We start from the raw sequence: 71,557 nt of genomic DNA, 5'->3' as shown, positions 1-71,557 counted from the left end.
AGGAATTGCTTGGGTTTGGTGTGTGCTACATGACTTTTCTATGTGCTTTTTTCGATTGGTTTTGTCCAGTCTAAAGAATATGCCATTGAGGAAGGATGTATTAACTTGAAATCTTTTCCAAGCAAGTATGGGTTACAGAGTTTTCCCACTCTCCTTGAGGAGAAGTATCTTTATCTGGTTCCTGCTTTTATTACAGGAGTTACCACAAAACTTAATTAGGGGAAGCATGTTTTTAGTGGTGGAGCTGCTGAGAAATTAGTACTTCTGTTCTGAAGGCCAGTGTTGACATTTAAATGCTGTGTGGGAATAAAAAGCCCACATTTCTTGCAAAACAAAACTCAATAATGCCTACTAAAAACTCTCAAGAAACCTTTAATTTTGGTAGTATGGACATCTTATACTCTACTGTTTTGCAGGAAAACAGATTTTAATAGAGAGATCACAGTTTAAAGAAAAAAAGTCAGACTATCAAAACAATTTGCTCATTCCATTTGTTAATCTGAACAATTGTTTGGTCTCTTCCTTTCTTGAATACATGCTTACATCAAAACATTTCTGCAAAACATTTAATTCTGTTTAAACTGACTTTTTTTTCCTTTTAACAGAAAACTTTTCCCTCAGATGTTTCGATCAGATTTATTTAGCCTATGAGTGATCATTGTTTCACCTGAGGGGTGCAGGGTGGCTTGGGGTGAATTTTAAGGGACTCAGCACTCCCCAGGGTGAGTCCCATGGTATTTACCCAGCGATGAGACAAGCAGGTGTAATTATATTGGCCTTTATCATTTTCTCAGAGCTCTGTTGCTGATAAATCTGCCCCTGGGGAGAAATGCTCATGCACACTCAGTGACAAACCGGCGTGTTTGTGTTTGTGTGCACACAGACATCAGGGCTGCCCACTGGTACCATTCCCACCCAGCCCCAAAAGGAGGAAAAGTCTGGGCTCTCGCTGTCAGGATTGAGGGGTTTTGTGTCCTGCTGTGGTGTTGTGGATTTCTGGTGTGATTCAGTCGTGACTCAGGACTCCCCTTTCCCTCTAATCCTTCTCCTTTCCCTATACTTGGTTCTGTGAAATGAGGTCCCTCAAAGCTGACCTTTGCTTCACAGAGCTTGGTATCCAAGCTGGCCTTGTTCTCCACAACTTGGAATTAAATCACCTTCTCAAAGTGCCATTATGCTCTGTTCTCATGATAGCTGCTTCTTTCCTTTCTTTCTTTTCTCTCCTTTTCTTCCTCTCCTTTTCTTCCTCTCCTTTTCTTCCTCTCCTTTTCTTCCCCTCCTTTTCTTCCTCTCCTTTTCTTCCTCTCCTTTTCTTCCTTTCCTTTTCTTCCTTTCCTTTTCTTCCTTTCCTTTTCTTCCTTTCCTTTTCTTCCTTTCCTTTTCTTCCTTTCCTTTTCTTCCTTTCCTTTTCTTCCTCTCCTCTTCTCTCCTTTTCTTCCTCTCCTTTTCTTCCTCTCCTTTTCTTCCTCTCCTTTTCTTTTTCTCTCCTTTCTCCCCCTTTCTCTCTCTCTCTTCCCTTCACTCTTTCTTTCTCTCTCTCTCTCCTTCATTCTTTCCTTTTTCTTCTCCTAAACCCAAGCTGTCCATGTATGTAAGAGCCAAGTCATCCAGCTCTGTCAGTGGGCTCACAGCTCTTTGCCTGGCAGCTGATGGAAAGGAGGTTTTTATTATTTCCAGTCAGTGGATGCAGGTGAACAGACAGGAGAAGCCTGTTGTTTAAGGCAAAAAATGAGCTAAGAGAACACAAGTATGTTTCAATAACAGTAAGAAAGTGATATAAGGGATGAAAACAACTTAAGGAATGAAAAATGTCCCAGGTTCAGTTTCTTTTCTATATGTCAATATTTAACTGTAAACTTCTGTGGAGCGGGATATCTCGGGATCAATACTTGAATTTCAAGAAGTGCCTTTGACCCACTTACCTGACAAGCTTATTACTCGGAGTCTAAATAAAAGCTCTGGTGATGAGCAAATGATGCTGTTCCCAGGTGAACTGTACAGGAAATGTGCTGGTTATTAGGTCACTCAGCTTCCAGCCTGGGAGACAGACACGAGTGAAAGCTGAGCCTGAACTTGCTCCTGTAAGAGTCAAGCACTGGAAATGTTCATTGTCGCTCACAGCCTGTTAACTTGGCTTCCCATTCCTCAGTAGTCTTTGTGTTTCTCTGTCAGGTTTTCTCTCCTAAGGGATATATTTTCCAGTCTTGTCACCTCTCTCATTCCTCTTTTCATCAGCACTGCATCTCCTATTGAGCTTCCTTACACCTTTAAAACACTTCCCACGTCTCTCATGGCCAGAAAATTCACCATTCTCCTCCACATCATCACTGGGGAAGCAGAGCAGATGTACTGAGGAAGATGTGAGGAGCTGGGGTGACATTTTTACAGTGGGTTTGGGATGGTTATTTTAAGGGCAAAACTTGTAATTTGCTCAGAATTTACATTCACATCAATTAGTGTTTCACAAAAATTAAGTTATTGTTCCTGTTCCATTTTTAATTGGCATTTTAAATATATCCTACTGTGTGCTGGCAAAGAGAAACATTTTCTCTTTAATGTTAGTTCCCACTTTTTGACTCTTTTCCTTTCACTCTGTTGATTCCAACAACTGATCAGCCAATTTGACTACTTAAGGTTTTTTAAGGTAAATATATGATTTGTTATATGTATCAAAGTATGCTATTCAAATGAATAGAAATACAGAATGTTAGGGATTTCTTTTAAGTCCTCAAATCTATTTATATTATATTAATTTTCACAACAAAAGTTTAATGAATTATTTTGAAGGCAGTTCACATAATGAAGACTTTTTCAGGGTTCTTCTCTTGATTCTTTTTTTTCCCCCCTTAACCAGAAATTCATGTTCTTTTGCCCGCTTACATTTTTATACTCCTACCATTATCTCCCATGCATACCTTTTCCTTTAAGTATTTAATTATTGCTGGAGACTGTGCCCTGTTTAAAAACAACTACATTAATTCCTGTATTTTTCACATAATGTGGTGTGTGTCTGCTGCAGTCTACAAAGGCTTAATAACATGGCTAAAAGCTGTATGTGGGTAGCAGTGAAGATTAAGCTGGTCTGAGCATGGAAAGTGCAGAAACTAAAGTGGAGGGGAAAGGCTTTTGTTCTGATAAAGTGGGGTGAGAAACCTTTTCCTTACCTGGGGCCACACAGGATTCCTGGATCCCAGTGTCTCTTGCAGTAGCACACACCAGTCTGCATTTCCTTATCACCAGACTATCACCACTCAGTTCATCACAGGGCTGGAGCACCTCTCCTCTGAAGAAAGGCTGAGAGAGTTGGAGTTGTTCAGCCTGGAGAAGGGAAGGCTCCAGGGCTACTTAAGGCTCCTTCCAGTGCCTAAAGGGGCTACAAGAGCTCTGGAGAGGGACTTTTCAGCAGGGGATGGAGTGTCAGGACAAGGGGCAATGGCTTTAAGCTGAAAGAGTGTAGGTTCAGGAAGAAATTCTTTATTCTGAGGGCGGTGAGGCCGTGGAACAGGTTGCCCAGAGAGGTTGTGGATTCTGCATCCCTGGAAGTGTCCAAGGCCAGGTTGGATGGGGCTCTGAGCAACCTGGTCTAGTGGAAGGTGTCCCTGCCCATGGCAGGGGGCTTGGAATGAGGTGAGCTTTAAGGTCCCTTCCAACCCAAACCATTCTGTGAGTGGGGAAGTGGGAGTCCAGGATCATCCTTTGGGACGAAAGAGGGTAAATGAAGGCTGGACAAATACCAACAGAAGGGATGAGGAACAGAGGTGGGGCTTTGCAGGGCACTGCGCTGTGCCGGGGAAGTTGCCGTGTGGTCTCACAGGAGGTTTCACAGCTCTGTGCTCGAGAGTCAGCTTTCAAAATCAACCTAGCAAGGAAACAGTTCAGCCCTAGTCCTGTGCAATGGGAGCTGTGTATGCACAGATATACTCCCTGGTGGAAAACAGCACCTGTGGTTGTGGTCGAAGGAGAAGCTCATCACTTTGGGGAGGGTAATGGCAGAAGAGGAGGGAGGTCCACACTGGTGCGGGCACAGGCAACACGTTACAAAATGATGGTTGTGCCAGCAGCCAGCCCAGCTATGTGGATGTAAAAGGCAGAACTTGTTGCCTTTAGCCTCATTTTAGAGAGCCAGATTGGCTAAAACAGATTTAGTAACCCAGGATTTAATTTCTAATTACTCTTGGAGGACAAAACTCAGAACTAATCTCATTCTTTTCTCCCTTCTCTTGACAACGCCCCTGAAAGGAAAAGTAACCAGCTGAGGTTTAAAGTGTTTCTGACACCAGTCCTGATGCAATGGCAGTACAGGGTGCAATAACAAGTTGCAAACCCTGCCTGGGAGCGTGGAAGATCGCTGGTGCCGTGCTGGGGGACACGAGCTGCTGCCTGTGCCCGAGCCGTGGCTTCCCAGGCACAGTCTCACCCTTTTAGCCTGTGGTGTGGGCATTGCCTTCGGTGTTACTGGCTCAGCAGCCAGAAGTGCTGAGCCAGGTGCTGTCTATTTAGCTAGGGTTCCCATCCTGTCTCCCGAGGAAATCGGAGTTGCACAAGGGCGCAAATTGGAATTCTTGCCCAGGCATGGGGAAAATTGAAGTTGTAATGGGATAACTGTATTCCAGGGAAAATGCTGTGGGAGAAGTAAGGATGACAGGCTGGGGAGCAGATCATTCACCTGCTAAGTTTTTTTAACTCTCAATCTGCTCATCATTCATGGTCTTTGACCTCATGTAAATTCTCTCTGTTCATGTTTCCATCCTCTTCCATCCAGTGGGTCCCTGTGCCATCACTAACAGCTGCTGGAAACGTTGGACCTGGTCTTCAAGTCCAGATGCCTCCCTCTGCATTCAGTTTGTCCTGGAGACATTTGTACAAATGTGTCCTTCACACACACACACCTGGATTGGGCGGCTGTGGAAAAACTGTCCCACCGAGTTCCTTACAAATCCTGCACACAAACTCTTCAATTATAAAATGTGCTGTAACACACCCCTAGAGTATGGAAAGGGATGGATGTGACTTTTTTTTTTTTCAATCCCTACCATGCCTGTCTGAGGGGTGGGACCTTGTGGTAAGCAGACTTCTCACTCTCCCAAAGGTCACCAGAAGAAGGTCAACAGGACAAGCAGTTGGGTGGCCAAGTTCCTCCAACATAAGGAGGAACAAAAGAGCCTAGAGACAACTCATCTCAGAAATGGGAGGCAGCTAATAATGGACTGGCTATTTCAGTATCTGTCCTGATTAATAGAAACTGATTGAACAATCCAGAGGTGGGAGTTAATTGATCATAAAATAAGCCAGGTCACCACGATAAGAATCGTGGATTTCAGGAAAGGTATGGAGGTGCTTGGTCGCTATCTGGGACAAAAGTCTAAAGGGTAAAGGATGACTGTTACTAAGCTACTGTATCCAAAACATGCTGGTAGACTTTCCTGAGGTAGCAGCCAGCTGGAAGGCTTTGTCTGAAATGCCCTGCAGTCCCTGGAGAGGAGCTCAGTACAGACAGGCGTGATCCCACTTCAGGATGTGGCACAAACTCAAGTGTGGGGAATAATTCCTTGGCAGAAATGGACCAGAAAGATCCAGCTCTGAACAGAGTACAGGGGATGTCCAGTGGCAAACTTAGCCTTCAGCAAGAATGGCCAAACTCTAAACAGACCTGTGCTCCTTTATGGGCTCTCTGGGATTGTTTGGGTTTTGGGATTCCAGCACGTTGTATCCCGGGTGTTTCGCGTCCGCAGGAATGTGAAAAGCATTAAAATCAAGATTGGGCTGATTGATACAGTGCTGTTTGTTTGCTAACCTGGTTACCAAAGGTATCCTGCTTTGTATGGCACTCTGGGTTAGAAATGAGAGTATCCTGATGTCTGGGGCTGCTCCGAGATGTGCACAGTGCAGCCAAAGGTTCACAGTGCCCCTCAGCATTGCTGACGTGCTGGCCTTTGAGCAGCCTGGGGATACTCACTGGAGTACTCACTTTGGCTATAATAATATTAATAATAATGAAAAATAAGATGTTTGAAAGAAATCCCACCTAATTACCAAAGCCCTCCAACTCAGCTGCACTTTTACTGTCTTGCAGCCCTCTGACGCCCTAAGCATGTTCTGTTAGCTAATGCTAGTGGTTCCTTTTACTGTTACAAAGCTGGATCATGAAGAGAAATATGTGCCACATCCAGCTTTTCCTGTTCAGGGAGTAATTTTTTCCATGACGTCTAATCTTTTTTTTTTTTCTCCTTTTGCTGAACTGTCAGCAAAGCCGGACCACTTTGGCTTGGCATGTCGCCCACATCCACCTACATATTTTTCTTAACAGCAAACAAACTAATTAAATGCCTTTATCTTATGAGGCATTCCTTTCTCTCAGGTAGTTACTGATTAAAAAAAAATAAATACAACTTCTCACTATTTTGAGAAAACAAGAGATGACTCAGTGTATTCACAGCCTGGTTTATTATTAAATAAGAAGCCAGGATCAAAAAAAAAAAAAAAAAAAAAGTGAGCAGGGTGGAGAAAAATGTTAGCGCTGCCACATTGTGTTTGTGGCCAGTGAAAAGAGCATGTTCTCATTCCAGTGAGCATTTCCAATATCCATTAAAATTCATGAGCATTACATTTGCACATGAAGGTGGACAGGGGCACATAAAGGAGCCAGAGGTACCTCTCATGTGAAAGATTATTGTAATAAAATGTAAATTTTATAAGCCATAGTTCATAATGCTTTGTGTTCAATAGCCTTTCCAATAATGCCAACCTGAAGCATCAAGGCAATTATTCAGAGTCAACAGAGGCTCTACAACTCTAATAGACAACAATGACCTTAAAAAGAAGACAAAGCTTCAGTTAATAACTTTAAAAAAATTTTACATTTATAAGGGGAATTAATTGGAAATGGAAAAATTCAGAGAGCTCATCTAAGCCAATATCTGCTGTTGGAGGAGTGGGGTAGGGGGATAGCACTATGTGTAGTATGTAGCAGTTATAGCTCCCAAGCAATTCCCCTAATGATTTGTATGTGTTGCCTGTAGAAGATATACCTTGCCTAGTGGGTGTCAGGGCATGTCTGGGCAGCAGAACAGCGAGGGGTAAAAAGGGATGAGGAACAAGGGACAAAAAACCTGGATGGGTGGTACCATGGGAGCAGGAGGGATTGTGCCTACATGGCTTCAGGTGCTAGTACTGAGGAGCAAAGGTGATGCTGGTGAGGGCAGGTGGCTCTGGTGTTAAATTGAGCTGAATCCCACAGACCTTCTGGGCCTGAGTGAAAAAGAGCCCCTGTCTGAGCACTGACTGCAGCACCTGATCAACCCAAGGCACCAGCCAGGCAGCGAGGGCTGAATATTTTGGTAATCTCCTGCCAGGGCAGCAGTGGCTGTAATGCTCTAAGCTAAAGAGAAAACAACAATAAAGAGGTCTTCAGTTGTCTCCTTCCCTAATATTAAGCCCAGTTCTAGGCTTGCCTGTGTTTGTCTGGAGAACAATTTGTGCCCCGAGACAAACCAGGAGACGCTTGCTGCTATTACCAGCAGTCCTCATTCTACCTTGGGAGGTGTTGCAAGATGTGTAAATCAGCTTAGCTCTTCATCCCTTGGTTTTCTTAATCACGACTTCAGCTCCAGCCTTTGAAGCAGGCTTTACTCACAACAGACCTATTAAGTTATTTGCTCCTGCTATTGTATATCCAGGAGATGCACACATGCCCCACAGTTACACAGAAGCCATCCAGACTGACACCAGTATTTATGTAAATCTGCAGGATTTATCACTTGGCGAAGACTCTGGGCTAAAGTGCCAACTCCCTGTTTAAAAATGACTGTGCCATGGAGTAGCATCCCAACAAGCTCTCCCTGCCCCCCCCCCCCAAAAAAAAAAAAAAGCAGGAGCTATTGGCTTCCAGTGGCACCATCTCTAATCCTACACTCCAAGCGAAGAGTGATTCAGAAGCAGACGGGGATCTCCCATGTATTGTTTTGATCCCTAATCCTGCCCTGTCCTCCTGCTTTGATATGCAATAGAGGGCTGCTGGCAGCTGTGGTGAGAGGCTGCTGGTTGCCAGAGGGTGATTAGGAGACACCAGATGCTGGAGCTGCTGGGGTTTGGTGGCTCTGGGCAGGGTAGTCGGTGTGGAGTTCTGCTGCTGGAGCTGGGAAGGCCCCACAGGTGGAGCTGATGGTGAGTTTGGCCAGACAGTGCTCACTGTGATGGTGAGAAGGGCTAAATAACCCCAACAGCAACACCAGCTCCCTTCCTGCCTTCCCACTGGAACAATCACAGCAGGAAAACAGGCTCTTCCAAACCAAGCATTAAGTGTGTGCCCATGGACACAAATGTAGGAGTCCCTGCTTCATCCCAAAATAGCCCACAAATAAATCATTTGCTCACTTTAATGCCAGCCCTCCTCCTGCTTGTGAGCTTTTCTAATCACTTGGGCTCCACAAACCCTGCTGTTCCTAATCCTGTCCCTCATTTTAGTAGAGGATCCTCATCATCCTTATGAAAAACAATTAATCCCTTGAGGACGCTGTGCAGGTTCTCATCACGGGCCCCGAGATTTACCTCATGGTAAAACAGGAAACTCCTCAGCTCCTGTACAATGAAAGCTCTGGCCCTGCCCTAAGCTTTCTGGGGCGTTTCCACTGCCTTTGGGCTTTGATTAGCACTGGTGCCACGTGGGTGGGGGTTTGAGGCTCCTCTGTCTGGGGGACAACGTGGGACCACATTCATAGGATCATGGAATGTTAAGGGTTGGAAGGGACCTTGAAGATCATCTAGCCCCAGCCCCCTCTGCTACAAGCAGGGACGCCTCCCACTAGACCAGTTTGCTCAAGGACTTATCCAACCTGGCCTTGAACACTGCCAGGGCTGGGACATTCATAACCTCCCTGGGCAACTTGTTCCAATATCTCACCACCCTCATAGTAAAGAATTTTTCCCCCATATCTAGCCTAAATTTCCCCTCTTTCCATTTGTACCCATTCCCCCTTGTCCTGTCACTACAGTTCCTGACGAAGAGTCCCTCTCCTGCTTCCCTGTAGGCTCCTTCACACACTGGAAGGTGCTGTGAGGTCTCCACGCAACCTTCTCTTCTCCAGCCTGAACAGCCCCAATCTCCTCAGCCTGTCTTTGCCGAGGAGGTTCTCCAGTCCTCTTAACAACTTCGTGTCCCTCCTCTGGATTTCACGTGCCTGCAAGGCTAAACAAGCAAAAGTGAGGGAAAGCATCACTCTTTGATTTGTTCAGGCAGAAAGTGTGATGGTTAGGGGTTGGTTTAGCGTGGGCTGAAGATCTCTTGGGCTTTGTGTCCTGTTCTGCTGTGTCTGTGTCTGCAAGCAAGGATATCACCCCATTATTAGAGCTCAACAAGGCTCACAAAGAGTTGTTAATTTCTCCTTGATTCCTGTAGCCCTGTAAAATCGAAGAGTTGGCATCACCTGGGGCCATCCTTCATTTAGGTTCAGGTCAAAGTCACTGGACTAGAGTGCTGAGAGCAAAAGCTGGAGAGTTTGATATAACATAAGCATCTGCAGGGCCTGTCTGGCTGAGATAAGGGTTGCATCATGTGGAGGCAAATTGGCTTTGATTTGCTCAGAAGTGGGATGAGATTTTTCCGCAGGGCTAAAACGAGCCGGTGCCTCCTGGTGTGATCCAGTGTTGATTGTTCTGGGCCAGATTCAACTCATTGAACAGGTATTACGGTTTGCACCTCGGGTACAGGAAACTACAGCACAAAAGCAGACAGGATTATGGACCAGGCTTAAGACAAGGGGCAAGATGGGTGTTAGGTCTCAGAAAAGCAGAAGTTGCCCTTATTGTGGAGAGGAGTGAGTGGCAAGCTTGGCTGATAACTGATCGTGAGGCTGATGCTAGGAATGCTGAATGGATCTTTCTTTAGGACAAATGGAAATGGTTGAGTGTTACTGGGAAGGCTGAAAGCTGCTTGTGCCTATGACAACCATTGGCCTGCATTCATCTTCCAGGCAACGTTCCTCAGGTTATTTCTTGTGATCCTGTGGTTCTTAACCTTGACTCTGGCCTTAGTAGAATAGCCCAAAGTACATGCTGATAATCCCTGCTGTCCCCCTGCCTTGTCCTTCGTCTTTAGGCTGTGTTTGATCCATCTCTGAATTTTCTCAGACCCATCTGTACTGATGTGGTGAGTTGACTGTGGCTGGAGGCCAGGTGCCCACCAAAGCTGCTCTGTCACTCCCCTCCTCAGCTGGACAGGGGGAAAAAATATAACAGAAGGTTCATTGATGGAGATAAGGGCAGGGAGAGATCACTCATTGATTACCGTCACAGGCAGAACAGACCTGATTTGGGAAAATTGGCTTAAATTGGCTTAATTGATTGCCAATCAAATCAGAGTAGTATATAATGACTAAATAAATGCAAATCTTAAAAATACCTCTCCCCCACCTCCCATCCCTTCTTCCTGGGCTCAGCTTTACTCCTGATTTTCTCGATCTCCTCCCCTACAGCAGCTCAGGGAGACAGGGAATGGGGGTTCTGGTCAATTCATGGCACGTTGTCTCTGCTGCTCCTTTGTCCTCGGGTAAGAGTCCTCAAACTCCTTCCCATGCTCCAGCATGGGAAATCAGTTCATGAATTTCTCTGACATGAGTCCTTCTCATGGGATCCTTCAGGGGCTGCAGGTGACACCTTCAGCAAAGCACCACAAGCTCAGGGGTTGATGACCCAACAACCCCTGGAGACAGCAGCACTTACTGTAGGTCTTTAGTCCTTGCTTATAACAGAGTGCTAGACTCAGCTCTGGTTCCTTCTGGACTTGTGTCCATGAGCATAACCCTAAGTTTAGTGTTAGCCCAACGGCCTGGTCAGCTCAGCCCGAACTATTAAACAGTGAGGTCTGACAGCAATCTCTCACAAGTAGCACTCACCTTGGGAGGACCCATCAGAGGAGATTCCTGGCTCTGCTGTTCTCACACTCCTTTTCCTCCCTCAAGACACACTCATGAACCCAGTGCTCCAGCTCCTAGACCAAACCCCTCTCATAGCTCCAGTGATACCCTGAGGCACATCCTAGGAGCTTCTCTTTGCTTGCCTTTCCTGGGGCTGTTTTAGCAACAAAGCATGGGCAGTCTGGGTGGGATTTGGCTCTTCTGCCTTTGGCCAGCCCAGTTCCCTTGGGCTCACTGTCTGCTCTCCCTGTCTGGTCAGTGCAGGGCACTGACCTCACCTAGAGGCACAGCTCTGTGACTGAGAAAGGTGGGGTGAATAAATGCACTGGGTTTTCCTAATTTTCTCTCCATGGATTGCTGGGAGAGCCTTGGCATGCTTGCAAGCCTATGGGACACCTGAAGTTGGGTGTGCTGCATTCTACCCAGCTATGAACACATATTTAATGAATAACCTAAACAACAGTGTGTGTGTGTGTGGCTGACTAGCCCTATTCCCCTGTTTTATTAGTGTCTGACTTGGTCATGTGTATCTAGCAGTTTCAAATGTGCTCTTTTGATTCTTTGTTGGTGCTCTCAATAATTAATTGTTAAACAAGTTCATGGTGGTTGTCTGAGCAGAGCCCCCTGGTCTGGGATGTGCCAGAGGGGAGCCCACGCTGCAGGGGTTGCCTGGTCCTGCTGTGGGAGGGTTGTGGGTGAGTCCTCAGTGGCGCTCAGACACTCGGTGCCGTCGATTTCAGCTCTGAGGAGCTGTAATGCTGTTCTCAGGCGGTCAGCTGAGCCCTCCCTTGGGATCCCTGTCACTTCTGAAACAGCCTCTGAGAGCACCCATTCGCGTTCATCCAGCTTGTGCTGAACAGCAAAGGATGGTAAGAGGAGGCCACGGAGAGATGAGGCAGTCACAGGAAAACAAACCAAACCCACAAACTCCTTTTTGTTAGGAGCTGTCAGAAAAACACGCCGGTGGAGAGCCGAGTTCAGCTGTTACCTGACACCAGGTGATGTCATGGTGCCGGCTTGGGTGGGGTCTGCAGAGAACAACCTTGGTACAAGAACATTAAAGCTGTAATGGCTGGCTCAAACAATGAGAGTGAAGGGAAATAAAAGAGGAGGATAAGAAAGTAATTGTCATAATTAGGCAGGAGGAGAAAACTGAATAGACTGTGTTGAGGGGAGCAGAGGCAGCAAAGCGCTGCTGGGTTACCTGCTGCAGGTGTTGGACTGTAATGGCAAAGACTCAAAAAGAAAAATTAAGAGTTGTGTAATTAATGCCCTATGAATACTGCAAATAGGTGCCCTCACAGGTAGGTGTATAACTGATTTCTTTACAGGGATGCTGCACAATTCCACAATGTGCTTTTCATTTCCAGCTCTCTTATTGATGTTCTTCCTCTTCCTCCACATTTCTGTTTCAGGAGTTGGTTTTCTTTTCACTGACTCCCTAAATTTGCCGTGTCTCACCCCATTTTGCTGCTGGTAGAGAAAGAGACTTAATAACTTGGCACAGCTAAGGCAGAAGGAAGTGAACAAAGGATCTCTGGGGACCTCCATCGTAGGTGAAGGAGAGAGGGGAAAAAACCTGTAGTGACTGGGCTGGGTAACAGGTAGGCTGAGTTACAGAGGATGCTGGCAGCTGTACTCCCACAAAACAGACACCTTCTGCCTCCAAACTCTGGAGATCACAGTGCAGGATAAAGAAGGGAGAGAAAAAAACACAGGACCTGTCCCTTGTGTTCATTTCCCTCCCTCCCCCCTGCCTTGTGAGTCACTGAGGACTCACCTTTCAGCTCTGGATGCACTGGTTCACCACAACTCGAAGGGCAGAGCCCAGAAGAGGAGCAGGAGATGAGGACAGGCTTAAGCAGCCTTCCAGTGGCAGCTGGCACACCTAAGGAAGAGAAGGGCAGGCTGGGCCCTTGGCATGTGTTGCGACTGTGGGCACATCTGCTGTGCCCGGGAGGTACATCCAGGACAGCACCCCTGGCAGCTGCTGCTTTCAGGAGCACCAAATGCAGCCATCTAGGAGCTGCCTGTAGGGTCTGGTGGGTGAAGTTTGCAGCCAAGACTGAGTCTAAGAAAGACAGGACAGATACATTTGCAGCTTAATGACATTTTTTCAGAAAAAGGATCAGCATTTAACATAACCTAGACACAAAGCAGACACTAGCTGAGAGCAGCCATTCCTTGGGAAGCCTCACAACTTCTCATCTGCATATATGTTAGGAAAAAATCTCAGCCAGATGTGGGCATTTCTGGTGAGGAACAAGGATAGCTTCCTGTCCCGGGTTTGTTTAATGGCTCAATTGAAGGATGGGGATGTCATACAGCACTAAATTTAATCCGTGGTTAAAGGATTATTTCTTGGCTCCTCAACAGTAACATATTCGGTGGAAACCTGGTGATCTTATGTATGTCACAACATGATATTTATATCCTCATTACGTATTAATCGTGTCACAACTCGGATCTGCAGCCAAGCTCTGCTGGCAACAGGCGTGTTTGCACTGACATCTCAACTTCACTGCTTGTCGGCCAAATGCCTTTTGGGCAACATGAGAGGATTGGATTAGTTGTTCAGGGAGGGCATCAAGGAGTTAAAAGCCCTGAGAGGGGGAGCCAAACCCAAAAACTGGGCTCTGGGATTCTGGCAGGTTTCTCCAGCAGCAGCAATGACTTTCCCCTTCGGGCTCACCCACATCCCATCCTCTTGTGGGGGAGCAGCAGAGCTGGCCCCCCAAGCACCAACATCTCTTAAGAGCTGGCCTGTGCCTCTCCAGAAATTAAACTTTCTGGGGAGCCAAGGTGCTGGGGCTCACCCTCCCTGCAGGCAACGCAGCGCCTTGCCCAGGAGCTCATCTTCACCGCGGCTGGGTCTGCTCCCATCCCTCACTGCTGGCACAGGAGCTTCAGTATCTGATTGAGGAAGATAATTGAAGCCTCTCAAGACCTTCGAGGAAGCCATAATCCTCTGGCACGTCAGGGTGGCTGCGTGGCTGGTGAGGAGTGGCCAGGGCTTGGCATGGAGCCGCTGGCACCCACCAGGCATCAGGAAGGGCCAAGGGGACATTTAAACTGAGATATATGAACCTAACATTGCTGCAGGCCAGGAGGTCAGCTTGGCTGGAAGTTTTTGCCCCTTGCATCTTGGTATCGGGTGAATTTTGGTCATCTGGAACATATTTAGGGCCTGGAACAAACCTGGGAAAACAGCAGAAGGGCAGCAAGAGGCTTGATAAAAAGCAGTTTAGCACTGCAACTGACCACCTACACTGTGTGTCTGCAATGGATGTAAGAAATACTGGTTAAATACCTTCTCTGAAGGCCAAAGACTGCCCTTTAGTGGAGCAACAGTAATAAAAAGAGTGTGGAAGAAGGCAGCTGGAGGACAAGGGGAGGAATTATAGACTGGCTTAGGTTGGAAGGGATGGTAAAGATCATCTCATTCCAACCCCCTACCATGGGCAGGGACACCATCCACTAGACCAAGTTGCTCAGAGCCTCATCCAGCCTGTCATAAATAAACCACTATAAACCACTGCAAAGATATAAGGTCAAAAGTAAGTAAGTTACTTGCAGCACCTTGAGTTTTTGGTGATGCAGGAGCAGCAGCCTCATGTACCATTCTGGACCCAAGTCCTTGCAGCTGGGCTTGGATTTGGGTTGTTAGGATGGGATGGGGTTGGAGCTGTTGTCAACAAGGAGCATCGTAGAGGAATCAGCAAGAGTTTGTATCCCCTGTCTCATGTGACTGCTAGAGAGAAGATAAAGATGACTTACACTGTCACAACAGGAGGTGGAACCAGAATCCAAAGGCAGCATGTCTTTAGACTGATCAAATAAATGCTTTCCAGGGTTTTCCTGTGTGTATATATACATATATATATATATGCATACAATATATATTTATGTGTGAATATATATAAAAATATGTATATATAAATATTTTTAAAAATGGTAGCTCTTAAGAACAGTATTGGATTCTGGAAACATTGAAATATTTATTACAGATAACGTGAACACTGTGATAAGTGACTGGGATGTGGAAGATGTTTTCCCTATGAGCACTGTATTTCCTAACTGTTTAGAGCAGGATTATGTTTTGATTCTTCCTTGGGCTTTAACATGGGAAACTCTGAGGCAAAACACTGAATTTGGGGAATGGTGGTCTGATCCAGATTGTGTTTACTGGGTTGGGAACAATCATACCATGCCATGCCATGCCATGCCCTTGTTGTGAAGAACATTTATTCGTGGCTGAGCAACTGGGTGTTTCTTCCTCTTTCTTTTGCAGGTGGGATTTGATTTCTTTCTGACAGCGTCAGTATCACATGGGAATGAATTGCCAGGTTGTGGCAGTGCTGTGGTGTGTCTAACTAGAACCTTTGGCAGCCTCGAGGGACACACCCTGAGGCAACTTTTAGCCATCCACATGCTTTGACAGACCACAGGGAGCTGGGAATGGAGTAGCTTAAGGGAAGGGCTGCAAACTGCTGTGGGACTGAGAGGGTGGTGGGATCAGGTCAAGCAGCGATGCCCTCCTGCCATCTCCTTTCTTGTTTTCTTAATCTGTTTCTGAAAGCAAAGAGTGACAGACCTGTCTGTGAGTGGCATAAAACCAAGAAATGGGCATTGCACATGTGACTGTGTGTGCACAGGAGCGTGCCCGGGTGCGTGGGCAGGGAGCGGACACGTGTGTGTGGCTGCAAACCCGCGTGTGCAGGTTGGCAGGAGCGTGTGCCTGTGTAGGTAGGAGCACATGCACGGGCAGCTGGCATGGCCCTGTGATGGCTGTGAGGAAAGAGCCACACTGAAAAGCCGGGATAGCCCGAGATCCCGTCCCTGTTGCCTCCGGTCTCCTACCTCGCCCAGCCTCACCCAGTCCCACGTCCCTGGTAATTGCTCGCAAACAGCAGCAGGGACACAGCGCTGCCAGGGCTGATCAGTGGGTTGTATCCTCCCCTGGGAAGCCCCACTGCCTTGTTGTGATGCTGGTGCCAACCTGTGACACTGGGAGGGCCCTGCCCAGGAGCTCACAGCGGGGACGAACTAATGGCATGCACAGGGGTGCCTTGTGGCACACCTCAGAGCACAGTTCTGGGGATTTTACATGGAAACAACTTGACTTTAGGCCTTTTTCTAGATGCTTTAGAGCTGTCAGCTGGAGAGAGGCAGCAGGGCAGTAAGATGTGGGGCAGGAGGGAGCAGAGGAGGTGGCAGCTGAAGGAGCGGTTCCAGACGCCTGCAGGCAGCAAGAACAGTGCTGGCCAAGTCCCTTAGGTCAGCGTCCCTCTGGTTTTAATGGGAGTCAGATGCATAAAACCCCTTGGAAACAGGTTGCTGTTGTTAAGGGAATGACAACCTCCTGTGCAGCACCTTTTCTTGGCCTGCTCCAGGCTAGAGAGACTGTCGGGGGCTGGCAGAGCCCCACTGCCCCCATGGAAAAAACAAGGGTGAGCCTGGGCATGCTGCTGCCGGGAAGCTGCACCCTCTGCCTGACCCCAAGCCATCCCTGCTTTAGCCCTGCCTTTCAGCTGCCATCATGCACCCCGGGGTGAGGAAACAGGGAACCCCCTCCAGGCACAAGCCTGTGCCAGCAGGGAGAAGCCATTATGTTCCTCTGCACTGTTGGCCTTCTAGTTTATTTTTTCTTTTAACTCCTCCAGGAAGGAGCAAACTAATTGAGAGGTGAGGGAAGCTCAGAGGGAGGAAGGGGAGGATCAGGGAGGCCTCAGCCTGCCCAGTGGCTGGTTCTGAGCCACGAAGGCTCCCTAGCCATTTTGCTTTGCTATGTGCTCCGCCAGCACAGCTAATTACCACTGCCTTCACCGCTGGGCTGCACCCTGGCTCGGGCAGCTCTTTGGGTTGCTAATGAGGAGAAACGAATGGATGAAGTCCAGTGGCATCTGCAACGCCACCTCCCTGCCAAAAGAGCTGGCTGGCAAACCTCAGGCAGCCCCGTCTGGGCAGGATTCTCCCTTGATGGAAAGGCAGCGGCGGTGAAGCCGGAGCCACTTGTGGCGCGGTGCGTGCCGGCACACGCCGAGCGAGTGCCACCCAGCCTAGTCCTGGCAGGCCTTTGGGAAGGAAAGGGAGAAGGTGCTGCGCTGAAAGCATGTCTGGGGCTGTGTCCTTGGCACTGATGTGGCCCTGGAAGGGGATGCCCAGAGCAGTTCTGTACCTCTCTCCTTCCTCAGAGCTGGCAGAGACAAAGACGGGAAGTGAGCCCCTCGGTTGCCAACTCTGCAAAGGTTTTTGTTTTGGGAACATCCCAGAGATGGGACCTTTTCAGCAGAGAAAACGCTGCCCTGGTGAAAGGGAGGGAGGTGCACGTTGCGGGTTGTAGCTGTGGCCAGAGAGCTTGTCTGCATCTGCACTAGTTGGCCTGGTTTGCTGCACTAAAACAAACTTCTTCACTGGGAATTGGTGCCCTCACAAATGTATCAGCAGCCCAAAGGGTGAAGGGAGAACAGGGATGGTCCTGAGGGTGGTTTGGCTTGGTGAGCAATGGAGCAGTACTGCCTTTCCTTAATAAACCACCATCCGAATCTGGATTTAGGTCAAGTGGAGATAGAAAGCCCTGGCTGCTCACCAGTGGCCAGTGGTCCTTTGCTGCTCTGCATCTGGCATCTTCTTCAAATTGGGATGAACTAGTCTGCTGACAAGATTTAATTTTTTTTTTTTTTAAAGAAAGATGTTTTGTGAACTTGCAGATTTTTGTGAGCTGCCAAGACTGGCAGAGGGACTCACGTTAGGCTGAACCAACCTTTATATTCACCACAGACAAACCAGACTTTGTCTAGACTTTGATTTTGCAAATGCCTAAATCCCAGTGCACGTGTGCTTTTGGATACAGAATCTGTGATAGAAGTTCCCAATGTCAGTTATAATTGTGGCCTACCTAACCTCCTACAGTGCCCCTAGCTAAGCATCTTTGCAAAGAGCAAGGTGGTGCTGGGGCAAAGCCAGGCTCACTGGGGGTTTTAAAACACATGGGAGACATCAGTAATGCAGCACAGGACTTGGCATGTTTTGCCTGTTAGTGGACTAGGAAAAGCAATCCTACTTAAATAGATAAAAGGGAAGCGTATTGGACCCAGTCCCTGTTGAGGCAGGGTCAGGGCATGAACTCATGTGAAAACTGGCTCTGCCAGGGTTTATTTCCTCTGATCCGATCAGGCAATGGAGAATGGGGCGGGGGGGACTCATCAGGCAAATTTCTGTCCTTGCCCGTGTTCTGAGTTGGCCCATGGCCCTTATTCCTGTCATGGTCAAGGGTTACTCTGTGCCTCTGGGGCAGAGCAAATGGGCTCCTGCCTGGCTCTTCCAGGGGAGAGGGCAGAGCATCTTTCCCATTGTCATTGCCACAGCTGTAGTATGTGTCTTATGCTTCTGCATGTTTCTACTCGAGTCTCGCAGACAAGGTGTTTCTGCACAGATCACAAGCTGCTCTTTATTAGCTTTTAAATGGTCTTTGCTCTACATCACTTCAGAGCAAAGCCTGAAAGCCTCTCCCACAGCATTTCAAAACCACCAGGTAAATAAGCTGGTGACAGCGCTGATTTTAAACCCCTTTGTTTCCTCAAGTGCCTGCCGAGTAGTTTCCTATAAGCTCAGGACTTCCCCGGTGCAGCAGCGAGTGTTTCCCAGCCCAGCCAGGTGTCGTGCCAACCTCCCTGGGGCACAGCCTCCCCACCCCTCTCTCCACCACCGCTCTGTGCCAGCAGCCCCTGATGTTCAGCCGCCCAGCAGCCACAGCAGCCCGACGTGTTGGGATCTGCCTGCGCCGCCTCCCCTGTGAAAGGGCTTCCTGTGCTCTTACCCTGCCCTGCTTAATCAGCGCTCGCTTTGGGGTGTGAATCTCTCCCTTGCTCAGGTTGACAACGGTGCTGGACCTGGCAGTGCTGGGTTAATGGTTGGGCTCGATGATCCTGAAGGTCTTTTCCAATCTAAGTGTTTCAGTGGTTCTATAGGAGCGCCTGTGTTCGGCGCTTTGCCACAGCCCTGGATTAAAGTGCGTCCCAGGATCAGGGAGAGGGGGAGGCAGTGCAATGATCTGTCCCTCCACAGTACCAAACTGGTGTTGCAAAAGTGGTCAAAGGCTTCTTGCAGGGACCTGGGTGCACGTGTGGGCGGTTTTGGCCCAAGAACAGGACAGGCTAAGAGCAGCTGACATCTTCCCTCAAAGCCCTGGCCCCGGGACTTGCATGTTAAAGAAACCCACTGCTCTGTCTCCCTTGCTTGTGTGGGTCTCCTTCAAAGAAACACATCAAAATGAACACTGCTTGATGAAAGTTAAAGGAGGGGAAAGGCTGGACGCCCTCTTCCTAATGCACAGGGACAACAGGATCTGATCAGCAGCTGAGCCCAGGTGCCACTGGGGAGGGAGGTAACACAGGTTTGCACCCCATGAGCACTGTGGCACCCAAAGATGTTTCCTGGCATTTTTGGGGACATCCATGAGCCAGTCTGCACCTTATGCCACCCAGCTGGGGTTCAAGGAGTGTAGAGGAGAGGAGATATCCCCCCACTCCTAATCTCTCCACTAAGGGAGACCTTGCAGAGCAGCTCCCACATGCCTTGTTTTTCTTGCAGCCCTGTCGAGCAGAGCCAAGGTGGTGCAAGAGATGAGGCAGGAACGAGAGGGCTGAGGTTTGCCTCCGGGCCTCTTTGCAATCACCCAGCAATTCCCTCCCCTTGGCCCAGCAGCGTGTTTGAACCGCAGGCTTGTTGAGTCCTCCCGAGGCCTGTAGGAACACGGCGCTGAGCGCCCCATGCTAAGCAGCAGGTAAATAAAGCTGCCTGGCGCTGGGAACAAACTGCTGCAAAGACAGGTAATGCAGCAGGGGCCATGCTATCCCCCGGAGGGCAGAGGCTGGGATGGAGGAGTGAGGAATGGGGATGGTGTGAGGCACCTTCCTCGTTGCTGGGGCTCCTGCACGGGGAGCTGGCACCAGTGGGTGCTGGCAGGAACCCAGACTGTGCTGCCACAGGTGTGTGGGCAGAGGCCACGCTGAAAGATCATGTCTACAGACGAAAAGGTGAAGGTTATGGTCACTAGAGCCATTTCAGTGCATCTTATTTCCTGACATTCGTTGCTCCTTGGGCTGAAGGAGCCACTAGGGGCCGTGGTCAGAAGCCCTAAGGGAGCAGATTGGCACGGTGTGCACAGAAGCCCTGCAAGCAGCCTCTGCCTGATTTTGGAGGTGAGCAAGAGGTGCTGATGTTCATCTTCCAGCCCTGTCTGATGCATGGGAGCAGTTAGGCAGCACAGGGGACCTGGAGCAAGGCTCAGCTCCATGGAGCCCTCCATGCAGTCACACACCACCTGCCAAACCCACCTCCCAAGCCTGCAGGGTGTTTTGAAGGACACACCTAAGGTTGGAAAGAGACAAAGCAATGCCTGTAAGCTTCAGGTCAACAGCCCAGTTAGGACTTGAACAAAGTTAAAGGATGCACAATCAACCAGAAAAGTCACCCGTAGGAGACCTTTACAAAACAGCGATTCCCAATTGCTGCATTAGTGCTAATTTAGCAACCCCATTCACCCCTCCTGCCCCCAAGGACGGCTGGTTCACAGGGACAAATACCCACTGCAACAGTGGCAGCATGTCATTGCAATCCCTTGGCTGTTTTTCTGTCCAGTGCCAGCTGTGTTGCCTTCTATGTAATGCATAGCTAGTGCCTGTTATTGTGAAAGACAGCATGGAAACAAAGACTCATGAGTGTGGCCTCATGTTTAATTAGAAGCTAATGTGCTATTATTATTAGGCACCGAAGGAATGTACTAGCAAAGCAGTGCTTCAGCTCCCTTAAAACCATTTTATAAGTGTACTTTCCCCTTGCCTTGCTGGTGTGAATGACCTTTATTACGAGGTGCAAATCTGCTGTCCCCTGGTCTTACAGCACTTTTGCAGTTCAGGCAAATACTGGAATTAAAGTATCTCAAATCTCACTGTTCAGGGTACTTTGGAATAGAAGGGAATGGTGTGTGTTAGGCCAGGCCAAGGGTTTAAGCACAGTGCTGAGGGGCCAAGTGGTCTGTGGTTGCATTTGCTATAATGAGAGACTGATTAAGCACAGCTTAATGAGACATGACCACCTTGCTGGTCTCAAAAGAAGCTGAAAGGAAGCGGTAGGAAAACTACAGTTTTGTTTGTTTAATGAGAAGCCTCACTGTGAGCAGCTTTAGGAGCTTGCTGGGTCTGCCCTGCTCTGCTAGCAGGGGTATTGCTTTGTAACCTCCATGTATTGGCACGAGCGTGGCTTCACCACCTACTTGCAGTGGGTGAACTGTCTTAAAACTCAAGATGGAGCTCTGAGCAACCTGGTCTAGTGAAAAGGTTTCCCTTCCCATGGCAAGGGGGTTGGAACTGGATGATCTTTAAAGGTCTTTTCCAACCCAGGCCATGCTATGATTCCATGATCATTAAACAAGTGACAGTTGTGTGCTGATGCCGGTCAAGGGGTGTTCAGTTGCTTTAACAACTCCAAAATACAGACGGGTATAGAACACAATCTTTTATTAATAACAGATCACATTTGTACTTTGAAAAGAGTGAAATTAAAAGGTGTATTAAAACATACCCACTCTAAGCAATCTATTTTCTTCAGTAGAAAAAAAAGCATACAACAGGTAGAAATCCTATATACACAGTATATCAGTCTGGTCATCAGCCCCTCCAAACATTGCTTTGTAAAGTGGTACAACAGTGTTAGAATATACCATCCAGTTCCAGTCCAGTATGAATTTTAGCTTTTGACTTCTTTATTCAAGACAAACCACTAAGCACTTAGTTCAGCTTACTGATTTTAGAATACATACAAGCTGGTACTGTATATGAAGACACCAGTGTTAAGCTTTTACTTCTGCTTATTATTTTTGGAATCCTGCATTACGTCTGCCTCATAAATTTTGAGTACGTGGAAAAGTGTATAATCAATGATGTCTCCACTAAAAAAAGTACCAGAAACATGATTAACTGTATCTTAAATAGCCTTTTCCTCATCTCTTGCATTAACTTCAAGCAGATTGGTGCTTTGTTTGTTCTACACTGGAGGTATTCAGCCCAAAACACGGATCACTGCAGTAAACCAGAAATCTATGCCATCTTTTTTTTTGGTTTTGTTTTGAGGAAAATAAAAAAGCATACCATTAGTTCTTAAATTAGTTTGGCACATTTAAAAAAAAAAAAAAAGCAGGGGGATCCCACAAAGTCACTTCCTTCTCTCACAACATTCTCAGGAGGGGAATGTCCAGATCCAGCCAGGGCAGGGCATGTGCAGAATGAACGATACAGACCACGGCGTGGCAGGATCCAGCTCGGGGCCTTACACCTGGCCTTAGTCCACCTGCAGTCTCATCACACATTCAGACTTCTGCTAGCTGCACCTCAGTCCATCACTGACACCGCTGGTGGGGTCACTGCACAGCTGCAGGAGGCCCTGAGGAGCTGAGCTCCAGCAGCCTCCTCACACCACGTACAAAGGCAGCACCTCTGGCACCTCTGGCTTAAGTGTCACTCAGCAACACAGTAAGAGAGCTATTGCTGCTCTGCTGAGCGAGGGGCAGCAGGGTGTGACACTTGGGCCGCGGCAGGTCAGTGTGCGCCCCGTGCTTCAGGAGGACCTCGACTGTTTTGGCGTGCCCCCCTCGCGCAGCCAGGTGGAGAGCCGTGAACCCTTCGCTGTCAGGCACGTTGATGTTTTCTGCGCTGACGAGTTCCTCCACCACCTCAGAGTGCCCGTTTTCCGCGGCAAGGTGCAACGCTGTCCTGTTTAGCGGGCCCCTGGCCAGAACGCTGGCCCTCTCATCCACCAGCAGCTTCGTCGTGGCCAAGTGGCCGCTGCGCGACGCCAAGTGCAGGGCCGTGTACCCCTCTGCCGTGGCCGCCTCGATGTCCGCGCCGTGCTTCAGGAGCAGCCGGGAGGTGCTGGTGTGGCCGGTTTCGGCAGCGATGTGCAGGGCGGTCTGCAGGAGGGCGTTCCGGACGTTGACATCCGACTCCAGGTCTATGAGGAGCCGGGCCACGCGGTAGTGCCCTCGCTGGGCGGCCAAGTGCAGCGAGGTCCTTCCGTCCACGGTCTGCACGTTCACGTCCGCTCCCCGCTGCTTGGCCAGGAGCTTCACGATGGGCAGGTGGCCCTGCCAGGCAGCGTAGTGCAGCGGCACCCAGTCGTCCTTCCCCTTGACGTTCACGTTGACGCCTCTCCTCAGCAGGATCCGCACGATGTTCTCCTGGCCGTACTGACAGGCTATGTGGATGGGGGCTCTGCCTTCAAAATCGACCTCGTTTAGGGAGGCATTCTTGTCAAGCAGCATTTTGGTGCTGAAATCATCCCCGTTTTGGGCAGCAAAGTGAAGGGCAGTCCACTGGTCCTCGTCTTTGGCATTAACGTTGATTTTCCTAGCCATGATCAGCTCCACGATGCTTTTGACTTTCTTCTCAATGGCTATGTGCAGAGGGGTGGATCCTTTCTTGTTGGTGAGGTTGGGGTTAGCATTGTACAGGAGGAGCCATTTGACGCATTCTTCTTGACCAGCTTCAACAGCCAAGTGCAAAAGGCTGGAGTTCCCATCTAAAACAATATCAACATCTTGGGGCTGGAGGATCTTCATCAGCTTGCTGGTATCTCCAGACAGAATGGCCTCCGTTAGCTTCCTCTTCTGTATGTCTGTAGTACCGATATCTAAATGGATATAAGGAAGAAAAATGTTACAGTGAGGGTGGTGAAACACTGGAACAGCAGGTTGCCCAGAGAGGGAGGTGGCAGATGCCCCATCCCTGGAAACACTCAGCTTAATCTAGTTGAAGATGTCTCTCCTCATTGCAGGGGGTTTGGACTAGATGACCCTTAAAGGTCCATTCCAACCAAACTGTCCTATAATTCTATGGAAAAGACACCATCACATTTCTGATACCCATCAAATCTTACCTGCCCACGGCTAACAGATGTGCTGGCTTCAGCAATGAGTTGACTGCAAACCAATCCACCCTCCTGTCCCTTAATAGTCCCAGAACAATTTCAGGTCAGATTGGGAACTCCACTAACTCTGTTTCTTGTGACATGATGACCAAAGGATGCTGTGGTTGATCTCCCTGCACTAATCATTGTTTGCTCAACTGTTTTTTGCAGCACTAGACTGAAAAGTGAGGGGATCTTTATTACATCATTCACAGGGGCTGCTGAGAAGGTGGCTTGAGGCTTCTCAAAAAACAAAGGTGGTGCTCAGATTTAGGCTTGGTATAACCGAAAAAGCCACAAACTCAGCTGACCTGACTGGGCACTGGCTTTAATCCCACTTCAAGCAGGACACTGGACTATGTGACCTCCCTTCCAAACCAACCTCTACATGACTGATTCTACAACTGCTTTGATGGGAGTTCAGGTCACTCCTTTTCAAAGAGTAAATGAGATTTATTATTTCTCATTAGATCACTGTTGGGAACCACATAATTTTTTTTTTTAATATTTATTTTTTTTCTTTTAAATGACTACCTCCAGTAAACAAATTTGTAGTGCTGACAGCAAGAGAAAGCAAGGCTAACAGTAATTTCCAGAATGTTATTCTTTACATGACTACTCTCCAATCCAATTACTCCCATGCCCCAGTCCAAACAACTACAAAGAAAAACTTGACCATTACCTGAACTCTCCCTTTCAAAGGAAAGGGAAAGGGAGCCTCTGGATGAAAAAGCTGAATCTACAGATGAAACTCCTGAAAGCCGCTTGTCACTGGAGGCAAGTTTGGACTCAGAAGAGCTGCGGCTGAGATCCTCAGGGCCTTCCATAGTCTGTGAAATCCCTGAATCCAACTGGGACAGTAACTCTGAGAGACTGTAATCCTTAACTGATGGTAGAGCAGGCTCCTGTTTCTTCTGGGACAGTGCACAAATCCCCTTCAAGAGAAGCACACAAGCATTTTAGAAAGGTCAGCAAAGAAAACAGAGCACGAGGCCCTACAGAAGAAACATAAATTTGTGAATCTGCAGGTAGCCTTTAAAGACTATTTGTATTAAATGAAACCTATGAACCAGGTCACTGAAATTTTTCAGAAGCAGGAGGGCAGCTTCCATCAGTATTCACACAGCCAGGAAAGCCATGTGCCTCTTCTGTCTACAGTGTTTTTTAAGATCAGTCACACCCACGTCATTCCAGATTTTATTTCCTAACTGTCTTGCTCTCCCTCAACAGAGTGAGATCCGCTTGCATTTGGTGCTGCACTGAGGTTTTCCTGAGCTGGTTCCATGCACCTGCTGTCACTTTGGCATTCCAGTCCTTCACCAAGAGCCACTTCTATCAGGCAAGGCAGTGCTCAAAAGCAGCAAAGAGAAGGTTGCTTGGGATGTTACAGGTCACAGAGGAAACTGTTCCTCACAAAACCCATCATGTTTGAACGAGAAGTGGAAGAGAAAATACCTCAGGCTGCTGCTCCGGGGAATTCTTGGTGTCCAGGTCCTGAGTTATCATCTCTTTTGTTTCATCTTCTGGTTTTTCACAGAGGGCCTCTGTTTCTGAAGTGATTTCTTTGAAGAAAGTAAGAGAAGGTTTTAGGGTTTTCTTAGAGGAGACTTTCTGAGATGCCTTGCTGCCTCTCTCTAGCAATAGAACTTAACAGCTTTGAGATACTGTGGGAGAAGGACTCCAATTCTGACTATTCCATCTAACACCTCACCAGTGGGCACAAGTGTGCAGCAAAGCAAAATGTGCACAGGGCTCCTCAAACAATTCATTTTTACATTCAAACCAGGCTGGTGTTACACAGTGGCTACGCTGCAGGACTGACTGTGGAATGAGAACCAACGTACTGCTGGCAGACTTCGAGATGTTCATTAAAATATGGGGTCCCTTCAGTCCCCACTTCTTGTTTGAGCAGGAGGAGAGGGAAGAGGCAAATCTCTCCCACTAATGCTAAATGGTGAAAGCACATCTGAATTCCTAACAGGTGCTCTGGACAAGTTCAAGCCTTTCACCAGAGTTGCCTCTTATTGGCAGAAAGACGACGGTACAAATTGTTTCGTTACAAGAAAAAAATCCAGTTTCTCAACGCACAAGAGCAAATTTCAAGAGCCAGGGCTTTCAGTGCTTTGGTATGGTGAAAACTACACCAACTCCAGCTTGCCCTCTGTCCCAACACACACAGAGTCAGAAATGAACACAATTTCTGCCTAAATGGATCGACTGGTTCAGCACAAGGCTCGTTCCTGACCTGTTTACATAACACCATCATGGTCAGACATGTCCTCAGATAATCCCTTCCTCCACAAATGAGTAAGTGGCCTGTATCATTGTCTCTGCCACACAATGTGCTCTATTTATTCTGTCACAGAGGTTCGCAGCATTTACCCCAGGGATTAGCAGAGTCCTGAGCAATAACGTGACTCACAGAAGAATAAATGGGTAGCCAAGTTAGGAGGAAATCTTACCTTGAAATGTTGGCCGTTCACCAGGATCATCTTGCCAACATTTTTGCATCAGTTTGATCAAGTTATTACATGAATGAGGTCTGGATTTGGAAACAGCAGGTAGCTCTGGGCGGTGGCCTTTAACTACTTTTACCATAATATGTAAAATGTTGTTTTCCTCTGTAAAGCAAAGGCAACACAAATTAAGATCTCCCTGCAGAAGGAGTCATTTCTCTTTTTGTCTAAGAGCATTAACAGTGCTGAAATTTTGTTTTCACGCATTTTTTTCCAGAGTTCTTACCAACAGGGGGGAAAGAAGTTGGTTCTCTTCTCCTACAATACATTTCTCAATGCAGTAATACCTGTCCCCCACGTATCAGCTAAAAACAATTGTCCATGAGTGACTGTACTCTTTCTCCACCCAAAAAAAAAGACACAGAACCAGAAAAAAAACCCCTCGAACGTTTCTTTGCTACCTCTCTTTGTATTTTCATACCTGCTGTGAGAAAACTGAACCTTAAGTTTTATTTAGGCCAAGTACCTGAACTGTTCATGAAGGTGAAGGAAGAACACAAATCAAGAAGTGCAGTAATGTGGCCCCTGACTGTGAATCAACCACTGGGCTAAACGGAATCTCTTTCACTGGGAGAAAAAATTAATTGTAGACTGGAACTTGTTCAGACATGTCTGCTATACATAGACCAGTCACAGACACAGGAAAAGTCATAAAGAATAAATAGCTGCCTGTTGAGAGGTGCATTTACTGTGGGGTGGAACAAGGCTTATTCTCACAGACAGCTTGCATTTTTTTTTCTTTTGTTTTTTTTAAGGAACAAATCTGTACCCACCATCTACAAATAAACTAGAGAACCTCTCTAGAGAGAGAAAACAGCAGAGTTGCCTGCCAGGTTGGCTTTGCCAGCATATCAGAAGTCTGAGCAGGCCACACATTAACGTGGAGCTTTGTGCAGAAAACACCAGCAGGAGCAAAAAGGGGCACACAAGGACCCCTGCAGCAATGTGGGCTCTGCTTTTATGAGTAGGACACAGGAGGACTTGTATTTGTGATCAGAACTGGAGAACTTAAAAGGTTTTAACCACACAAGCGTGCAGGACTTTGGAGGTCATGCACATAATCTGGGGCTGGTGGGGCAGGAAGTGTGCTTATCAATGGGAAAATGGAAAAAAAAAATTCCAAGACAAACCCACGACTTACCTGCAAAAGGCTTCTTTTGTGTAAGAACTCCCCAAACCACAATGGAAAAGCTACGAACAAAAAAAAAAAAATTATTTCTAGAAAATAGCTTTTTTTTTATTTTTTAAACAAAGCCAAAAAATTCACAGAAGTATAATTTATTTTCCTAAGTTATTTTCCTTGTCCCTCCACTTCTGCATCTAATTCAGCTGAACACACCCAGCAAGATGCAGCCAAGACCCGTGACTTCAAAGTCAAGCCTTAGCAGGGAGGAACCTGAGGCAGCAAACAGAGGGACTTGCTGGAGGCTGCCAAGTTCTTGGTAGCATTTACCAACCACCCCACATCAACACCGACAAAATCAGAGAGCAGCAGAGCATTACAGTGGATTTAATTTAATGCTTCTACCCTGCAAGATGGCTTTAAAGAAACACATTCCATTTAGAATAAGATGTATCTTTTCGATCTACAGCTCTGATTTCCTCTTCCTAATCATCCTGGCCGTGAAAGAACAGCCAAAGACCTAGTGATGAAATCCACTGAAGATAACTAAGAATTCTGTCACAGACTCAAGAAGTAGGTCAAGATGTACCTTTAGATGGGAAATTAAAGGTGGGCAGAGTGCCTCCCATGCCAGTTGCTAATAAATAGCTTCAAGACCAAGGATCAGATGAAGGGTTTTTTAAAATCCTCTACCCTGTAAAGGCTTTGCAGAAAAGCAAAGCAAACGTGACACGTTGCAACATGAGGCTCTAAACTAGATTTAGGGGTTTCACACTTAATCAGGTTTTTATAACCAGAAAAAGAGGTCTCGTTTTGCAGCATTACTAACAGTGCTTTTTAAGCGTTTTCGTAGTTAACTGACCTGTACACGTCATGTTTGGTGTCAAAACACCTGTTTTTCTCTTTGATGCGCTCCGGAGGAAGGTAGGCAATTGTGCCACACAAGCCATCCATGCTGATGTCATGGGAATGGGACAAGCCATTGCACTTTGCAAGTCCAAAGTCAGAAATCTGCAGGGGGAAAAAATAAAAAAAAAAAAAAAAAAAAAAAAGAGGAGGGGAGAGGGGGAAGAAAAGTACAGGGTAACATTAGATTTTTCAAGGTGTTCACAAAAATTTTTCGGCAAAGAACTAGAGATGTAACAAACAGGATGGCCCAACAAATACAGTGAGCTGCTGTTCAGAAATACTGAGCCAAGAAAACATCTCTGGAAGCGTAATGCCATGGTAGGTGATGGTTAAGCTAAAAGAGGCAAATAAAATAAAGGCAAGCAGTTTTTGCAAGCAGCAGCATGTCAGCCCCATTACACAGCAAACACAACAAACAGTCAAGACAATTTATTGTAATTTAAACCCAGTCAAATTGAGCTAGTGCAAACTACTTTAATGTAATTATTGGTCCTGCCACCCCCTTTCCCTACGTAACCTCACGTTGTGTGCTGTGTTTAAACATCCTGGGCTCTCCAGCGAGCACCAGAGAATTGGCCTTTCAGGTATCACTGCTACACTGACCATGCCAACAAGGACCAAACCCAACACCAGAGCCACCAAGCGTTTAAAAAAAACCAAACAGATGAAAATATAACACACACACACATCCAAAACCCACATAGGGAATTCTTTTTGGCAACTAGGAGATACAGCAAGTTGGAGCAGTGACGCAGTGAACGCAGCTGAGACGAACAAAACAAGTGACAGCAAGTTTATGAAAAGGACACACCTCCACTTTAATTTGAAGTGTCAAACAAATATGCATTCATTTGCTCTCAAGGGCATACCAATCGTTGAGCAAACAGATAGGCAAGGAATTTCCTTTGTCTTAGTTATTTCCCACTGGACAAAAATGTCTATTATGCGAAGTGGAGATTTCAAGGAAAGTCAAGTCTTTTGAGACCACTCAGCCCACTGATTTTTGCCTACATGTTAGGTAAGATTCCCCCTCACCTCAGACTTCTACGTGCTTTTTATCTAATAAATACTCAGGTCTTTCAATGACTCATTCCCCTTTTGATCTTCACAGCTTCTCCTTTGAGAGAGTTCTCCCTCAAAACAATAAGCATAATTAAAAAAGGCTTTTCTTTTTTTTTTTTTTTTTAAATAGGCTGCAACTTTACACTTTCAGAAGTTTGTCTCTAAAGATACCACAAAACTAGTTGTAACATGTGTCCATTACTGGAAAGGGAGAAAACTGCTGCCAGCTTCAGCCTCCTGGAGAACAGGCAGGTTACACAGCCATGCTAGGAATCTCCCTCTGCCATAAAACAAACAAAGCAACCCACACAGCCTCAGGAAGAACCGCTCCCATGGACAAAGAGCTCATCAGAGGCATTCTCAGGAGATGCCCTGTCCCCCAACACACAGGTATATCCAACCTGCTGTCCATCTCTGTCTTACATCTGTAGGGCAATGTGGGAATGACTGGAGAAAAAAAAAAAGAAAGGGGAAAAAAAGGGGAAAAAGAGAAAAACGTGTAGTCAGCTGGAGGAATAGTTGCTTGTGGGGTTACAGTCTCAGCAGGGGATTGCTGGACTCCTCAACAAGCCAAGCACTGGAGTTCAGGAAAGCAGCAAGGAGTCAAGAAACCCAGGTTTGCAATCCAGCTTAACCCAGGGAAGAGCTGAATCGACCGCCCCAGGAAGTGCTGCGTGAGTTTGGGGCACTTAGTGCTCCACAGGAGAACAAAAGCACAGCCCCAACATCCCACAAACACCGAGGTGTCAGGGTAAGGAGTGAACCGAACGCTGCAAGTCTGAACGGATCCGACTCGGAGAAGCGCCGCTGTCCTTTGATTAACGTGGAGCAGAGGCTTGGAAACACCTCGAGAAATCCAGGCATAATTAAAGCCATTCACCTTCCTCTTTTATCTAAACAATGCACAGCGTTTCCTACTGTGTCAGTTAAGAAATAAGGATGAAACGCAGGCACAGCACAGTGACACTCCTGCGTTCAGAGCCAGGGAATCCAAGGCTGGGGGCGAAGGCAGGAGCTGAGCATGTTAGACAGAAAAAGTCTCAGTCACCCTACAAACTAAGAAACAGCTAAAGTACACAGACTATCCCCCCTAGCCCAGCAAAAACTTCACCTTGTGGACCTGCCCCTACCCACTGTGAAGGACTGGGTGTAATGACAATTAATAGGAAAGCCCTGCTCTACAGGTGAATTCGATCGTACCAAACTCTGCAGAGAGCACTGGAAATTGGGCAATTGTTATCTTGCAGGCTGCAACGAAAACAGTGATATTCTGCAAACAGCTTTCTGTGGCTTTTATTAATTCCTCCAGGGTAAATTTTCCACACTGCACGGTGTGTTTAGTCACGCAGTTTCTTTAAACACCAGTGGGAACTGTGCAGTGGGTGGAAGATACAGCCACTTAACTTACCTATTTTGCCTTCAAATTGCTTGCCAGGTACCTCGTTCTGCAACACAAGGCACCCCTGCTGGCGCAGGCAGTGAGAGTGGAGCAGCCCTCCCCACTCCCTCCTCTGCATCCCCGCTATCCCCGCAGCCCACTGGTGGGATCTGCCCTGGGAACCCGTAATCTCGCTCCTCCCATCAGTTATTTCTCTTCCAGGTGGATCCCACCATGCTTCAAAAAGCACCCGTGGTATCAGCAGGGCCGAGGGGAGACACGGAGGCGACAGAGGCTTCATGCAAAACCCGCGGTGAAGGGGTAGGAAGAAGAGAAAAGAAAACCTTGGCCAGAGCCCACGCAGACGGTGGTGGGATGGTTCATGTTCAGACAGCTCTGCTCGTTAAAGGTCTGCATGAGAACAGACACGTGAGCACCGGCTGGGGAGGGGAGCTGCACGTGTTTTCCTTCCTTCCCAGCAACACTTTACTGAGAGATCCCAAGATCTGAAGATTTGGGTTTCTTTCTTTCTTTTTTTCTTTGTCTTTTTTTTTTCTTTTATTAGTTTAGTTTAGTTTAAGTCGAGCACACGGTGCTACACTGCCCTTTCTCTGTATCTGTCGTTTGTGGATTTTTTTTTTCCCCCATTCTGGTTTGTACAAAAACACTCACTTGCAAAGTTTTAGGTGGTTTGGGTTTGTTAAAGTATTTTTTTGTAATGTTTTGTTTTTAAAACTAGAAGATATGCTCACGTAACTACAATGGTTACTACAGTCGGCTATTCCCAAACACTGCAGGGATCTAGCTTGGAAATCAGTGCTTGGAAAGTGTTTTCTTTAACTAATGACTCCTGACAGGCCATCCTGAACTGTGCCCTTAGCTCCTGATGTCCTGAATGAGCCCCTAGCTCCTGATTTCTGCAAGTAAGACTCAAGAAACCCACTGCCATGGACTCAGGGACGGAGTTCAACAAAAGGTTTTCTTCATCAAACAGGTAAAATCAACCAGATTAATTTTTAATCGCTTGCTGGCACATCCAGTATTTGTCTCTGTCCAAAGTCTGTTGTGCACTTGGATGTTGAGAATGCCATCACATCTGTCTGCAGGGTTTTCAGATGTCTAGGGGTGGGAGGGTTGCTTTGTTTGTTTGTTTGTTTTTCTGGGGCTGGGGAGAAAGGCTCTCTGTTTCAGTTTTGTTCTTTAAGAAAGCCAGAAATTTTTAAGAAATATGCACAGGTTTGGGCTACTAAAAATTATAATTCAAAATTAACTCAAAGTATAGACACAACCAGCACCTGAACTTCAAACCCAATGACATCACTTCAGTGTTTATGAACACACTTCAGTTAGCTACTAAGAGAAGTCTTTCTGAAACAGGCTATATTTCCATCCTTTTCCAGTCTGCCCTACTCCAAACCCATTTCAGGTGGGACATTTGTAATGCTTCTCCTCAGAAGCAGCACAAACCAAAGCCAAACATCCATTTTAATCCATCATAAATCTGCATTACTGTAACAAGGGTGGTTTTGTTCCCTCCCCTGTGCCACCACAATTAGATCAATCAGAGAATTGATCAAGGTGCAAACCAGCTTTGTTGGTTGGGATTAAAGGGCCATACAACAACAGCCCTGCGTGGAAACCTTGATGAGGAAGGGTGGGAAACAGCCAGAAGGGACACACAGAATAAAGACTCTCCTCATTTCTAATAACAGGAGAGCAATTGCAGCTGATAAAAAAGTGGCTGTGCTAACTACAACAGGCATTGTAATAAAGAGAGACAACTGCTCTTTATCAGCCTGGCCTCTGGGTATCACTTGGACCTACAGTTAACCACCCACATTAAGAAGATTTCTGATCAAGAAATTTGCCATCTGACTAGGCTGCCTCAAAACCCACGCTCAGAAATTCTGCAGCCTCTTCTTCAGCTGAATCAGGTAAAAGTGAAGACCACTTCTACTATCCATGTTTAGCGAGACCATCAAAACGGCACAACACAGCAGCAAACCTCGCTCTCCACACTGGTTTAAACTGGAGAACTGGGGAAGGGATAAAGCAACTACAGCCAGCTGAGGGCAGCTCATTCTGCTTCAAGTTCTTTAAAGGCAAAATCTGGGAGATGAAAAATAACTGGTCGGGCTTGCCCCTGTGTGTGCATGAACCCACACATACACACGTTTCTGTCTATGTGTGTGTACACATATATATGACAAGATGAGGAGCTGCAAAAAAAAACCAGGCTGGAGAGCAAGAGAAACAGAAACAAGAGAAACTTAAAAAATTGCTTTTGCCCTAAAGTTGCAGGTTGACTTCATTTTAAATACCTGAGCAAAAAGTAGCACTCCAGACCATGAGATACTGAAGATAAGAAATCTGGGAAGCAGCAGAGAGAGAGAGCGAGCGAGGGAATGGGCAGCTGGCAACAAGTCAGGGTATGAGAGTTCTGCACGTGATGGGGTGTTTAGTCTCCTGCAGAGGGCCCTGGGCAGAGATCACATCCAAGCAGGGATCACAGCAAACCCACAGCCCACGAGGGCAGTGCTGGAATGTGGCACTGCTTCCCCTGTGCCAGCGATTGCCACATCACAGGTAGCGCAGGGGAGACGATCCACAATGCGCACGGAGGGCAGGAGAGATGAAGAACAAGCTCATGAGAAGTGGTGGAGTTGAGCAAAAAACAGGTGTTAAGACAGCCTGTAAATATTGGAAGGCTGCATATATGCACTGGAGAAGGGGGCAGGGAGGATCTTGGTACAAATTGAAGCAAGAGGTTGATAGTAAGGAAAAAAAAAAACCTGCAGGCTGATCCCTGCTAGCAGAGCCTGCCTGGGTATGGAATAATCCTCCCAAGGATTATTCCCAAGGATTAATCCTCCCATGCTGCTTAAGGCAACCAAGATGGAGCAGGACATGGTAGGGAAGGGAGGTCCCACCACCAGATCACACAGAAGGATGCATGAATCCATCCTCCAAAAAACCAGCAAAGCTTCACCTTGTGAATGTTGCACACATTATACCCACGTATTTTAAACCAGCAAGGAATCCCCCAAGGAGCCTCTGGTGAAGTTAATATCTCTCTATCTATATCCCTGCTCAGGCTAATCCTGTCCTCTTAATTACCCTCCCAAGGACAAAATTCAGCACACACTTATGTAAGACACAGGCTTTTATGATATGGAGGCACCCACTTGATGATAAGTTCTGTACAACACCACTGTGTTAGTCATCAGCCTCACTCGGGGCTTTACAGTGAGTGCTGTCCTCGTAAAAGAAGGAGGGTGTGTTCCCATCTAACTCGAGTATGGCACAGCAGCATTTCTAATGTGCTCCACTGGAAGGCTGGCTGTTTCCTGGCTCAAGGGCAAACAGTTTGTTGAAGTCCTCCCTACCTCCAAACTCTTCTTTTGCAGCATGCAACATCTCTTCGCTCACCTTAGGATGCTGTTAGGGACAGGTCACCTACTAAATTAATGCTAACGTTTAAAAAACACCTCAATCAGCAGCTCCAGTCGCCTTCCAGCAAGAAAATGCACATTAAATCAGGCTGCAGGGTCTGAAATTTAATTATGAGTTTCACATCACACAAAAAGAAGGTTTGGGGCCACACTTTTAAAGTGAAGGCGCCTCACAGAACACATTTGTCTCTTGTTTTGCATATAGGTTCTTATGTCTGCTTTGCTGCTTGGAGGGGTTCCCAAGATACCTGCAGATGTAAAGGACTGCTGGCTGGAAAAGGTTGGGATTAGACCATTCTTTTCTGAACTTAATGGGAAGGGTCTGAAGACCTTCATGTGTTTCGTGTATGGAGTGAGTAGCAACAGTTTAGGGATGCCAGCAATGACCTCACCAGAAGCTTTTTTAATTTTTGTACATTTTGCACTTTGCCCCCTGGTATTACATCACCACCCTGCTGTACAGCAGGCAGAATATCAGGCACTTCAACCTCCTGAAACAGTGAGAAAAATACAGCCTTCATATCTTGGCTCATGGATGAGTCAAGAATTAGGAATTTAAGAAGTTATGCAAGCAAGCATGAACTTTAAGTAAATAAATACCTAGCACAGGCCTCTCAGCACCAGTGTGTGAGAACAGGCTTTCAGCAGTTCAAATCCTGATGTTCCTGTATTAATAGCATGACCACCTGTAGATGCCTCCTGCCTCAGAAAGAAAATCCTTCTAAGAAGTAAAGCACTCAGAGGCCCAGTAAAAAAGGTGAGATTGTCACAGGTGTGATTTCATTAGAGGCTCACTCCTCTCACAGCTCCAACCCTCTCATGACATCAGGAGAGATGTCTTTATTCAATGAAAACTTCATTTTCAGAAGGGTACAGCAAGACCAAAGCCACTTGACCAGTGAGGGGGACAGGAAAACATGGAGCAGATGGATTATGGCACTGCTAAACAAACAAACAAAGAAAAAACCAAACAAACCCCAAACAAAAATAAAACAACAAAAACAAACCAAACCCAAAACCAAACCAAACCAAACCAAACCAAAAAAACCAGGCCCTAAAAAAAAAAACCACAGAAAAAAGCTGTATTTCAGTCTTTTTCCTCTCCAAAAGGAAAGATGAGAAAGCAAGCACAGCATCCTTGGTCCAGCTGTCAAAACAGAACCTCCAACAGAGAAGGCTAACAAGTTTGCTGGCTTACTCTGGACATGGACACTGAAAAGAATTTTGTGGTGTTACAGACATAAAAAATTCCTTTAAGTGACCTCTGGCACACAAGAACAGTCAGGACAGAGATACTTCTTCACTGTACATGCTCTGAGCAAATGAAAGGGGAAAATGAGTTGCCTCTGGGAAGGCTTCTCCAGACTCCAGCTATAAATGAGATTTGCGTATTTAGTGGTGCACACAAAGCCAGAAAGACCCAGACAGAACAAGGCAGACACTGGGAGCTGTGGAGGTGGCAGAGATGATTTAGAGGTTCACACTGCTTTTCTCTCCCTGTTCTCATCTGCCTCATGACCTTACTGTGAGGAAATTTATAGCAGGATCCATTAGGTCTCAAAACCAGAGTTCACTGCATCCTTCTAAAATTTCAGGTGAGTTCTCACAGGTTTGCTAACTGTGCTTCTATTTATGTACCAAAATGGTGCATAATCAGGTGGATTTAGTTTTGGGTTATATTTGGGTGTTTTTTCACAGAGTGTTCTGAGTTGGAAGGGACCCACAGGGGTCATCAAGTCCAACTATTAAGTGAATGGGCCAGACAGGAACTGAACCCATAACCTTAGTGTTATTAGCACCATGCTCTAACCAGCTGAGCTGATCTCAGGATTTAAATCTGGAGACTGGCATTTTCTAATTCAAAAGGAGCGCTGCTGGTTTCTCCCAGGCTTTGGCACCCGACAGGAGCCACGCAGGAATATCCCAAGGGGGGTCCCTGGCACAGACTGTCCAAGTGCATACCTTGACGTGGTAGTGGGCATCAAGCAGGATGTTTGCAGGCTTGAGGTCCAGGTGGAGCAGAGGAGGGGACATGCAGTGCAGGAAGTTCATCCCCACGGCTGTCTCGTGGATGATGCGGAAGCGCAGCTCCCAGGGCAGAGGCTCAGAAGCCAGGAGCTTCTCCAGAGACCCCGTCTCCATGTATTCCATGACCAAGCCAACCGGCTCTTTACAGATGCCATAAACAGGGAGGATGTAGCGAAACTTTGCCATTTCCATCTTCCTGGCTTCTTCCAGTAACTCCATGCGCTCCCTGGGTAGAAGAACGGAAGGTGAGGGGTGGAGTAGATGTCTCTCCTCCCACCAAACGTGCACAAAACATTTCTTATAACACTGAACACCACATTTCACGATCACCACTTGACTGAACCGTGCTACACCTCACCAGCCTGCACTCCAGGTGTGTTTCCACGTTTACTAACCTTGGTTTTTATGCTTCTAAGGGATGACAAACAGGCGAGGCACACACTTCCACAGTGCAAATATCCCGAGCATAAAGCCCATCTCCCCGCTTTGATGTTTATGCTGTGCTGTTAAGAACGAGGACAATACATGCAGAGCCCAGATTTACCACTGCTTTAAGTCCTTGGGCTAAAGTCATTAACTTTTTGTGAGTCATAAGGCTGAGTTAATCAGGAGAGAGCACGGACAGCATTGCTCCAGCGGCCATGCTCCGACCCAAGCGCTGGGAGAGGAATCCCTGGGAGCCAACATTTAGGGGAGCAAGCTGCCTGCTGCAGCCAGGGAGGCACAACAAAAGCCTCCCTGTCCTCAAAATACAGATTTGAGAGCTCCATCACTGTGCTCACTCAGTTCCAGCAGATGCCAAAACCTCCCGGTGCACCATTTTAAATGATGTAACAGGCCCGGTCCCGGCAGGTGTAATGAGCACCCCGGGTTGTTTACAGGTCACTTCAGCCTGACCCTGTGGAGGGTTAAGTGTTACTCAGTCCAAGCTGCAGCCTCCCAGGTCAAGACCCTTAATTGCTGTGCCCTTCTCCTGCACCTCACTCACAGCATTCACCCTGAAACAGCCCACAAGGACCCGCTGGGCACCAAACTGAAAAGGGGAAAGCAAAACAAGGGTCCTCTCCCCAGTCTGACTGTGTCCACAAAGAGGGGCCACAAATGGTGGATGAAAGAACCTTCAGACTCTAAAAACTGCCTTATTAGCGATGATGAACAATTCCCAGAGCAGCTTGGGGCCGTGGGTACTGATGCATCACTGTTGCTGTCACCCACCGATGCACAAGAGGACACAGGGAGGTCAGACAGGTCATATTTCCTGAACAGACCCTCTCTTATTTCACAACAGCTCCTGCAATGTACCCAAGATGTGCATGCTATTTAATGGAGACCAGCACCTGAAGGAACAGGAAGAAGTTTTAACACAGATGTGTGGTAAGCAGAGGGTCTTACTTTGAAAGGGAAAAAAAATGACATTGCTTTGGTGCTCCCCTACCCCGTGCAGGTGGTGTTGGGTTGACCAACTCTCCTGGGAGATATCAGGGTTTAAACATAAAGCCCAGGGAGCACATTCTCAGCAACTGCCACAACTAATCAGAAGATGCTTGTACCCTCTGCAAGGCAAAAAGCTCTGTTGCCTGGAAAACACCCAGAGACAAATCCTGCCCCAGCTGCAGTTTGTCCCCTGTGCCACCAACAAGTGATGCCAGTTACTGCTGGAGCCTCTGCCACAGCACAGCTTTCAGCTCCATCAAACTTCTTTTTTTAAAAGGATTTAAATCCTAGCTAGAAGCACTCTGCTCTTCTAAGAAGAGAAACGCCAAGCCCAACCTTCGTGCAGCAAAGTCTGCCTTTCCCACGTGTCCCCCCCGTGCCTGGATGAGTCGGGGGCAGCACACACCACTGGCAGCCCGCAAGGGACCCTCAGTGCTCCCACGTGGGAGCGATTTTGGGAGCTGTCATTTGGCCCTCAGACTCCACATCAGGACACTTCGGTTCCCCTCTGCTTTGCCTGCTGTGGGATGTAAACCCAGCCAGGGCTGGGAACACGGTCTGCTGCCTGCTCCTCACCTGCTGCAACAACCTGATTCAGGCAACACTTCCCACTAAGGGCAAGTCGAGCTTAGCCAGAAGCACCAGACCCATTTCAGAGGCAAGATCAGGCTGAAAAGTGGTTTAAGAGGGACGTACAGGCTGAGAGAAAAATAAAAAAAGATAAGGGAAATCTCTCTATTAACCATGTTGGCTCCTGCTGCTCCCTACAGCAACTTTCTTGTGAAATAATTGCCTTTGCAGACAAGTACCCAGTTTGCTCCTTGGCACGCTGGAAGGGAGCGCCCATGAATAACACAACCAACTCCTTGCCCCCAAGCCACATGCATAGCCAGCATAATTCACCCGGCCTCGGCGGGCTGAGCTCTGGAGTCAGGGATGTAAAATACCTGTCTGAGCCCTCCAAGCCAAGGCAAGAACCCAGCCACAGCTAAAGTCTAGCAAGAACCACCAGACTCCCGGGGCTGGGGTTCCGGGGCTACGAACAGCCTCAGAGAGCATCACCAAAAACACAGAGACCGGCTGCTCGAAACGGGGCATTTTCCCTACAAAAAGAAAATCTTCAGTTTCAACAAAGTAATAATAAAAAACTCCCTCTCTGCTGCGACCAGACGCGGTTAATTGAGTGAATTAACTGACTAACTAACAGGCCAAGTGCCCTTTATCTAATTTGCCTGTTTAAATAAAGCCCCCATACAACAGTTGCCACCTTTATCACTTTCCCGTACCCAGCGCATTCAAAACTGAATCAGACAAGCGGTCTGGCACAGCCAGGGGGAGACAAGCCGGCTTTCAAATACCTTTCCAAAAGGCCCCTGTCACCTTTTGAAAACAGAAAAAGGAAAGAAGACAAAGGAAATAAAGAGAGGCAAAACAGTCATTAGCCAAGTGCTGGAGTGCACTTGCGTTAATCATATTAACACAAACAGCTCGTTAAAACAAGATCTCCTCATTCAGGCAAAGATCAAAGGTCTTTCCCTTCCCTTTTCCCTCACAAGGTGCCACTGGCAGTCGGCACAGACTGAGGTGTTCTCAGTGCGCCCATCGCCTCAATACACAAGTGCTAAGGCTGCAACAAAGGATGCTGCAGGGATCCTCCAAATTCACATTTAGCAGATCAAAGGATGGGATGGAGGGGTGTGTTACACTGCTCAGTTACTCCTAGCGCTTAGGAATTATTCTGCACTATCCAAAGTGGAGGAAAAGAAAAGCTCCAGGTGGGGTTTCTCAGTCAAGAGGCACAGGAGTAGTCTCTGTTATAATAGTTTCTTATGTAACACCTACACGATTAAAGAGTCAGAATTATCTTCTCCAAGAACCTTGGCTCCATTCCCCTCCCCCTCCAGTACTATATCCTACCATTATGGTAATAAAAATTAAAAAAAAAAAAAAAAAAAAAAAAAGGAAAAAGTGAAAAAGGAAAAAGGGAAAAGGGGGAAAAAGAAAAAAGGGGAAAAAGAAAAAAGGGAAAAAGGAAAAAAGGGAAAAAGGAAAAAAGGGGAAAAGAAAAAAAAAGGGAAAAAGGAAAAAGGAAAAAAAAAGAAAAAGGAAAAACGGGGAAAGGAGAAAAAGGAAAAGAAGGAAAAAAGGAAAGCTTGCACACAGGACAGCTGAACTCATGTAAATCATGGGGTGCACGCACTTCCCCCTATAATGGAACTAGAAGACAGGGGCACACACATCAAGAGCTCTAGCACTGGTGCCAAACAGCATCTCTGTCAGAGAAGTCAATAACAGAACAGCGATTTGCAAAGCAATCACAAATACTACATGAATGGGAGACCTCTGACACCCTCAAAAGAGCTGTCTGCTTCCACTCAAAGTCAGACCCCAAAGAGACAGGGCTGCATTCCTTGGATTCTGCAGGATAGACAAGGGACTTGCTCTTGCCCACTGCCTCGCTCCCCAGGGCCCAGCCTTTGTACCACAAACCCTGCCACAAGAACAGCAGGAATTACGACTGTATCTGCATTTGTGTGTGTCCAATCTTTATGCCCTAGAGATAACACTGTTACAAAAACACAGCTTTAAACTCACGAGGCAGTCCTTGCAGTTTTATATTCCCCCACCACTGCCACCACATTTCCCTAATGGAGTCTGACACAGAGCAGTAAAAGTTGCTCCAGAGAAGCTCAAAAAAGGCCCTGAAAACCTGTCATGGGGCCATCTGTGTGAAACAACTCCAGAGGCAGAGCAGCCAAGCTTCTCCCGGCCCAGGGGAGTCAGGAATGCAAAACCTGCTGGTGGTGCAGATGGGGCTCCACAAAATTATTAACGCCTCTGAATTTCTTCAGGAACTCTTTCCATCTGCATGGTGGCAGATGTTTTAAGGGCATACAGTGTCCTCTGCTCTGCAGGGAGCATCTTTAACGACCTGCACGTTGCTGACCCTCAGAGAAAAATATGAATAAGAGAACACAAGAAAAACCACTGCATGGTCTGTGCAGAATATGTTGGGGAAAACAAAACAAAACAAAACAAAACAAAACAAAACAAAACAAAAAGAAGCAGATCTCTTCTTTCAGGTTAACAGATCTCAGCCCTGCTAACAGACCTCTGTAGCACAGCCCTGGTACCAGAGGATTACAGGTTAAACTGGAGAGCCAGGCTCACCTCTACTCCTTAGCAGCACAAGGAGAGTGTTAGGTTCTACCTACACATCCAGAGGCCGCCAGAAGAGATGTTTATTCACCTTCATCACCTAAATAAACACAGATGCCGCTAACAGCAAGGCATTTCTAAAACCCCTTAAACTTCTAAGTCCTGCTCCACTCCCAGATCCGGGATATGCAGACGGAGCTACACACGGGGCTTTGCTAATTTTTTTTTCCCCAGTGAAGACAAACCTTTCCACCTCCACAACCCTGCAGTCACCCCCACCAGCAAGGAGCCCTCTCCAGGAACTGTTGCCTCGTTCACACCCCGTTACAGTCTGCACAGTTTTATCTTCAGATGTAAGAAACCCACAAAGGATCCTCTTCAAGATTCCCACCCTTTTTCTCCGGACCACACTTCCATCCCGGCCCACGCCAGGTAAAGAGAAGTGACTTTGCTCTCTCCACTGCGAGTCCTGGGGGAGAGAGGCTCCTCCACCTTTCTTTCACACACTTTTCCTTCGGACTTCCACTGAACCTCCCCATCTTGAGAGCACCCTGAGTCATATTTGGGAAATGCAGTCTCAGGGGACTGGGGAAAGTGGGAGCAAATAGGGTGTTAGGAATGGAATTTGGCTGGATTGTCTGAGAGGGCTTGGGCTCAGAGGTAAAAGCACTTCTGGCTCTGCATTCAGTTTTTCTTCTGCTGGAGGCCACTTGGCTCTGTGATGTGATAATTGCCAAGGGAATTACTCCAAATCTCTCACTGTCTGCAGAAGCACAGCGAGGGAGACTACAGAGCGTTACCGCCACCAAGCCATTACAAACGGGGTTTTAATGTGGTACCAGGTAAGTACATCAGAAAAAGCCTCCGTGTTTTCCAGTTAATGGTTCTGATACCACTGGCAGCTCTTCTAGCTCTTCACAGGGTTCCAAGTAACAGCTAGTCGAGTTAATCTCCCGGATTAACAGTCTAATTACACGGGCTTGTTTCGACCTGCGGACTAAAGAGGTAGTGTTTGATTTTGTCTGTGCCCCCCACCCCAGCATTTGAATAGCACAAGTTTATTAGAACAGTTTTGGGTGAAAAGTCTCAGTGGAACCAACTCCCGAAAGGGGTTTGGCAGAGCAGCCCAAAAAACAAAGGACAACTAATAACAACAACAAAAAAAATTCAGCTAAGCTTTATTCTGTAAGGCCAGCTGTTTCAAAGGCCAGGAACCTTCAAATTTCTAATCAATGCTCCCCCCTCAAGCATCTGAAGCACAAATTCCTACAGTAAAATAAATCAGTGGTTCAAGTACTGGTTTATTGAAATGATTCAGAAGCTGCAGGAGCCCCACGCCCTCAAAGTTCCCAAATTCTCAAGGCATTTTTGCTTATTGCAGTGGATGTTTGTATGGCCTTCCACTACGTGCACACCTCATAGCCACTGAGGGACAGGTGGTTCCCTACTGCACAGTATATATTAATATACAGTTGTGGTAGCAACTCTCAAAATTAATTGTTCATATTAAAATAGGTGACAGCATCCTTTGACTAACACTGAAAATTAACTTTTGGTGTACATTTCCAGATGTGTTCTGAAAACTAAAAGTGTAACAAATGTTCTGGCTTATTTTTAAGACATGTTTTAGTCCTAACTGAAAAATTAACAGTGCTGTTTTGATCAGGCCTCAATAACCATCAAGCCTGAAATCTACTTTGAAGTTTTAATGGTAGGGGGCCTTCCAGGTTAACCCAACAAAACACCCTCTGCAACATTGAGATCTTTTTCATTTTATTCATGGCCAGCACAGTTACCCTATGCATATATATTAAACTCTCTCCTTTCTTAAAAAGAACATTTAATTTTATTTACTATACTATATAAACCATGCCTATAGCAAAGTCAACAATTCAGATAATGCAAAAGATGCCCCACTACCCCAGAAATCTTGTAGAAGATGGGCTTACAAACATTTTCAATCTTGGGGCAGCTTATCTCCCTCCTCCTGCAGGGACCCCAACAGGGAAAAACCTTTTGTGACCAAAACAACCCCACAGCTCAAAAAATGAACTGCAGAATCAGTCTGTGAGTTGGTGGAGATCCCAAAGATCAAGGTGGAGCTGGAAAAGCTCCACGAATGCGACTGGACCCTACTCACCTCCTTCTGCACAGATGCCGACTGCTGGAAATCACCCCTGTCCCTAAAACAGAAGGATGGTTCTAAAGATGCATCTGACAGCCTGGAGAGCTGCACTCCATAGGCCCCCATCCCTGGAAGTGTTCAAGGCCAGGTTGGACGGTGCTCTGAGCAACCTGGGCTAGTGGGAGGTGTCCCTGCCCATGGTAGGGTGTTGGAGCTGGATGATCTTTAAGGTCCCTTAGAACCCAAACCATTTTATGATCCCATACACAGCATGAGCACAGCCCATCGTCCTCCACCTCGGACCACAGCTACTCACAGAGGGCAGGTGGGCTGGAAGGGCTTCCCATTGTGCGATACCTTCTCCTGCCACACAACACAGCCCAGGGAGGACTCACCCTGAGCACACAGGCACAGGGAGAGGCGCTGGCCCTGAGCTGAGCGTGGTGAACACATTTCCCAGCACGTCTCCTTTCAGCACCCACTCCCAAAAGACGTCAAGCCCGCGGCTACAGCACCCACACCCCAACGCCCCCCACCCTAAACCTGCCACTACCACGCAGGAGTCACAGCTAACACATCTGCGAGCTGAAGGACTGCTCTGCTCGGGGCAGGGAGCCCACTGAGAAGCCCCTGGATCCCACTCAGCGTTTCCCGTTCAGGACTGGCTGCCACGACCTTTGGAGCCGCAGCTTTAGCACAAGCCAACACACGCACAACCTGGGCAGGGCAAAAATGCTTTCCGAGTGGCTCCGAGGGAACAGGCAAGGCACACGGAACATTTAATCCTATCTGCTGCTGTCGGAGGAGAGGGCTGTGAGGCTGGCAGGGCTGCGGACGGGGAGCCCTCAGTCACCCCGCGGCTCCCCCCACAAGCTGCACATCCACGCAAGGGCAACCGCAGGGAGCTGTGGGGCAGCTGAGAGCTCCGGGATGCCCCTGTGGGAAAAGGACCGTCCGTGTCCCCCCCCCGCCATTCCCCTCGTCCTGTGGGACTTACTTCTCATCCACATGGAGGCTGGGCGAACACTTGATGGCGAGCCAGGTCTTCCAGTGGAGGTGCCGCACCTTGTACACCTGCCCGAACCCCCCCGAGCCGATCTTCTCCCAGCTGCTGAACTCGCTCTCCTCGAAGGTTTTCAGCAGTCCCATGGCCCACGGGGAGCCGCCGTCCTTGGCCATCGCTGCCGCCGTGCCCGGACACCGCCCGGCTCCGCCGAGCGAGCGCAGCCGCCGCTCCCTCCCTCCCTCCCTCCCTCCCGTCCGCCCGCCCAGGTGAGTCAGGTGAGTCAGGTGTGTGCCGGGGGGACCGGCCCGGCGTCACTTCCTGGGCCGGGCGAGTGGGTGGGTTTTCCAGAGGCCCCTCTTGTCCTCGGGGAGCTCGGGGAGTGCGGCAGTTCCCAGGTTGCAGCTGCCCCGGGGCAAAGTTCGTGTCCAGAGCTCCTCGGGCAAAAGAGATGGTTGAACCGTGACAAATAAGCTGTTAAATAAAGGCCCAGGGGAGCACCAGCCGCTGTACTCCTGCCTTTTCGTCTTCCCTTGCTCAGGGAACCCCGTGTCTCCATCCCTTCTCCTGCGCATCCCGCCCGGCTCTGCGGGACTCCGGGAGCCTGCACGGCGTGGCCAAGGCTGGTGTCTGTCCAGCAAGGCTGGTATCTGTCCGGACAAGCTCTGAAGCAACAGCTTTTAGGCTTCTGGGAAAGTGGTGCTGAGAACTGGCACGTCTCTGGGTTTTAGTTGTCCCTGGGTTTAGAAGCTTTGACGATCCCAGTGGCAGATTGCAGTGCCTGGATCCTTTTGTGGATCTAATTGCAGGTACCAGTGGACTCAGAATCAGTTAGGTTGGAGAATAACCTCCAAGATCATCAAGCCCAACCTGTGATGTGTCCATTCTCCACCTTGCCTGTGGGGCCAGAGCACTGAGTGCTACATCCAGCTATTCCTGAACACCTCCAGGTGTGGGGACTCCACCACCTCCCTGGGCAGCCCCTTCCAAGGCCTGACCACCCTTTCCATGAAGAAATTCTTTCTCATGTCCAAACTGAGCATCCCCTGGTGCAGTTTGAGGCCATTTTCTCCCGTCCTGTCGCCTGTTGCCTAGGAGAAGAGCCTGATCCCCATTTGGCTACAGCCTCCTTCCAAGTAGTTGTGGAGAGTGATCAGGTCTCCCCTGAGCATCCTTTTACCCATGATAAGCAACCCCAGCTCCCTCAGCTGCTCATCATAGGACTGACTCTCCAGACCTTTCCCTGTCTCCTTTGTTCTTCTCTGGACCTGCTCCAGCACCTCAGTGCCTTTCCTGAGCTGAGGGACCCAAAACTGGACACAGCATGTGCGGTGTGACCTCACCAGTGCCAGGTACAGAGGGATAATCACTTCCCTGGTCCTGCTGGCCACACTATTTTTGATGCAGGCCAGGATGCACTGGCCTTCTTGCTCACCTGGGCACCCTCTGGGTCATGTTCAGCCACAACTCAGACCAGTGGACATGGGGTCTCTTTGTGTCACTGAGATGCTGCAGTTGGAAGGAAGGAGCCTGCAACTTCTGGTGTGTAACACGAAGGTAAAGGGGCTATTCCCATCTGCATCGTGACCTTTACACCTATCACGGGTCTAAAGGTTAATAAAGCTCATGTTTGTTCGTTACACTGAATATCAGACTCGAGGTGATTGTTCTAGGCAGTGAGTGTGTGTCACTTAATCTGGCAGGTTAGGCAATAGATAGAGGACAATGTGTTTTAAAGCCAGGATAATAGCAGTTCTTTGAAAAGCTCCATTTAAAAAAAGAATCTACAGAGACATTTAATTACTTTCAAAAGACACGGGACATCAAGTCTGTTCTCAGGGCTTTATTCCACACAGGCTTCTTCCTGCTTAATTTACTATGGATTAAACTAAACAATGGCTTCCTCTGAATGAGAACATCAATGTATAAATAAATCAGGAATAAGAAATAGCTGTGTGGAGAGACAAGTCCATAGATCACTTCTATACGACCTCCTCCTTCAGGCTGTCACCCTGAGTTGTTCCTTGATTTTATCTGGGGCTTCGGGTCTCACTGGATGACCCTGGAGAGAGTGCCATGCTCTCAAAGAACTCTAATTAAACTGATTTGGAGAACCAGGGCCTTGGACACTTCTCTGTGCATGACTCTGTTACAAATAGCACACCAGAGACTTTATTTCTCTAATGAAAATTGTTATTCAAACTCCTATTTCATTGGGAAGATGATGAAAGTTGTAAAACTGAACTAGATAAACCCAACTTGCACTTAGTTGGCAGTTAATTTTAATCAAAAAGTAGATTGTGTAAGTTCTACTTGCACAGTGATTTGAGAATTATTTCAACAAACTCCGTCAAAAAAGGAGTCAGAACTCATGATAGAATATGGAAAGAGTTCATATGAGAGGATTTCAGTTATTTAAGTGCTTTCAAATGGGCTAGGCTTAAACAAAATTCACAGTTAGGGTGCTCAGAGAACTGGCTGCCTAGGCTCTGTACTTTTAGTTGATGAAGGGTAAGAAGGTTGGAAAAGGGCACCAGAAGAGCTTGTCTTCCAGAGGCAGGAAAAGAAAGTAGCAAGTGAATTCCAGAGCACTCAGAGATCCCTGATAACAAAACCAACCAACCAACCAAATAAATAAAATGCTATTAGTTAGCCAGGCTGACAAACAGCAGTCAGTACTAGGTTTATCGAGAACAAATCATATGAAACCAACCTAATTTAGCTTTTTATGGCAAGACTGACAACCTTCTCTCCTGTTCTTGTATGTTAGCAGTAACATCACAAAGAAACTCTCTTCTCACTCTGTTTCATTGCCTTGCAGTATTTCTCAGTCCTTTCAGAGAACAGGATTTAATCCAGTGCTTCAGCCTTTTCTTTTTAGATTGAAATCCTTCTAAAGGATTGCTTGGCATGTATGAACTCAACCAACCTGGTGCTTCAACAGGTCAAAGGGCACCTTTGTCCTCTACGTCAGAGCTAAATTATTTTGCATCTATGTTTTGTGAGCAGCAGCTGTCAACTAGGTAAATAGCCTTAAAGCTGAAATAAAAGAGCATTAATTTGCAAGTTGTAATTTTCCAAAACTGCTGAACAAAAATCCATCCACTGCTACCCTGTCTCTGAGGGAGGCTGCCATCCCCTTCTTGTGTCGTGCTGCTGTTCTGTTCCTGAGGTTGCCCTTGCATTCACGTGGTTGAACAGTAACTGAATCAGCTCAGTGATCTCACTCAAGAAAACCACTCCCTTGGTGAATTTTTCAGACGGACCAGAAAGCTGGCCTGGCTTACCAGGTGCTCCTGAATGTCAACAGCAAGGGAGGGTTGTAGGCTGGAAGGAAACTACCTCGGAAGAAGGTGATGAAAGGGACACAATTGCACATTGTAGGAGATGCTGGAGTTCCCTGCTGATCTCATTTAAAGCACGCCCTCACAGACAACTCAGGAGTGTGGTGTGGGGATGGGAATGAGCGGTAGGAAGAGGGTGGGAAATCTTAAAACCACCTTGTCCACTGAAGAGAATTTTTAAAAGCAGTGTAGATAATCCTACTGGTCAATGACATTCCAGCTGGACTCCTCCAGGCAGCCAGGCACACAGATGAATTTTTGCTAGTTCAGAGCTTAAGGTAATGGCAGCTCTGCCTGCTCAGTACCCCAAGAGTCAGTTCCTTTGTAAATTGATTTGGACATACAAAAGTTAAGCCATTAATTAAAAGGCAGATTGGGGGACCATGACTGGGCCTTCAGCAGAGTGCTTTTAGTTCTTGTGACTATAATAGCTGTGAACAAATGAGAACACAAGTTAATAAAAATCTTGTGGCTTCCTTGTAAATCTGAGAACTCTTCTTTAGTGGCAGAGAACTGAGGCACATTATCATTTGATGGAGATCACATAAGCTCCTTACTGTAGACAGTAACAGAACACACTCTGTACTTGATGTGATCTAGTAAGAAAATTACTGGTTTGGGGCTTTAGGGAGGCTTTGCAGACCGCTTTTAACATGTCTTATTTCACGGAATTACATGCTAAAAACCATATCAGAGCAACCACTCCTCTCCCAGACACTAAACTTTAAAGCCTTTTCAAAATAATAGCACTGCTTAGTGATCCAGCTTTGAGATTCTTTTTTTTCCCCGGAGACAAATCCTGTTCTTTTTCACCTCTGCTTTCTTAGAAAGTAATGAACTACATTTGATAGGCTTCTTCCTCTGTAAGGAAAATAAAAAAAGCCCTGCATTTGGCAACCTAATTGAGAAGTATTAAACAAAATTTTACATACATCTTGTTATCAGCTCTGTTTGTGACGGTAGAGAGCCTGTGCAAAGTGAAAAAAAAAACCTAATTAAAAAAAACCTTTAAAGATTAATCACATTTGCGTTAGCAGCAAATGACTAAACACGGGTGTTTTTGCGGTACTGGGGGAAAGAATGCCTGGTTCTAAATTCTCCTTCTCAGAGAACAGGGACGGCGTTCTGCATGATTTCCTCAAGCTGGGTCTTGCTCTGCCTTCTTGGCAGACGCCGTCATTTTTCAGGTACATTATTTTTGGGGTTTTTGTGGTTTTTCCCCATCCCCGCTGTCGGCTGCGCTGCAGGGGCACCATCTCCGGGGTCGCTATCAAAGGAACTCTTTGTCGGCGTGGCAGAGCCATCTCCTCCTGCTGCCTCCACAGGTCCAAGGGCTGGTCTGGCCGCCCCAAAATCCGCGGAGATCCCGTGCCAGAGCCGCGCTCGGGTTATTATTATTATTATTATTATCGCGCTGGTTTTTGCAGCGCCGCTGGACCCGCGCCAAGTCCCTTCTTATCTGATGATCCGGCTCCATGAGAACGAGTCCCCTTCGTGACTCACGGCCACCTCAACCTGAAGTTGTTTTTCAGGCTGGATCCCGCAAATTCCCTGCCAATAGCGAGCGCCTCGCTTCTCGCGGAGCCGCTTTCTCCCGGGAGGTACCGAATAAAAGTTATGTGTCTGTGCGATCGCACTCAGGGGGAAACAGCTTCAGAATCACTTCGAAAACTGGGCAGAAACAAAAATTCTAGTTTTCGAACCCGAACAGATTTACGCGCAGTTGTTTTAGTACAAATAACCGGCATGAAAAAAAAAAAAAAAAAATTAAAATTTGCTATCAACACCAGAAGAAGAAGAAGAAGAAAAAAGCCTTTTTTCACCAAAATGCTTTCAGATTAACATTTTATCTTCCTACGTGCGAACCAGCACCTTGGAGTGGTGACAGTCTTAACATAAATTAACAATCTTGACACAAAATCTTAAAAAAACACTGGGGGAAAAAAAAAAAAGCCTTGAAAATAATAATTTCTAACTGCTGTTGCCTTGTAGATGTGTTAGCAAAACCTCTGCATATAAACTATATATAAGACTGCAAATTCTAAAATAGATTGATTAAAAAAAAAAAAAAGGATGTGACTTTTTTGCTCTGCAAAGCCCTTTGTGTGAATGCAAACTGTGTGAATAATAGTAATAAAGTGACACAGGTACCTGAGCAATAGCAGGATAAAACTCTAGCGTGTCACGAAGCAGCATAACTGAGGGAAATTATTTTAAAATATGATTCTCAAAAATGGGTCTGCATCTCATTGGATCTGCCCCTGCAGCTGATTTTTGCCTTCCAAAATGTATTTAATTGGCTCAATGGAAGCCGTGGGAATCTGGGGACTTGCAGGTCATGTTCTTGCCCGGCTCGTGCAGTGCCACATCTCGGGTACAAATCTATAAATGCCGTCTCTAAATCTGCCATGTGAAACCCTGAATGGCCTTGGTGCCAGTTAACCTTGGTACCTGCACTGCAGGCAGAAAACCTCCCAATCAGGCTGGCATGGGGATTAAATTGTTGGATATTGGATTAGAGACTTCTGTTAAGCTGTTGTAAAAAGTCTGGGAAGGACTCCTCTGTGTTCTGGTTGACTAATACTTTCCATTATAAAGGACTCTTTCTTTGGGAAGCATTAACACCTCGGTTGTTTGTTGCAGGCCTTTGATATTTAGCAAGGGGAAATCCCAGAGGCTACAGTGGGACCTATTCATTGCCCAGAGAAACGTGAGTCAGTTCTCCCTGCGCTGGTAAAGTATTAAAAATGCTGGCTCTCTGGTTCCTGCACCAAGGAAGATTAAAATCAGGCTGCCACCCACATCTGTCTGGCTGCCCCCACTGCTCAGATGGCTCAGCTGCCCTTGGAACGTCACCTGAATCGCCACAATTTAGGGCCCAGCATATTTAATAAGATTAAAACCTGGGCACAAAGGTTTCAGCTGCCTGCAAAGGCCTCAGCTTTCGAGGCAGCAACACGGTGGAAGGAGATTTTTACCCTTTTAATCTGACTGTATTTGAGACAGGGCTTTTAAATTCCTTTGCTCTCTCCGTCCAGGATTGCTAAACATCATGGACAACCTGGAGAGGCTGAAGCAGCGGTGAGCACATGTATGTGAATGGTATATAAATCCTAAAGTCAGCTCTGAGAGCGTCTTTAACTGTTTTATTTAGACACAACCATTGTTTTTAATTTAAATGTATTAATTTAAGGATAGACTACAGCTTAAAAATCCACTCTAAAAGAAAGACTCTCTAATAACTCTTGAAATAATTTGAAAGTCACTCAGTAAAGCTAAGAAACTTGCCAAAATTGTAATTTCCTTGTGTAAATCTCACAAGCTGTTATCTGATAAGTAACATAGTGGACTAATAAAAAATGGGATGTTTTACCTACCAGTTCAAACTGTTTGTCTTGTGCATTGGCTTGACACTTTTCCCATGGGCTGTCTTTTTAAAATAAATAAATACACACACATATATATATGCTATGTGAATATAAGAAAACTTACAAGTTTCTTCTCCAAAATGAAATATCATATGTAGGAATATAAATGGCTATAAATTAAAGTACTTTATGTGCATCATGTTGTGTTTATCTTGCATATATTCTCTAAGCATATCAGAGTAATTTAACAGGAAAGCTGAGAAAACACAGTGTTGTGACAAGATTTGGCAAGGATAAAAGTGAAAACTTTAAAACATATTTAGTTTAAAAAAATAAATGCCTTCCAGAGAGTAAAAATAAATAAAGAATTGATTTATTCAGAGTAAAAGTCCAATAAAAGCTGTTTTTCTAGAAATCTCTCTGAATTCCCAAGCCCAGACCTGTTCCTACCGGGGTTTTCCCTCGTGTTGGTTGGTGTTGCTTCATCAACTTCAGTGGAAGTACAACAGGTTCCAAAACAGCCTGAAGTTCAGCCCAAACTGGCTCTGGCAGAGAAGTCCCTGTTTCCACCAGAACATTGTCTCCAGTAGCTGGTCACTGTGACTGAAGCCCATTCAAGTGTCCCCTCTTCTCTTCCAAAACTGTTTTGACTTGGCCAAGACTTACTTGTTACCACCTGGAGATCCTGACCCCAGCCCACGGCAGTTACATCCAAACTCTGATGGCCTTCACTGTCATCTTTATATCCGAGGGAAAAAAATTGAAAATAATGAAAATATAAGTTACAAACATAGCACTTACAGCAGAAAATAAGAGTAATATCCAATTAGATTGCCAAAACCGATAATGTCAGCAATTAAAAGTTGAATTAGATTGCTGTATACTATGAGGCACTCAGACAAAAGACACTCTGTGTGAAGGAACACCTGCATGAGGGTTCCAGTAAGTAGCTTTTATCAAATACATATCTCATAACAGAAAATAAGAGACACCTATTTATAATAATATTTTATTTGTTGGATTCTTTTGTCCCAAAGTGTCCTGTCTCGTTTATACTACAGAAGCTGTTCCTGTATTTACATCCGCTCTTTGGGTGGATATAAACTTGCAGGGTTAAAAAATCTCTTCCAACAATCAAGGCTACAAGATTTCCACAGTGGTAAAAGGAATAAAAGCAAAAAGACCTTTTTATTTCCTTGGTTTAGCCATCTTTAGCGTGGGTTTTTCCTTCACGATAGTGAAACTTTAGTAGTAAATTGTTTCACACTCGGAATGCCTGAAATGGAATCAAACTTAAGAGAGCTTTTAATTAAATATTTGCATCTCTCAAACAAAATGTTTTAGAAAAAATACTTTATGATCTGAACAAGAATCAACTGGTAACACACCTGAAATGAGAATGATTGCTGAGATTATGAACTTTTCAAAGATGTCGGGTCAATGAATAACTGCAGGATAAACGTTTCCAGAAAGATGTGGTCTTTATACTTCAGAATGACATTATTCTTGGGGAAAAAAAAAGACTGTCATGGAAGGCTTGCAAGTATATATGACAAAAATTAATCCTTTGTTGAAAAAGGGAAAACCACACTAAAATAGCTGAAAACCTTTTTGAAGTCATCTTCCTAAAACGTTTCCAATTTGTGGTTGTTAGAACTTGTCTGGTGGAGGAACCCCAGTGGAAATCCTCTGCGTTGGCCATCAGTGCTGGACCTAAAGTAAGCACTCAAAACCTGTAGGTGAGGGGGAATCAGGCATTTGCATAATAATTACAAGGGTCCTGGAAATGTGTGCAAATAAATGCTTGATTTGATGCAAAAAAATAAAACATTTCATTAATCAACATGAAACTAAACGCACATAAATTTAAAACTTTGGTCTCATTTATAGAAATATGTTTTATCCTGCTCTTTAATATACTCCCCACATGCACTCTCATGCAGTGCTGCCTCCAGAGTTAGTGAAGTCCGTGAAATAAAACCACATCCTTCAACATCACAGCTGTAGGCACCTGAATCACTGTGTGTTTCGACATGTTTATGCAGATCAGAGGCGCTCTTAAAACTGAAAACAAGGCAAAACAAATAACAGATATAATAGTACAGAGGAGTAGCCTTGTGGTTAATGTTTAGGACTGGGAGGTAGAAATTTTTGGCTCTGACAATAACAAGTGAAAGCGGAATGTGTGTAAATTGCTTCTCTACCTCAGTTTTTCCACCTGCGAAAAGGGGATAGTGCAGACATCTCTTTGATGTGCTCTGAATTTCATTTTCCATTCCCTCTTTCTTCCCACACATCCACACCATGCCCAGATCTGGGTAATTTTTCCACAATTATCACCCTTTCTTTGTGTTCACATAGAGAAAGTTCTCGTCCATTGTCAAGCAGTCACTTCATCCTCTCTGGCCTAGAAATTCCGATTATTTCCTTCTGTCCACCCACAAAGTGAACTCAAAACTGCTTAAATATTTTATCCCATTTCCAGCATCCAAGGGCCAAGCCTCTCATCTTCTCAGGCAAGTTTAAACATAATTTTCCAGTGCTTATATATGCAGCTTGGTCCACCACATCACAATGCCACGAGCCTCAAGTTTTCTCACCTGCTGTCACGGAGGGGATAATGGAAAGGGTGTTCTTGATGCTGTCAGGAATGGATGTGTGAGCTTTTCAGTGAGAAGGCCCTTGTGCCCACCATGCCAAAAGGGCACAGGTAACGTGGTTAACTTGGAAGGGATAATAGAGAAAAAAAAAAAACCTTCTTTCAGTTCTGTATTGTTTACTCTGAAATAAGACAAAAAAAATTTAAAATATCATATTAAAATGATGATGTTTTAATACAGTTGGGAATAAAATATACAGAGAAAGAATGAGATCAGAATGGAATGCAGATACAATAAAGGGGGCAGTGAGATAATGGCCAATTTAGAGCATTTCAGATTACTTCCAGAAAATAGATGGTAAGTGAAACAGACCTAGAGGATCGTGTTTCACTCTCTGGGCTCTCACAAAAAAGGGTGATTATTGTTTTGCCCGTGGCATTTTGGGAGGGTTTCTAAAAGGTGGATGTTGTCTGTAGGCCTTCTGACAGAGGGGCGCTGGCAAATCCACTTTTAGAGTTTAAGGTATTACCACTCTTAAAAGAAAAAGTGGCAGAAAGAGTGCCTGCCCTCCACCTCCCCGTTTCACATTCAGGTGTATTTGCTTGGTGCTTGCTCAGCTGCCAGACTTTGAGCTGCAGTGGCTGAGACACAAGTTTGCCCTCTTGACAGCTCTGGAACTGGGAGAACCTCTGGCAGACGGGCAGGAAGGGCTGTAACAACTTAGTGCTGAACAACTGCTGCTGTGTGCGGATGAATCAGCAACTGGATGGATTCCTGCAGCAGGAAGAGCCTCCATGAAGAAGGTTTGAATTTAGGCAAAACCTGTTTTATTTGAATTTGATGCCATGCATTATTTTGTAATCAGCCCAGTGTTTTACAAATGTCCAGGGAAAAACATGCAGTTGAAGTTCTAATGTTTTCTCAAAAAAAAAAAAAAAAGAAGCAAATATAAGGCTCTGTAACTATTCTGGAATCACTGCCTGCATAGGCACTTTTCCTTGTAGTTTATCCTAGACCAGGAATTTTTGGTTGTTGTTGTTGTTGTTGTTGTTGTTTTTTTTTACTCCCTAAATTCATATGGAAAACTGGTCTGGAATAACTTAATCTGCAAAATCGCATCCGTGAATCTCATCAATCTCAGGGAGTATCCAACAATTTATTGGCACGTAAATATATCCACGTAGGGAGCGATTTCAGAATATCTCCAGCATTTGCATTCACATCACATCTTGTTTCAGAGTAATTTCTTGTAGGTAAGCAGGCTCTTTAAAAGAGAATTTCAGTATCTATCAGCTGTTACACAACGCACCGGGGTAGGAGTGTGAGGGTGTCGTGTCTGCACTGGCAGTCTGCACCGACATGCAGACGTGTGTGTGCTGCCAGGATTTGTAGAGGAAGCTGAATCATGAGCCAGGGACGTATCTGGCTTTAATATCTGAAGGGATTTGGGTAGTGCCTGAGCAGCTGGACCCTGGGATGTCTCCCAGCTCCCTCAGCCAAGTTCACAGGGCAGCTGGTTCACCGTGGCTTGCTGGGCCATGACACAGGTTCACATAATCCTTGCTCCTAGTCCAGCCACCTTCTGATTTTCCCTGGCTGTGCAAGCAGAACATGGGCAGAATTATCAGGGGACAAGGACAGCCAGGCACATTGTACAGTTCACAGGGGTTTAAGCGCAGCCAGAGTGACCAGAAGGAAATAGTTCAGTTAGCCATGGGCTTTATTTGATGCATCAAATCTACCGTAATGTCTCATACTTTAGTTAAAAAAAAAAAAAAACAAGAACAAACCTAACAGTATATTTAAACAGCTTCATTATTTAATATTTAAAAAACCCTTAATTCGGATTTCTTTCCAGTTTCTTTTCAAAAGCACCTTGAGAGAAAGAAATAAAACAAATCTAGTCAACAAAACAAAAACAATTCTCTATTTTCTAGCAAAAAAATATGAAAATTAAGATATTTCAGCCAGATGCACGTCAGCTATAAAACCGTTTAAATTCAAGCATGGTCAGAGCTGGTAGCTCACAACAAGCATCTAATGAAATGCAGAGTTGCTCAGCATCCATGTGTTGACTTGCAGTCAGTGAAAAATCATGTTTCCTTATGAGTGCAACTAGAAAGCAGAATCTACCCCCACTGAGCAAGTCTGCACAAAGCTGCTTGTATGTTTGTACAACCTAAATATTCCCAGGTCTGGCTCCGTGGCTCGAACATTCCTATTCCCAAAGCGGGAGACCCACCCGCCTCTCGGCTTCTGCATTTCCTGTGTGTCCCACAGCAATATCACAGGTTTCCTCGTGCTTAGATGCTGTAGGATTCTTTCCCAGCAAGTCATAGCTGTTGTGGGAACCTCTGGGGGACCCGAGGGAGGTTGTGGTTGGGTCAAGGAAGGACTGCACTGTTTGAGTGAGGCTGATTATGCACTGCGAGGTGAGCAGAGCTGCAGCCCCAGCTAAAACACACCTTTGGCTCTAACCAAGCCCTGAGCCGTGGAAGCAAGTAAACAGATCTGCAGGGGAGCTGCTGCAAAGCAGAAAAGCCCCTTGGACTTTCTGATTTGAAGGCACAACAAACTGATTTTCCAGGTGATAAAGTCCTGACTTTCCATCATTTGTAACGCAGTTGCCCTAGTTTCATATATACTAATTTTCTTAACCATGGAATCATAGAATGGTTTGGGTTGGAAGGGACCTTAAAGATCATTTCGTTCCAACACCCCTGCCATGGGCAGGGAAACCTTTCACTAGACCAGGTTGCTCTGAGCTTCTTCCAGTCTGGCCTTGAACACTTCTAGGAATGGGGAATCCACAACCTCTCTGGGCAACCTGTGCCAGGGCCTCACCACCCTGACAGTAAATATTTCTTCCTATTATCTGATCTAAACCTGCCCTCCTTCATCTTAAGGCCGTTCCCCCTTGTCCTACCACTCCAGGCCCTTGTCTAAAGTTCCTCTCCAGCTCTCTTGGAGCCCCTGTAGGCACTGGAAGGGTCTCTAAGGTCTCCCTGGAGTCTTTTCCAGGCTGAACATCCCCAGCTCTCTCAGCTACTGTAACAATACTTAGAATTCTGCAGTTTATCTGTACAAGGTGACCTTGAAAAAAGTAGGTTTTATTTTAAAGAGCTCTGACTTGCCATGTTTCCTTATGTGATCTCATAGCAGCCTTTCATTTCTGACAGGTCTGGCAAGCAAATACTTTTTTTTTCTGAATTTAAACAGAAACTCCTCAGTGGCGAGGCAAATAACTTATGAAGATTTATTAATTAATAACCTATAGCTGCCAGTTGCATTAATAAACTAATACAGCACTGAGACAGTTGCAATATGCTTTTTCATTACCAATTTAATTTAGGCTTAATGAAACCATTTGTTTATCAGTAAGTCAATTTTATCTTAAACAGAACAAAAAGCTGTTCAAAACACCAGCAGCTTGAAATTTGAGATCTTCTGTCAATTAATGCACTTAATTTCCATCACCAAAACATCTACAAATCCTAAATATATTCCAAGCACTTAAAACCAGAACAAAAACACCACCTCTCCCTTCCTTTTTAGCACATCAACCCACAGTTGGTTGAGGTAGGGAGTGTTCTGGTGTAGAAAACGCTGACTGGAAGAGCAAAGCTGGAAAGGCAAAAAAAATTGCTTTTTGACTTGAAAGTAGTTAAATGCTCATTGGGTTTACTTGCAGAGATTTTTTTTTTTAATCCAAGTCTGGCTCTTGGGGAGGCTCTTTCTTCAATAATCAACAGTCTTTCCCATTTGTGGGCAGTTTCCCAGCATCAGTGGAATGTCACACTGTGCCATGGCCACCAAGGGAAGAGAGGCAGTGCCAAGGGAAAAGCTTTTCTGCTGAAACACAGACCTAAAGGTGTTCTGTTGCTCACTGTCATTACTCCAGTTCACCAAACATGCAAAGCCAAGAGAACTTCTGTGCTGCACGAAAACAGTGGCCTTCCTGGAGCAAACCCTGCTTTCCTGCAATTGACTTACATGAAAAATATAAATATTGATTAAATCACACACTCCTGTCATCCAAAAGCACCTTGAATCTTACAAATAGAAACATGAGCATACCCACTCACTGTCTTCTGAAACTTGTCTCCTTGCATGATCAAAAATCATGATGTTACTGGAGAACATTCCTCCACAAATAGGAGATGGCACATCCTTTTCTTGTGTGGAGGTTCCTAAGTGCTCCCATAGCCTACACCTTCCTTGAAATACACCAAAACAATCGAAACCAAACAAACAATAAAAAAAGCTGCACATGAGTATTTTCCTCTTCTGTAGAAGGAGAAAAGATTATTACATAGTTATGCATTACTGTTTTATATATATGTATATACAGACCTTGATGAGGTCCCCTCTCCATCTTCCTAGTCTCTGGAGAACCAGGATGATGGAGTGGTGAGTACCTGACAGCTGCACATCTCCAAGAACTCTGCCTGCTGACCTCCTTTTTTGTTTTATCTTCACACTTTCTGTCTTCGCATTTACATTCCCATGGTGGTTAACCACAAGCAATCAGCGATCCACCAAACTGTCTTTGCATATAAAAAGATCTCTTGAGCTCAGGAACCCTCTGGTGCTGAGGGCACAGTGCAAAATCTTCAACAGCAGAAGTAGAAAGCTCTGGCAGTTGACATGTGACAAGGGCAAAATCCTGAGTGGATTTATGTTTAGGTGTAAATAGCACTAAAAAATTACTTTCAGGAATAAACTTCCTATCCTCTCATGCAAAAGAAGCAGCCACAAGTGTCTCTCACCTACCTTACACAGGCAAAAGCTGTGCAGAAAACTACCTTTTTAGAAAGGTGAAATGATAGCCTAGATCCAATCAAAGGCTCTGAAGAATCAACAGGACTAAATTCAGATTCAAGAGCAAGAGGTGGGGAAAGACAAAATGTTCTTGGTGATAAGAATAACCAAGTGAATCAAAGTCAGTGACTCACTGGATACCTTTTAGTCTCAGAAATTAATACACAAAATTCATTTTACAAAGAGGATTTGCCTAGTTCATTTAACCAAGTAGGTGCATCGTGTGTTCCACTTCTGCTACTCATCAGGACATCTCTGCGAGTAGAACAAGAATGTGAAAGCCTTGGTGACAACCCACATCCACTGCAATGGGTAGAATATAGGCTGGTGTTCCTGGTGCAGAGTTCTGAGCTACAGATTAACATAGTAGGTAAAGGGAGAACTCTAAACTCCTTGTCAAAAGACAGAGGAAATCCTCAAACCTCACCCTGCCTACAGTGAGGAAACAGGATCCTCAGTGTCTCTGTCACCTCTACAGAGTACACGACACTTCTGATGGAGGGACCACAAAAAAAGGCCAAGCTGTCATGTCTCAGCCAGAAGCTGGAGGACTGATCATCCTTCTAGTGCAAGGTGAAGATTTCCATCTCTTTAACCCCAGATTCAAAATGTGACATACAGGACAACAGGCTGAATCTCTGACTTTCTATCTGGACTTCCTGGCTTGACCTCAGACCTGTGCTGTCACAGTGGACTTGGCTGGTGGTCAGTGGGCTGTGGTTGGCCCTGGGTAGCAGCACCAGACCTGCTCTGTTCTTCTTTCTCAGGCCCTGTGAGGAAACTGCACCCTGTCAGTGATGTTCCTGCCTAACTGTGACCCTTCTCTCCCCGTTTGCCCCGTGCAGAGCAGCCCACTCTTGCTGTACCCTCATGAATTCAACCCAGTTACTTACTGAGGGTCCCTGGAAAAAGACTGATCACTTTCTATCCATTGTCTCAGTGCCATGACAGCTGCTTCCACACAGAGGTGAGACCTCACTGGCCTGTCTTTGCCTATTAGGTTGGGGGGGTGAAAGGAAAATTGTCTTTCATGCCTGGACACCATGATTTACATGTCACTTTAAAATGGATGCCACCACCCTGAATGTCAAGAACACAGACTACAGCAGACCCTGCAAAATCCAGGACCTATTTTTTTGTGCTGAGGCAGGATCTATTACACTCTGGTCTCAGAAAAGGGTCTTCTCAGTTCGCCAGTGATGGACAAGCTCCAGAATCTCAACAGGTCACAGTATTTGAAAATACCTTATTAAAATGGCTTTCCTAACTTGTGACTTGCACCTTGTTATATCAGCTGTAACCTCCTGTTATAACTGATGGAGCCCCTTCACCTGTCCTAATGGGCTTTATTTTCTAAATCTCTGATCACAATGATGTGTGAATTTTGTTCCTCTAAGGACTAGAGATTCTACACTATTAGGCCACTGGAGTGGTTTCACAGCCAAATAGTAGTCCAGCTGTCAGCTGATCTCAAGAGGGAAAATGAACAAATTTATGTTGCCTTGCATCCACTGATGGGATTTTGTCACTGACAGCTAAACCAAAAAGCAGCTTGAACACATAAACTTTACCATAAGAAATGTAGAGAGGTATCTGGGGGGTTCACCAAGAAGGTTCCAGACAGATGTGGACTTTATTGACACATTTTACAAAACAAAGCCAAGCTGATTTGTTTAAAGCAAGCCCAGAATGATCTGTTCCAGGGCTGGAGTCCCACAGATCGCCTCATTTTAATTCAGCAGAAAGGTTTTTCTTCTGGAGAGGTTCTGCTCCTACACTCGGTGGGTCTGAAGCTGAACTGCATGCACAGCAAATGCAGCCCATAGTTTAGCCCTTACTCAACCAGCCAAGGCATCTGCTATGAAAGACTGTCGATGGAATGTGGCTTCTCCAATACAGCCAAGGGCAGAACACCAGCTTTGAAGCCATGGCAATAATTTTAACACAAGAGGTGGCTACCAGTATAAAGAAGGCTTTAAAAATGCTCTTTCTTACCACAGAGCTGGGAAAAACTAGGAGGGCAAAAGGTGTGCTTCCCTTCATTTGAAGGGATCAGGTGAACAGAAAGAAGAGTAAGCTCACCTTGAAATATTACTGTGAGGGAGACAACCCTGATCCTGCCTGATAGAATACAAGTGAAAAGTCTGCATGGTATATGAACTATAAACCACAAGCAGACTCATGAGGAAACACAACCTTGTTTAGTACTGGCAGTTCTCAGCTTGGACTAATTGGGGGTTGAGGGCATTCAACTCCCAATTAGTCTAAGTTGAGAGTTGCCTATGGATGATAGGAACTATTCTATTTAAATCATGGTGCTCTAAAATAGAAATGCTTTTGCAGTTATTTTAGATAAATTAAAAAAAAAAAATCTGAAGATCTCTCACAAGTTCTTATGTTTCATGTAGCACTAAGTGAATTTTATAAGAAACACTGCAGTGAAATACTTTTTAAAATAGATTTTTTTTTTTTTAAATATGAAGTACCTTTCCAGTGACAATAAACAAGTTTCTTCTGATTTGTATCAGCTTGTTCCTCAATACCATACACATGAAGAGCAACACGCTTATAAAACCATGCTGGGTTACTGAAGGTAACCTTAAACCAAAATAAAAGCATGGAGAAGACAAGGCAGTTCTGGCAGGAAATCAACTGACAGGAATATGGAATTAAGTGTTTTTAGAAACCGAACAGGCACTGGTAAATATTGCAGTAACATTTAATTAACTCACTCCAACACAGACACAATTACATCAACTACAAAAACGTAGAACATTCTGCAGTATCCACAACACAAACCAGGCCCTGGATTTTCACCTGCCATCTCATGGCTGAAAAATCTGTCTAGACTAATTGGGTGAATAGTCCCCATTCTCTGTGGCAGGGTTGTGCCTGTTAATGTGCTTCTGCTGATTTATTTCTTTGGCACATTTTTTTACTCTTCTCCCCTCTCTCCACTTCTCCCTGCTCTGCACACTGGGAAGGCTGTGAGGGCAGTGCAGGTAATTCCAACAGAAATGGGAAGGCTGCACAGTGATTAAGCTGAATTAAGAGTCAGGATGCTGCACTGCAGGAGTCAGTACTTATGTGACATTGGGGGACTAAACCTTAATTAGCCTCTGTGTCACTCCACAAAAAAATCCACACCTGAGAGTGAAAGTAGACTCATATTGCATTTTCTTCAAGTGGTACAAATTGTCATTCAAATGCATTGACTGCATCAGTCCAAACCCAGTGTTCCCCTCAGTTCCCAAAAATGTAACCCTTAACCTCTCTGCTGTGCTGGCACAAATTTTGTAAGGCCACACAATGAATTTGGGACAAGGAGCTGATCTGGCTCTCAACCAAATCAGGCACTGGGGAAGGGAAATGGGAAACAACTGAATCTCCTTAGGCTGACATTGCCATGCTGATAATGTGCAGCTGATTAAAGTGTAAACAGCAGTCTTTTTTTTTTTTTTAAAGAAAAACATATAAATGAAAAAACTTCCATTTATTTTGGATTATCTCATTTTAATCATCCTAATCTTAGCAGCGTGGATTAAACTAAGCTGCTAGGCATTCTGTGTGCGGAACGGAGCATTCACACAAGGAGTTAATCCAGGCAAACCCTGCATTTTAAATTCATATTCCAGTGTATTTCACAACAGCTCCCTAAGGGAGACAAACCCTTACTTCCTCTGAAGGGCTTGAAACAGGATCTGAGAAATCCAAAGGTCTTGTGTATATGGAAACATATAGGCATAATAAAGTGAATCAACTAAAATATCGAGCCAGACGGATCGAAAACCACTTCACTTCTTAATCAGAGCAACCATAAGGGGCTCAAACCCATTTTAATTTGTGGGCACCAAAACTTTGAGTATTTCACTGGAGCTTTCTTGAGCATTCTTTACATGTAAATAGGAGAGAGAAGGTTTTGGGGCTGTTGCCTGAGTCGGAAGCTTTACCTTTGGGGAAACTGAATCCGACAGAGTAAGAGGTACCACAAGTGTCAGGGGAAGCTCTATGGGTGATTTTCAAAGAGAATTATATTCATAACTGTGGGAACATATTTGCAGGAGGGTGGGAAAGGTAAGCAGTTTTTCCCTGCCCTCAAAATTCTCCTCTTTCACAGTGTGCCCTACCCCACCTCCTGGGTCTGGTGGAGCCTGCCTACTAGGTTGGGAAACATTCTTTTAATTAATAAAATTCATAACATAGTTTGAACTTGAAAAAACATGTATGAAAATATTTAGCAGAATGCTACGGACTCCAGGGTTCCATCAGCCAAGACTGCCCACTTACATAAATGAAAAATGGAACATGAAACCAATTAAGTGATTTTTAAGCATGTTTTTCAAGCAAAGGCTGTTCTCACTGACAGATGCAGCAAAGTAAAATTCTGAGGGCTTTGAACTTTTTCTGAACCTCTCCATTTTTAAAATAAATAGCCCAATCCTGGCACTATGTAAGTAAAGACTGATGCTGGTAGGTATTGAAGAGCATTAGTAACAAAAATAACTACTGTAAGAAATATGATTCCTGGAAGGTATGAGACGTAACGTTTGTAACAACAGTTTGTAATCAAACTATGCAAATGATCCAAAAGTTGTCATAAATAATGCTCTGTATTATATGTTTAGGCTTACAGCTTTAAAAAGAAGGAATGGGGTACTACAGGTGTAATCCACTAGTAAATAAAAGCCTTTATTTACAGAGATAGAGTTTCTCACAGACTGACTAAACAACAGAACTAAATCTCTCTATAGAATTCACTCCCAGATTTTTATGTCATTCCTTATTTGATGTAAGGAATAAGTAATGAAAAGAGAGGTATCTCAAAGCATTATGTGAGTGCAGATATGGTAAAGTCAGAGCCACAAGAGCCAAATGGATATTTCTAGTCATGCTTTCCAGGAATAACACACAGATGAGGAGGGACTCACCTTCTATATGTCCATTGGCAAAACAATCTCTAAGCTGAAATGTTAGGAGGAAACTGGAAATGAATTTAGACCTAGTAAGGTGAAGGTTAGCAAAGCAAAGCCTGGACTATAACCACCACCAGAAAACAAAAGGAATTTCACTCCATCACTGCAGTGCATTTACTTAAAATATCACACTGGTTCCAGTTCAAGGATGTGATGCATGTGAGGGAGACAGTGTCCATACAAAGCACCACCAGTGTGACATTCCCTTGCATGGAATTGTATTTTCATCCTCATTAGTGTCTGTTATTAACCTAAAAAAGTATTTTATGTCATTAATTTTATCACAACTTTTAATGTGAAAAAATCATGGATAATGCAGAAATGGGATTTGAGGTTGATAACCCATGAACCTTTGAAAGGCTTAGATTGACACAAGGGAAAAAAAAAGGACCAAAGACCTCTGAAGAACAAAGTTGTTGTTTAGATTCATAGTTCACCATTATTAAACCTACATCATATGAAGTTTGAAAAATTTGTTTGGTTTTACAGCTTCCCAGTAGCTCAGTTCAGTTGTTTCTTCTTCACCAATATTTTGTTTTCAATTACATCACTTAATTGAAACAGAAAAACTCATACAACATGAAAAAATTACTGTAGGCCAGATAAAAAAATTTTCCTGCACCTGTTTCTTTTTCTAAGAACTATCTTGCTCAACAGTTACACCGAAGGAGATGGTAAGAAAATGTCATCACACCTGTGGGTGCAAAGGTGAATGCTCAGTAGCCATAAATATAAGCTGAGGTTCTGAGGCCAGGAGTGACAGAAAGTGCTTCCCCATAATGTCATATCAACATGAAGCCACTTTTCATCAGGAATGAACACCTTCAAGATGCAGGGAAAAAAAAATATATAGGCATCACTATTTATATTAATATTGTCTAAAAAAGGATAGCAACTGCTATTGCATTGGTTTACTTGATACAGAAATAGCACAGTCAAAACAGAATGGAAAAATGATTTTATTTAACACAGGACACCAAGAAGGGGTCAAGATAAAAGTCGTTTTTAGCTGAAACCAATCTCAGCCACATTTGGACATTAAACTTGTGTAAACAGCTTGTTGCAAATGTCTGATTTCTGTTCCAGCAAATAAAAAAATCCCAAACATTTGCAACTGACCAAGGAAACATCAGATATTCTGTTGCCTTTCTTCAGACAAACAATAAACACTCCCGACCTGGCTATGAACTACCAAGCTCATTTATTTATCTTTAAACTGGGTCTATTAAAAGTATTCATGTATGCTCTTAAAACACAAGAGGTCACATCTTTGTCAAAAAGATTGTTTTAGTCGCCTCAAAAAGGCAGAAAATTTGAATTCAAGGTAGCAAATTTTAATCAAATGTCACAGAATCCCGGGATGCGTGAGGTTGGAAGGGACCACAGTGGGATCATCTGGTCCCACCTCCCTGCTCCAGCAGGGCCATCCCAGAGCACATGGCACAGGATTGTGTCCAGATGGTTCTGGAATATCTCCCGTGAGGGAGACTCCACACTCTCCCTGGGTGATCTGTTCCAGTGGTTTACATTTTTGTGGTTGCTACTGTAATATAATCATGTGTTACTTGCAAAGACAGTGGGACACAGCGTTCAGAGTGAGCAAAAACACCCAATTATGAGTCAAATCTGGAGAACGCTGAAGTAAAGTAGGGAAAGGGGGGGGGGGAAGCCAATATCAAGTATTTTACTTGCATCACAATTCTCCCAAGAGCAAAAAATCTCCTCCAAAGTCCTTGGGAACTGATGCCAGCTACGCCTGTTCTCCAAAGAGGAGACTCCTTCAGTGGTGACTGTGAAAATGGACACGTGTTGTCAGCGTTCTGGGATCTTTCATCCCAAAATTCACAACTTCTCCACCAACCTTGCTCTTAAGACAGAAGTGACATTGAATGGAACGCTGAAATCTGCAAGAAATGCAGAAATCTGCAGGAAACACATGAAATCTGCAACTGTGCCACAGCACTGAGAATGCCCACAGTACTTAAACGTGTAGTGACTTCATAGCTTCTGTGAATAACCTTAGCAGAGAAGCTGGAAATTGCTACCTACTGATAATGCACTAGATAAAGCTTGAAAATGTCAGTGGCAAACAGATTTTTCGCTGCCTCACAGCTGCAGCAATACCACAGTGCTTTGTTCCTTCTTGCAGAAAGGCACTTCGTAGATTCTGTAGGAAAAAAATATTGCAAAAATAATGTATTTTCTTAGGTGTATACTGTGACACTCTCCAGCTTAGGTCACAGAGACATTGTTAATGTTGGTCCGATTCTACTTTTTTCACCTTTAATTAAAACTCATTCACCTTTAATTAAAATGTCTACACCTGTAATTACACTTGATTACAGTGTTAAGAATAAAGAGCAGGATACACAAGAGCCAAACCAGCTATATTAAAAAGTCTGGTGTATTATTGCTATTACATCCGCAGAGACTGCCTGCAATTTTCTGCAGAATTGGATTTTTTTGGTTTCCTTTTGAGTATATTTAATGCTATTTATATAAAAAGTGTAAAACCCGATAACCATCATAAATACACCAGTGTATGTACCCAAATAAGGCAAATATCATACAAACAGTAAAAGCTTCTGTTTTTCTATAAGGATTCATACAACTGCTGCTTTAAACTTAAAATTACGTAGCAGACCAGTTCCCTGACAGGAGAGAACTCTGCCATTCAAAAATAATTTGCTAAAATCTGCACGTGCTGAGGCCCTAATCTTAAAAATCCTATTAAAAAAAAACCCTCAGCAGAAATTCTCATGACATCACCTCTCCAGTCTCTTTCCATATAAGTAACAGCTGTCAATACAAAAAAAACCCACCCCAAAACAAGATAATCAGTAGTGAAGCAAAAAGCAGGTATAAACCTTCAACTAAGGGCTTATCAAAGCCGAGGTGCAGGTAAACTGAAGCCAACATCATTTTCCAGGAAAACTGAAGTTGGAATTATCTCCCAGGCTAGGAATAATCTCCCAAGCTGCAACGTAATCCGTGTGACAGGTGAGATATAAATGACCTGCTGTTTCCAGGGGGTGCTGTAGGTACCTGTCTGAGTGTTCCACAATGTGATTACAAAACTCCTCCGTGCGTTTCCCTGCACAGCAGCTTTCTTTCCATTCTCGTGGCAGGATCAATCCAGCGTTCCCGAATTTGCTTCCAGGGGCCACTGCCTAAAATTTTCAGGAGGGCAGAAAAGTTTTAGTTATCACGTTGCATTTCTGTAAATTCCTCTTGTAAAATTAGGATTGCAGTCTCCTCAAAGACATGAACATTTTATTTATTTTTTTAATTACTAGATGCCTTTTTTTTTTTTTTTTTATTTTAGGAATCTCAGGCCATATTTTGCAAACAATTACCCCTTGCCAGAAGCCACAAGTTGTAACATTTTCATTCCAACCATACAGTAAGAGTCTTATGATCACCATCCCAAGCATCTGCTGAGAGTGCCCTTATTGTAATTTAACTCCATGGCAAGATTGTAAAACCTCTTTCCACACAGACAGCCAAATCAACCACTACCAGGAGTGTAATTCCAGTCACTTTAGCCTGACATCAGCATGAGCTCCCACTGAACAGGGCTGGTTCCACTCACCCTCTCTTGTTCTTAAGTTCCAGCTCTGGAATTGGCACAGCCAGCCACTAAATTGATGAGAAAATGGATCCAGGTGAAAGCTGAGTGTTGGGGGGAATGACAGGCAGATAAATCAGTTTTCTGCTCAACTGGAAGCATGTTTGTATCAATATAAATGAAGCAACAGGAGCATAAACCAAGGAGAAATAGTCCCACTGTCTTTTCCTGACTCTGAACAGATATAACAACTGCAAACTTTATTAAAAAAAACACAAACACCTATTGGCCCGTTCTCTGTGGTTTTCCACCTCCCTACTCTTCCCTGCGTTACCAGCTTCCAAGATCTGCCAGTTCAGCTGCTCAGAGAACCACTCCCTAACTCACTTTATTCCCAGCACCCTTGGATTAGCTTTAGAGTTTAAAGAGCCTCCAAGCAGATCAGCTGGCGCAGCTCAGTCAGCAGCAGACTTGAGAAGGAGGATGGCAACAAGCAGCTGGGAGGAGCTTCTTCACTTTCTCATCAGCCCATAAAAATCTGGAAGACAAACTCTGTCCAATAGCCTAAAGCATCAGTGTAAAAGCCTGACTCTGTCTTCCCTGGTGCTGATCCTATGGATTAAAAAAGTTGGGCACTGACATAATGCCAGGTTAAAAAAAAAAACATGTGTGAAAGTAGAAGATTGAGCAGGAATCGCTGTGCCAACTCCATGGTGTTAAGCACTGACACCATCAACATAACTGGCAGCATCTTTATACTCCCAGCTACTAAAAATACAGATCTGGAAGTATTTCCCCACCAGAAAGTTAATTACTGTAAAGCTTCTGAGAGGACTGATGGTCTTGTGTTCCAAGTGGGGACTCTTCCCACATCGTAACAGTTTAATCTAAACTGCTACAACCAACTTTTTCCTTCCACCAGGGCTCCAGCTCACTGACCTGGAGCAGGAAATCCTGGCATCCCTAAAGACAGAAGGAAAGGCAAGAAGAGTAGTGTTTATGCTGCAAATTAAATAATCCACGGTCGGGGAACTTTATATTAAAGTTATCCCAGCCATGGCATTAATACTACTGGAACAAAATATTTCAAAGTTGTAATTATTCTAATTGACCAACGCCAGCATCCGTAATGCCCCAACGGGCAAACTGAGAGGCAAAAACCACCAGAGGGAAAACTGGGAGGGGCCTTGAAATCCTCCTGCCCATAACGGCACAGCCCCACCTTGTCTCTAAATCCCACCCAAACCACCCACATCCCCCTTTCCTTGTCCCTACACCCCACCTGCCCACTCACCCTCTAATCCTTCCATTTTTAGTGTTGTCTAAACCCACCATTTTCAACATCCTTCACACAAAACACCTTTGAAAGCGAGAGTGTACAGGTGGCAGTGGAGACCTGGAAGGATCTGTAGCCAAGCACAGACCACACACATTCATTTGCTCCTTCCAGACTGGTAAGTGTCCTGTGCAACCAGAATTTGTGATTTCTTGCGAGCATAAATTGATAACAGCAAGTTCTTGCTCTACTTGAATTACTTCTTAAGCCTCTCTTCATTTTGATAAAATGCTTACACTTAATTTCTAGACATTTTTTTCCAATAGGTAGATTCAGAAATTCTGGCTGTGCTGTGAGAAGGCAAAGTAAATTAAGAAGGAAATGTGTATTTTGTATAATTAGAATGACAAATATCCCTATACTAACTACAAATGCTTTCAGGGGTGAGTGGATGACTCTAAAGCAGCAGTAAATAGAAAACTCTTTTCCAAGATCGTTCTGCAGGGGAACATTCATATCTCTATTCAACCCACTTCTTAACTAAATAACCACACAAGTTTATCATGCCTGGAGGAAAACTTAGTGCATGTTGGGATTTGCATGTATTTCATGGGAAAAAAAGTAGCGAAAAAGGGAGGAGAGTGAATGAGAAGTAGGTGCATTTGCCTTCAGGACAAAGTTTCTCATTTTTCTCTTTGATTATGCAATCTAAGCTCTTCTTTTTTGCGTCTAAAAAAAATGGTGCTTTGTCACTGGTTCCAATCTCTTCAGCAAAACCCTTCTGTTTGCGTCAGCGTGGACTTCACAGGAGGGCAATAAAGCAACTCTTCTTTGCCTTTAGAGACACACACACAGCCCCAAAACCATCCTGCTCCTGCCCAAATACCCCCAGCCTATGTATCCATATTTGCAATGTAGCAACCTGGAATTTTGTAACCTAACCAGGGCCCTTGGGTGCAAGTGCCATCTGTCCATCTGTCAGACAAAGGTATTCATTCCTTTGAAAGCTCAGACTGAGGTCTTTACACGGGCATGGGTGGGAGAGAAGGGAAAAGGAGTATGAGCATGCAGTCAATTTATTTTTTTTTTAATCTACCAGCCAGCATAGTGGATTGAGAGTCATTCTTTTTTATCTACCTCTCCTCTCCTAGGGGGGTTTTTTGATTGTAAAGCAACCCTTTATTCCAGTGTCACCCCCTTGACAACACTGGTATCATGTAGTTCGATTCTGTGCATGAGAAAGGACAGCCACTCTTGAGAAAACACTGCCTGCAACCTCGCTTCTGCTCTTCCAAAAGCAGTGAAACGTGGGCCTTCCTCATTCCCTTATCATTGATCATCTCACTCCTTGGTTTCTGCATGTTGCTGCACATAACACACCGAGCGTGTGAATTCAAACCTTGGGTTTGAATTTATGGTATAAACTGAACACACAGGGACACTTTCCCCTCCTACAAGTAACAGGACATGGATTCTGCTAGAAAAAAAAGTGTCTGAATGTGATACTCACTAATTAGTTCACAGCCCTGCAGCCACCACAGCTCATCACACAGCTCAGCACAGCAGGCTGAGCACGTGTTCTCACGTTTTTTAACTATACTTCCAGTGTTCTTTGTTGCCTCTCAGGTCCCTCTTTCTCCACCGTTTTGAATCCATTTCTTGAAGCTGAGAAAAGTTGGGGCCTGGAGAAGAGAAGGTTGTGTGGAGACCTCACAGCACCTTCCAGGGACTGAAGGGGCATACAGGGAAGCTGGAGAGGGACTGCTCATCAGGAACTGGAGTGACAGGACAGGGGGGGAATGGGTTCAAACTGAATGAGAGGAGGTTTAGATTGAATATTAGGAAGAAAGGCTTTACTGTGAGGGTGGTGAGGCCCTGGCACAGGTTACCCAGAGAAGCTGTGGCTGCCCCATCCCTGGAAGTGTCCAAGGCCAGGTTGGACGGGGCTTGGAGCAACCTGGGCTGGTGGAAGGTGTCCCTGCCCATGGCAGGGGGTTGGAACTGGATGATCTTTAAAGCCACTTCCATCCCAAACCATTCTACGATTCTGTGATAACCAGCAACAGGACAAGAGGAAATGACTTCAAGCTGCGCCAGGGGAGGTTCACATTGGTCATCAGGAGGAATTTCTTCATGGAAAGGGTTGTCAGGCATTGGAATGGGCGGCCCAGGTGGAGTCACCTTCCCTGGAGGTGTTCAAGAAACAAATGGATGCGGCACTCAGTGACAAGGTGGTGTTCAGTCACAGGTTGGACTCGATGACCTTGGGAGGCCTTTTCCAGCCTAAATGACCCCGTGATTTTTTGTTCACCAAACGGGAAAGATCCGAGTCCTGGAGACACCAAGGTCACTGAGCTCTGTGAACACAGCCAGCTGTGCTGGGAGGAGGAGATACTGGAACGAGCACACGGCTGGAGGGGAAAGGCTGGCAGAGCTTTGCTGGTGTCTGCTCTCAGTAACAACACCCAGCGCGTCAATCCCTGCGCGAGGAATTTTGGCAAACGAGCCAGAGCATGTGCAGCCTCCTTCCCTGGGATACCATCACGGCAAGAACCTCAGGTTCAGGTGGGCAGGAAAAGGGTGGAAATCTGTAGAAAATGAGAACCATTAGTTTCTCCTAATTTTAACGCCTCATTCTGCCACTATTACACCTTTTTTGTTTTTTTTTTTTTTAGCCTTTTTTACTACATTTCCAGGAGACCTTGAAAGCTTCTTAGAATCAAAATCTGCAAGGAAACAGAACAGTACAGGAAAGCACTCAACTGACAGCAAAAAAACAAACCATTAGAACTGAAAAACTTAGCTTTAGTTGAAATAAATCCCCAAACTTGGTATTTTTAAATTGCTTTTGATATCAGCTGCTCTGCAGCCATTGCACCCAATAATCAGCTTTTCTGAAATGTTAGCAACTAATCAGGCACTGTGCCTGGTCAACACTGCTCATGGATAAGGCAGAAAGACAAGAGCATTTCACTACAAATAATAATGAAGTCCTGACTCTGGGGGTGACTCAGAAGTCCCCTGGACAAGTCTCACCCTCAGTGTCCCTTCCACTTCATAGGTAGTGTCAGGACAAGGGGGAATGGCTTTAAACTGAAAGAGAGTAGGGCTAGATTGGTTATGAGAAAGAAATTCTTCCCTGTGAAGGTGGTGGGGCCCTGGCACAGGTTGCCCAGAGAAGCTGTGGCTGCCCCATCCCTGGAAGTGTCCAAGGCCAGGTTGGACAGGACTGGATGATCTTTAAGGTCCCTTCCAACCCAAACCATTCTGTAATTCCATTGCAGGGGCTGCACATGCTGAATCCTGTCTGAATTGACACACACCCAGAACAGCCTTTCAGCATCCAGGAGGGAAAACAGATCCAGTAGAGCTTTCTAAAATCACTTTAGGGCAGCATCTCAGCACCGGAGAAAATCACTGAGTTGACAAAAAACACGACAGAAATACTTTTTTCCCTCTAACCCGTTGCCACCATGACACTTTGGGTGTGCTGTAGTGAAAAGCCGCTATGTGAACACAAACCTCAGCAACTCATCTCCAAAAAC

At 45.5% G+C, this 71,557-nt stretch overlaps 1 protein-coding gene and 1 pseudogene across 1 annotated transcript; both read right to left on the bottom strand.

The window, feature by feature from the left end:
• Positions 1 to 21,448: 21,448 nt before the first annotated feature.
• RIPK4 (receptor interacting serine/threonine kinase 4) lies at positions 21,449 to 44,268 on the bottom strand. Its single transcript, XM_050332803.1, has 8 exons — positions 44,057 to 44,268; positions 36,276 to 36,567; positions 28,375 to 28,523; positions 27,531 to 27,580; positions 26,336 to 26,494; positions 25,329 to 25,435; positions 24,556 to 24,808; positions 21,449 to 23,597 (listed from the first exon to the last, which is right to left on the bottom strand). The coding sequence occupies exons 1-8, from the start codon at positions 44,236 to 44,238 to the stop codon at positions 22,420 to 22,422; spliced, it is 2,370 nt and encodes a 789-aa protein (XP_050188760.1). The 5' UTR covers positions 44,239 to 44,268; the 3' UTR covers positions 21,449 to 22,419.
• Positions 44,269 to 49,021: 4,753 nt separating this feature from the next.
• On the bottom strand, positions 49,022 to 53,152 carry LOC126648764 (uncharacterized; annotated as a pseudogene).
• Between the last annotated feature and the right edge of the window lie 18,405 nt (positions 53,153 to 71,557).

This window comes from Myiozetetes cayanensis, unplaced genomic scaffold (genome assembly GCF_022539395.1).
Source record: "Myiozetetes cayanensis isolate MyiCay16 unplaced genomic scaffold, myiCay2020 scf5-8, whole genome shotgun sequence".
In the NCBI taxonomy this organism is placed as follows: Eukaryota; Metazoa; Chordata; class Aves; order Passeriformes; family Tyrannidae; genus Myiozetetes; species Myiozetetes cayanensis.
Note: the sequence above shows the minus strand (reverse complement) of the source record. Positions and strands in the feature narration are given on the sequence as shown.

Bases quoted from the DNA above. Each gene is read 5' to 3' on its own strand.
- RIPK4 (XM_050332803.1), bottom strand. From the start codon at position 44,238: ATGGCCAAGGACGGCGGCTCCCCGTGGGCCATGGGACTGCTGAAAACC. The intron at 28,524-36,275 runs GTATGCACTTGG...TTCCCCCTGCAG, and splicing joins ATGCCCACTACCACGTCAAG to ATTTCTGACTTTGGACTTGC. The intron at 27,581-28,374 runs GTCAGTTAACTA...TTTTGTTCGTAG, and splicing joins ACCAAACATGACGTGTACAG to CTTTTCCATTGTGGTTTGGG.